At 42.2% G+C, this 72,089-nt stretch overlaps 1 protein-coding gene and 1 long non-coding RNA gene across 2 annotated transcripts; one reads left to right on the top strand and one right to left on the bottom strand.

Annotated features, from left to right (window-relative positions):
* Positions 1 to 7,163: 7,163 nt before the first annotated feature.
* On the top strand, positions 7,164 to 20,223 carry LOC130282272 (uncharacterized). The gene is made up of 3 exons (XR_008846309.1): positions 7,164 to 7,286; positions 16,131 to 16,296; positions 20,011 to 20,223. It is a non-coding gene; the product is annotated as an uncharacterized LOC130282272 (long non-coding RNA).
* A 7,606-nt stretch (positions 20,224 to 27,829) lies between these two features.
* LOC130283220 (multiple epidermal growth factor-like domains protein 6) lies at positions 27,830 to 37,866 on the bottom strand. The gene is made up of 3 exons (XM_056532425.1): positions 37,786 to 37,866; positions 29,169 to 31,764; positions 27,830 to 29,064 (listed from the first exon to the last, which is right to left on the bottom strand). Exons 1-3 carry the CDS (start codon positions 37,864 to 37,866, stop codon positions 27,830 to 27,832), a joined length of 3,912 nt encoding a protein of 1,303 aa, XP_056388400.1.
* Between the last annotated feature and the right edge of the window lie 34,223 nt (positions 37,867 to 72,089).

Raw genomic sequence — 72,089 nt, forward strand, 5'->3', positions numbered from 1 at the left:
AAGAGAATTATCCGGGGAATATCTAATGAGCTCGATGGAGCGCGAGTAGAAAGAAATGCTTGAATTAGCCATCTTACGCCTTCCAATTAGTCGACGACCACATGAACGTAATTATATTTATCCAAAATGTGACTTGTGTTTGCGCTGCTTCATTTCATGTTGTGCCCGTCATTTGGTCACATGTAAATAGGCACAATCATTTTCTTTGGTGATTACAAGAATTCAGGGAGGAGGGGGAGGGGGGTGGGGGGGGGGTGGGTAGAGTTAAGGAAGGGCGTTGTGTCGGAGATGAGTTCACATTAAACTTATTTTCCTTGAAGGTTCGGATGCCCATTAACAACGAACACTTTGGCAACATGTAGAAAAAAAACTACGAAAATAGCAAATGTCCTCAAAGGAGATAATAGGCAGATTAGGATTTAATAGAGTTTGTGTTTTCCCTCTTTATTGGATGTTATGTAAGAAGTTTAATTCACATCGTGATGGAGGCGACGACCGCTCTACTGAGGGCATCCGGGCCGCTTACTTATTCCAGGAACTGGAAGAACTTTTTTCTGTATATGATGGGGATACATTGGGCGTAAAAAAGAAAATATTTCTGAAGGCCCACCCTATAGGCAAATGAATGATGTTTATGTTCAGTTTGAACCCCTTAACCCTTTCCTGTCTTGGTGAATTTTCCTCCTAATGGTCCTTTTAGGGCCAACATCAGGCAGCATGGTTTGTCAGTACCTGGGGCACGGCAGAGTATTGGTCACTTAGGGCGTCACTGTCTACCTGGCCCGGGGGGGGGGGGGGGGGTGCGCAGCATCTGCTGGTTGCTACCACATACCCCCGAGATCCTCACGTGAGCAAGTATCACTTTCATCTATGCAGTTTGATGGTGTGACGGAGCGAGGGTGCTCTTGTAGGCTGCTTTAGACCTGTGACTTACGGAGGGCAGGGAGCGGCGCAGGACGTCTACATCCTGCCGGAGAGTCAAGAAGGAAGAAGAGAAAACCCTAGTACTTTCCGTAGGAGATGGAAGAAAATGAGTTTGTTTTATTTATTTATTTATTTATTTTTATTTGGTTGGCATAAAAGATGAGGGTAGGCCGCTATAAACACACACGTATGTAGTGCATATATATACACTCCTGACAATGGCTTCAATAGCTGCATAAAAACCATATCAAAACAGAATTTGTGAAATCACCCTATAAGTCGTAATACAGACACCTTTTTGCCTCCATATTACGCCCACAAGTCGTGTGAAGCTTTCAGTTCGGGTGAATAGACCAATGGTCACTTCAGGACATTAGACCCACAGAGGCTTGTGGCCATAATTTGATTGCAAACATTCAGCCCTATTATAGTTGTCTGAAAGGCCACAGTCACTCACTGTTAAATCGGCCATTTTTTAAGCTGTTCATTACTGTAAATGCCTGGAAAAAAAAACAGCCGCAAAGCAAAAAATGTCCATTTTATTTAGAGCAGTGATCCTCTGCCCAGGTCTCAAGGCCACCTACATTCCGGGTTTTTTTCAGTTACTCCATTGGAATAGAACAGGGAAAAATTCAAATTCTGGACTGTCGGTGGCTTTAGAGAGTGGGTTGGGGATCCCTGATTTACGATATGTATCAGCTTTTATGTATCAGTCTTATGTATCCACTCTTACGTATCCGCTACTATGTCTCCTCTCTTAACTATCCGCTTCTATGTCTCCTCTCTTATGTATCCGCTTCTATATCTCCTCTCTTAACTATCCGCTTCTATGTCTCCTCTCTTATGTATCCGCTACTATGTCTCCTCTCTTATGTATCCGCTCCTATGTCTCCTCTCTTATGTATCCGCTCCTATGTCTCCTCTCTTATGTATCCACTTCTTTGTCTCCTCTCTTATGTATTCGCTACTATGTCTCCTCTCTTATGTATCCGCTCCTATGTCTCCTCTCTTATGTATCTGCTACTATGTCTCCTCTCTTATGTGTCCGCTCCTATGTCTCCTCTCTTATGTATCCACTTCTTTGTCTCCTCTCTTATGTATCCGCTCCTATGTCTCCTCTCTTATGTATCTGCTACTATGTCTCCTCTCTTTTGTATCCGCTACTATGTCTCCTCTCTTTTGTATTCGCTACTATGTCTCCTCTCTTTTGTATCTGCTTCTATGTCTCCTCTCTTTTGTATCCGCTACTATGTCTCCACTCTTATGTATCCGCTACTATGTCTCCTCTCTTATGTATCCACTTATTTGTCTCCTCTCTTATGTATTCGCTACTATGTCTCCTCTCTTATGTATCCGCTCCTATGTCTCCTCTCTTATGTATCTGCTACTATGTCTCCTCTCTTTTGTATCCGCTAATATGTCTCCTTTCTTATGTATCCGCTCCTATGTCTCCTCTCTTATGTATCCGCTCCTATGTCTCCTCTCTTATGTATCCGCTCCTATGTCTCCTCTCTTATGTATCTGCTACTATGTCTCCTCTCTTTTGTATCCGCTAATATGTCTCCTTTCTTATGTATCCGCTCCTATGTCTCCTCTCTTATGTATCCGCTCCTATGTCTCCTCTCTTATGTATCTGCTACTATGTCTCCTCTCTTTTGTATCCGCTACTATGTCTCCTCTCTTTTGTATCCGCTACTATGTCTCCTCTTTTTTGTATCCGCTACTGTCTCCTCTCTTTTGTATCCGCTTCTATGTCTCCTCTCTTATGTATCTGCTACTATGTCTCCTCTTTTGTATCCGCTACGATGTCTCCTCTCTTATGTATCTGCTTCTATGTCTTCTCTCTTATGCATCCGCTACTATGTCTCCTCTCTTTTGTATCTGCTTCCATGTCTCCTCTCTTATGTATTCGCTCCTATGTCTCCTCTCTTATGTATCCGCTCCTATGTCTCCTCTCTTTTGCATCCGCTACTATGTCTCCTCTCTTTTTTATCCGCTACTATGGTTCTTCTCTTTTGTATCTGCTTCTATGTCTCCTCTCTTATGTATTTGCTCTTATCTATCCGCTTCTATGCCTCCGCTCTTATCCATCCGCTACTATGTCTCCTCTCTTATGTATCCGCTACTATGTCTCCTCTCTTTTGTATCTGCTTCTATGCCTCCGCTCTTATCCATCCGCTACTATGTCTCCTCTCTTATGTATCCGCTCCTATGTCTCCTCTCTTATGTATCCGCTACTATGTCTCCTCTCTTATGTATCCGCTCCTATGTCTCCTCTCTTATGTATCCGCTCCTATGTCTCCTCTCTTATGTATCCGCTACTATGTCTCCTCTCTTTTGTATCCACAACTATGTCTCCTCTTTTATGTATCCGCTACTATGTCTTTTCTCTTATGTATCCGCTCCTATGTCTCCTCTCTTTTGTATCCGCTTCTATGTCTCCTCTCTTATGTATCCGCTACTATGTCTCCTCTCTTATGTATCTGCTCCTATGTCTCCTCTCTTATGTATCCTCTACTATGTCTCCTCTCTTATGTATCCTCTACTATGTCTCCTCTCTTATGTATCCTCTACTATGTCTCCTCTCTTATGTATCCGCTACTATGTCTCCTCTCTTTTGTATCCGCTCCTGTGTCTCGTCTCTTTTGTGTCTGCTACTATGTCTCCTCTCTTATGTATCCACTTCTATGTCACCTCTCTTTTGTATCCGCTACTATGTCTCCTCTCTTTAGTATTCGCTTCTATATCTCTTCTCTTATGTATCCGCTACTATGTCACCTCTCTTAGGTATCTGCTCTTGTGTTGGGGTCAAAAAGCCCCTTCCAAAACTTCACGTGTGATTTTGGCCTAAAGAGAAAATGTTTTTTATTTAAGCATTGAATAATCACATCTATAATTCCCATAGTGCCTTTGCCCATAGGCTCTGTTGTTGTTTAAATTAAATTAAGTTTTATGTAATTCTATTATAAACCGTGTCTTTACTTCCTGTCTAAATTCAGCTCCAGCCAATAGACATTCTATAGATCAGTGTTTCCTAGCCAGTGTGCCTCCAGCTGTTGCAAAACTACAACTCCCAGCATGCCCGGCCAGCCAAAGGCACCAGATGTGGGGTGAAAACCCTAATGGCGCCCATTGCAGTGCCCATAAAACCTGGCACCTTCCATGGATCATGAAAATATTCAAATCTTCATAGTTCTGGATCTAAAGGCATCAGATATGGGGTGACAACCCTAATGGTGCCCATTACAGTGCCTATAAAATCATTTTTTCTAACCAGTGTGCCTCCAGCTGTTGCAAACCTACAACCCTCAGCATGCCCGGACAGCCTTAGGCCAGTGTTTCCCAACCAGGGTGCCTCCAGCTGTTGCAAAACTACAATTTCCAGCATGCCCGGACAGCCTTAGGCCAGTGTTTCCCAACCAGGGTGCCTCCAGCTGTTGCAAAACTACAATTTCCAGCATGCCCGGACAGCCTTAGACCAGTGTTTCGTAACCAGTGTGTCACCAGCTGTTGGAAAACTAGAACTCCCAGCATGCCCAGACAACTCCCATCAGTTTTTTCCAAACAGTGTGCCTCCAGCTGTTGCAAAACTATGACCCCCAGCATACCCGGACAGCCTTTGGGCAGTCTTTCCCAACCAAAGTGCCTCCAGCTGCTGCAAAACTACAACTCCCAGCATGCCCGGACAGCCTTTTGGTAGTGTTTCCTAACCAGGGTGCCTCCAGCTGTTGCAAAAACGACAATTTCCAGCATGACCAGACAGCCTTAGACCAGTGTTTCGTAACCAGTGTGTCACCAGCTGTTGCAAAACTACAACTCCCAGCATGCCCGGATAGCCAAAGGCACCAGATGTGGGGTGACAACCCTAATGGCGCCCATTGCAGTGCCCATAAAACCTGCCACCTTCCATGGATCATGAAAATTATTCAAATCTTCATTGTTCTGGAACTAAAGGCATCAGATATGGGGTGATACCCCTAATGGTGCCCATTACAGTGCCTCTAAAATCAGTTTTTTGTAACCAGTAGGCCTCCAGCTGTTGCAAACCTATGACCCCCCCCAGCATGCCCTCACAGCCTTAGGCCAGTGTTTCCCAACCAGGGTGCCTCTAGCTACTGCAAAACTAAAACTTCCAGCATGCCCGGACATCCTTTTTGCAGTGTTTCTTAACCAGGGTGCCTCCAACTGTTGCAAAACTACAATTTCCAGCATCCCCGGACAGTCTTGGACCAGTGTTTCCGAACCAGCGTGTCTCCAGCTGTTGCAAAACTACAACTCCCAGCATGCCCGGACAGCCAAAGGCACCAGATGTGGGGTGACAACCCTAATGGTGCCCATTGCAGTGCCCATAAAACCTGCCACCTTCCATGGATCATGAAAAGTATTCAAATCTTCATTGTTCTGGAACTAAAGGCATCAGATATGGGGTGACAACCCTAATGGTGCCCATTACAGTGCCTATAAAATCATTTTTTTCTAACCAGTAGGCCTCCAGCTGTTGCAAACCTATGACCTCCCCAGCATGCCCGGACAGCCTTAGGCCAGTGTTTCCCAACCAGGGTGCCTCCAGCTACTGCAAAACTACAACTCCCAGCATACCCGGACAGCCTTTTGGCAGTGTTTCCTAACCAAGGTGCCTCCAGCTGTTGCAAAACTACCATTTCCAGCATGCCCGGACAGCCTTAGACCAGTGTTTCGTAACCAGTGTGTCACCAGCTGTTGCAAAACTAGAACTCCCAGGATGCCCATACAACTCCCATCAGTTTTTTCTAAACAGTGTGCCTCCAGCTGTTGCAAAACTACGACCTCCCAGCATACCCGGACAGCCTTTGGGCAGTCTTTCCCAACCAGAATGCCTCCAGCTGCTGCAAAACTACAACTCCCCCAGCGTGCCCAGACAGCCTTTTGGCAGTGTTTCCCAACCAGGGTGCCTCCAGCTGTTGCAAAACTACAATTTCCAGCATGCCCGGACAGTCTTAGACCAGTGTTTCCTAACCGGCGTGTCACCAGCTGTTGCAAAACTAGAACTCCCAGCATGCCCGGACAGCCAAAGGCACCAGATGTGGGGTGACAACCCTAATGGTGCCCATTGCAGTGCCCATAAAACCTGCCACCTTCCATGGATCATGAAAAGTATTCAAATCTTCATTGTTCTGGAACTAAAGGCATCAGATATGGGGTGATAACCCTAATGGTGCCCATTACAGTGCCTATAAAATCATTTTTTTCTAACCAGTAGGCCTCCAGCTGTTGCAAACCTATGACCCCCCCAGCATGCCCGGACAGCCTTAGGCCAGTGTTTCCCAACCAGGGTGCCTCCAGCTACTGCAAAACTACAACTCCCAGCATACCCGGACAGCCTTTTGGCAGTGTTTCCTAACCAAGGTGCCTCCAGCTGTTGCAAAACTACCATTTCCAGCATGCCCGGACAGCCTTAGACCAGTGTTTCGTAACCAGTGTGTCACCAGCTGTTGCAAAACTAGAACTCCCAGGATGCCCATACAACTCCCATCAGTTTTTTCTAAACAGTGTGCCTCCAGCTGTTGCAAATCCACGACCTCCCAGCATACCCGGACAGCCTTTGGGCAGTCTTTCCCAACCAGAGTGCCTCCAGCTGCTGCAAAACTACAACTCCCCCAGCATGCCCAGACAGCCTTTTGGCAGTGTTTCCCAACCAGGGTGCCTCCAGCTGTTGCAAAACTACAATTTCCAGCATGCCCAGACAGTCTTAGACCAGTGTTTCCTAACCGGCGTGTCACCAGCTGTTGCAAAACTACAACTCCCAGCATGCCCAGACAGCCGAAGGCTGTCTGGGCATGCTGGGAGTCGTAGTTTTGCAACAGCTGGAGGCACCCTGGTTGGAAAATACTGCTATAGCACAATGTAAAAATGTGATGTTCCCCTGGAAAAAAAAAAAGAAAAAAAAAGACGCCTTGGCTAAAATTATTCCAATGTTAAATATTAGGGGGAAAGGGCTCCTTGCCTTGACAGAGTGAGTCTTACCAAAGTCAACAGTTCAGAAAGTCTTTTGTTCCAGTAAAAGACTCTTTAATTTTTCACGCCGGTCCTCGCTCTGCTATGCATGAGCCTAAGTAAAATTAGCCGACATGTATATAATAGGATTTAATAGATTATCATCTGCATTTTCCAAAGTTGTCATCCTCTCCCGGCTCTGACGGAGTAGCACTTAATGTAAATTTAATTTGAAGTGATGTATGAGAAGCTGGAGGTGATTCTGTGCGATTCCCTGACTGCGCGGACAAGCTCCCGCCGTACCATCTGCATGGAGATGAGACACATGCCCACCAGCATCTCCTAACTAGGATTAATGAGGTGGCCGGCTCTGCGCCCGTCCAAAGGAGGTAAGGTACATTGACTCCCAACAATGCCAGTGGGAGGGACGCGGCCTCTTCTTGTAGGGTACATTGTTCACGGGGGGATAGGCTGATTTTATTACAGACACGATAAATAGCCTCCTATTGACCGGGCTTTTCATTAGGCCAATGTAATTGTTAGAATATTGTGTATCCTCGGGTTAATGAAATTAGAAAACGCAGCAGCGGAAGGCGAAAATACAGAGGAAATCCAACGTTTCACACGGGGATCTTAGGAGGCGGGGTGTTTATCGGGGGGAGGCCTTGGTTTATGTTCATAGATAGATATGAGATAGATAGATAATAGATAGATATGAGATAGATATGAGATAGATACATAGATATGAGATAGATAGATATGAGATAGATAGATAGATAGATAGATATGAGATAGATGGATAGATAGATAGATATGAGATAGATAGATATGAGATAGATAGATATGAGATAGATAGATAAATAGATATGAGATAGATAGATATGAGATAGATGGATAGATAGATAGATATGAGATAAATATGAGATAGATGGATAGATATGAGATAGATAGATATATATGAGATAGATATGAGATAGATAGCTATGAGATAGATAGATGGATAGATATGAGATAGATAGATAATAGATAGATATGAGATATATAGATAGATATGAGATAGATAGATATGAGATAGATGGATAGATAGATATGAGATAGATAGATAGATATGAGATAGATAGATTGATATGAGATAGATGGATAGATAGATATGAGATAGATAGATACATAGATATGAGATAGATAGATATAAGATAGATAGATATGAGATAGATAGATATGAGATAGATAGAGATAATAGATAGATACGAGATAGATAGATATCTATCTCATATCTATCTATCTATCTATCTATCTCATATCTATCTATCTATCTCATATCTATCTGTCTGTCTATATATCTATTCATTTATTTATCTTTCTATCTTTTATTTATCTATTTATTTAGAAAGGAGATAGATAAATAAGAGATAGATAGAAAAATGAATCGATAGATAGACAGACAGATAGATAGATATTAGATAGATAGAAATGAGTTAGATAAATAAATAAATAAATAAATGTATGAATAGATAGACAACCAACATCTATCCGGGCATGCTGGGAGTTGTAGTTTTGCAACAGTTGGAGGCACCTTTGTGGAGAACCAGTGCTCCAGAACAATGAAGATTTGACCACCATTCATGATCCAAGGAAGACGCCAGGTTTTATAAGAAGTAGAATGGGCACCATTAGGGTTGTCACCTTATATCTTGTGTCTTCGGCTGTCCACGCTGGCTGGGTTTTGCAATAGCTGGAGGCACCCTGGTTGGGAAATACTGCCATAGGACTTGGATTGGCCATGATGTAGACCAACAAAGTCCCATGTGTTTTGCCAACTTTAGGCCCCAACAACCTTCTCTGTTCTCCTGAATGGAATAAATTTATCACTGTTTGGCTGCATTCACACCACGTTTTTGCTATACGGTTCCCGTATCAGGTTTTTGATGAAAAACGGATTCCCCAAAACCTGACTAAACTGTATCAAAACGTGTGTACAAATTTTAACCCGTATACAGTTAAAAACCAGATATGGTTTGAAAAATTATGTCCGGTTGCATCCGCCTTTAAGAAAAAAATGTATACGCTTTTAACTTTTCACTCCATTTTGAATAAAGTTTCTTGAAATTCCAAGAAAAAAACTGTGCAAAGTCAAAAACCGCATGGTAAAAACGGATGGAACCGTACGCACATACAGTTCTGTACGGTTCCCATTGACTCCCATGTTTAAAAAAAAACGTATACGGTTTAATACAGTTTTTCATCCGGACCAAAAACTGTGCTAGGCTGGGTTCACACCACGTTTTTCAAATATGGTAACCGTATACGGTTTTCCGCAAAAAAACTTATACGACCGTATCCGAAACCGTATGCATAGAGATTGCATTGTAAACCGTATTCCAAATGTTGTGTACGGTTGCATCCGTTTTCCTCGGATACGGTTTTGCCGATTTTTCAACCGTAGGCAAAAAACGCTGTCGACCACGTTTTTGCCTCCGGTTGGAAAACCGTATGCGAACCGTATGCGAACATTGTTGTCTATGAGAACTGTACACAGAATTTCAGAATACGGTTGCACACGGTTTTGCTAATCCGTTTTTGGAGTTGACACATGCGCAGATTGGAACAATCTGTAACTTTTTTAGAACAATAGTAACTTTATTAAATTGCTTGAAGACTAATTCCAACAAAATAGCAAAACCGTTGGCAAAAACTGATGCAAACGGATAGAACCGTATGGGGAAAAACCGTATATGTTTTAATTTGGAGTCATACGGTTGTATACGGTTGCATACGGTTTTTGCCATACGTTTTTTAGCGGAAAACCGTATACGGTAACCGTATTTGAAAAACGTGGTGTGAACCCAGCCGTAGACTACGGTTTTGGGTACGGGAAAAAAACCTGACAAAACCGTACAGGATGCAAAACGGACACAACCTGATGCATCTTTTGGCATACGGTTTTCAATGGAGAGTCAGTGCATACGGTTTTCAATACGGTTCCGTACGGTTTTCACATCGAAAATGTATATGGGAACCGTATTGCAAAAACGTGGTGTGAACCCAGCCTTAAAATGTGGCTTTGGTGACAGCCGTAATGGTGCCCATTACAGTGCCCATAACATCTTCCTTGGATCATGGATGGCATTTAGATCTTCTGAAGCAGTGTTCTCATCCTGTGTGCCTCCAGCTGTTGCAAAACTACAATTCCCAGCATGGCCGGACAGCCGAAGGCATTAGATGTTTGGTGACAATCCTAATGTGCCCATTACAGTGCCCATAAAACCTGGAACCTTTCTTGGATCATGAATGGAGTTTAAATCTTCATTGTTCTAAAGCAGTGTATTCCACCCAGTGTGCTGCCAGCTGTTAAACTACAACTCCCAGCATGTCCAGACAGCTAGGATCACACCCGTTAGGAAACACCGTCCTATGGAATTGATCACATGAATGATTGTGCCAGAAACTTGCCAGACTAAACTGGAAGATCACTTTTTTTTCAATCACGAGTGGCAAATTATCAGCTGAATTTGCCCAATTGTGCTGTGACGGCAAATACAATATTGCCAATCATTTTCAGCACAGATAAGTATGGCCTCACCTGTCAAGAACAATCCTTTACGTGTAATTTACAGATGATATTTGGCCAAAATTGGCAAACATTTAGACCTTTAGAATGGAAAATTTTTGGAAACTTCCACAAGCGCTTACGATGATCAAACCATCGCCCAACTAAACCAAATTTTCGGCGTAGGATGTGACTCTAAATGGTTTTCCGATATGCTGAACAATTGTTTTGACAGACAGAAGATCCAAACAGATGTTATCAATGTGTGCGATCGTCTGTGGCCATCGAGAAGCGTCATAAATCAATTTTCAGAAACATCTTACTATTGTTCCGTGACTCCATTGTCTCCATCACGTAACTCATCCCCCTATAATGGCCAGTCTGACTGTCGCCCCCAATGTGGCAGCCAGACAGGCAGCTAAAATAACAACAGTCACCTGATTTTTATTTATTTATTTCAATTTACTTTAAAATTGTATTTAAAATAAATGTGGTATTTCTCTTGGTAACAACTGCTTAACCATAGATAAATGCTTCTACAGAACCTTCACCGTTAACACATTCAAGTGTGCTGGTATGAAGAGACGTTGGCTTATTGATCCCTGAACCGATCACGATGATTGATCACATCTATATTAGCATTGGAGAGCGAACTCATTACTGTCATAGAAGACATAAAGGGGTTTACCGCCCAGAAGCATGTATTATCTATTATCTAGATATGTGATAAGTTCTAGGTTGGTGCTATATTCGGCCATTTTAATCATTGTCATGACTTTTTATTTAAGCAATTCTATGGTAGATGTGGTCTGGCATTTCAGCCCGTATAGGGTGAACAACACTTTAGGAGGGCTTCACTACACAGAGGAACTAGTGCACATATAGTTGCCTGATGAAGTACGCGATGACGTAGGAAACAGCTGTCGCGCTGACTCCTAGCTAATGCTAACACCACTACAGCTCCCCGCCTCATTGCTAATGTTGGCACATGAAATTTGAATAAATAAAGACTGAATTTGCCGGTATTGGTGATTCGCCATTGTTTCTATTTGCTCTACATTTAATACTTTTTTATTTAAGCCCCTCCTACTGTGAGGCTGTGGTAAAAAATGCGGTTGGATCTCCCACTGATCTAGCATTCATATCCAGTGGATAGATAATAAATGGTTGGAATACCTCTTCCATGCGTACCTGTCATATCCTACAAAAAAAAGAAAGAAAGAAAGAAAGTTAGTACCTAATCCTGATCATGTACATATAGTTGTGATGTGCCTAGCACCTATATTTCTCTCACTAATACCTTCTTTCTGTTGCTCACTTGCCTTGTCATTCTGTGCTTTAGAGGGGGGAATGTCCTCATTCTGCATGACTTATCTTCCTGCCTGATTGCTGGGTCTTTTCATCCATTCACTGCAGGCTGCTCTGTAACCCCTTCCTCTCTGTTTTCATGCTGCAGTCTGATAGGACAGGAGTGAGCACAGAGGAGTACTAGTCCCGCCCTCACTTCCTGCACTTTGTCCCAACCTCTGCTTCAGCTGGGACAAAGATGATGCTGCAGCCGGACAGGAATGTGTTCAGGATAGTATGGGGACCCCTAGTGGTCTTGTATATAAGCCACAATTTCTATTGATAGGAAACTACATCTATCTATTAGTCAATGCCATTTATCTATCTATCTATCTATCTATCTATCTATCTATCTGTCAATGCCATCTATCTATCTATCTATCTATCTCATATCTATCTCTATCTATCTCATATCTATCTATCTATCTATCTATCCCACATCTATCTCTATCTATGTCATATCTATCTATCTATCTGATATCTATCTATCTCATATCTATCTCTCTATCTATTTATCTACCAATCTCCTACCTCTCTCTCTATCTACCTCTCTACTTATCCCGTCCATATTTTCCTGATTGCCTTAATATCTAATTGGCCAATCTCCCGATCTCTTCCTCCACTTCTGGCCCCGCCACTCATGCATCCGACCTCACAATATTCCGCTGTCCACTTTCATTTAACAATCGGACATCTCGCGTTGTCCCGCCGTCTTGCCACATCAAAAAATAAAAACGTAAAAAGAAAAAAAAAAATCTTGGCTAATTTCAAATTCCCGTCGCCCTGATGGTTTTGAGCCAAAAAGCCTGTAATAAATGGTGAGGGAATGAGTTGTGGCTGAATGAATAGTGAGCGGTATTCATCAGCTAAACCTGGAATCTCCATCCAATTATATGTATTCATTAAGTGATAATGATATCATGGTCTTTAACTAGGAAGAAAAGACTCTAATTGAATAATAACAGTTGCCTCAATCCCCGAGGAACACACTTCCCATCCCAGCACCGCGACCCTCGGGGATGAGACACGATTGATGACTTTCTATTAGAGGGTGATAGATTTATTATGAAGGACTGAGTAGATTTGCTTCTACACTTTGTCACTTACTAATCAGGATCGTAAGGCCTCGAGCGTAAGGCCCATTGTATCCCTTTAACAAAGACAAGGTTAGGGGAGAATGACAGACTCTCAGCCCTTTACAAACACGCTCAGCGCCACAATGAGATGGACCAGATGAGCTCGGCGCAGGGACTGAATTTTAATTTGTTTATCAATGGCTCCTATGTGAAGCACCATACGGGTATTTGTCAGAGGATTTAACAGCTACAGAAATTCTTTTGTTTGGCAAGTGCCACATAGGAAAATATTTACTGAACTGTAAAAAGAGAGAGAGTGAAGGAAAGAAAACACCGGGAGAACAACGGGGGCCGTATACATCGATTGCCGGATTAAAGACTCAACATTATTACTGAATGGTCAAATGGTAGAAGGAAACATTGTAGCGGTGTAGACCCTCCTGGAAAGGTGAAGAAGGACTCCAAATTTATGAGAAACCTCACAAAACTAAATCCTCCAAGAATTTTTGTTTTTATTTACTTTCTTTTTCTAAATGTTAAGGGATGGAACGTTCGGTATGATATAATGTCAGTGCGGACTCTTATGGAATGAGTCCCGATTTATAATCAGACTTACAGAACAGAATTCTCAAAGAATTTCTTTATTTTCTTTTTCAAAATGTTAATGGATGAAATATCATTGCGGTGTAGATTGTCCCAGAAGGGTGAAGAATGAGTCCCAATTTATACTTAGACTTTTAAAATTACAATAACAAAATTCTCCAAGAACTTTTTCTTCTCCCCCCACCAAAAAAAAAAAAAAAAAAAAAAAAAAAGCACACACAAATTTTAAAGGGGTTATCCAGGAAAAAAATGTTTTTTATATATCAACTGGCTCCAGAAAGTTAAACAGATTTGCAAATTACTTCTATTAAAAAATCTTAATCCTTTCAGTACTTATGAGCTTCTGAAGTTAAGGTTGTTCTTTTCTGTCTAAGTGCTCTCTGATGACACGTGTCTCGGGAACCGCCCAGTTTAGAAGCAAATCCCCATAGCAAACCTCTTCTAAACTGGGCGTTTCCCGAGACACGTGTCATCAGAGAGCACTTAGACAGAAAAGAACAACCTTAACTTCTGAAGCTCATAAGTACTGAAAAGATTAAGATTTTTTAATAGAAGTAATTTACAAATCTGTTTAACTTTCTGGAGCCAGTTGATATATATATAAAAAAGTTTTTTCCTGGATAACCCCTTTAATGGATGAAATGTTAGATAAAAATATAATGTCACCGTGGACTCTCATGAAAGGACTTAGAACGAGTCCCGATTTATAATCAGACTTATAAAAACAAAAATGGTTTTCTTTCCAAATGTTAAAGGGGAACTCCGGTGGAAACAAGTAGAAAACAAATGTTTTCAAATTAACTGGTGGCTGAAAGTTAAACAGATTTGTAAATTACTTCTATAAAAAAAAATGTTGATCCTTCCAGTACTTATCAGCTGCTGTATACAACAGAGTAATTTGTGAATTTCTTTTCTGTCTGACCACAGTGCTCTCTGCTGACACCTCTGTCCGTGTCAGGAACTGTCCAAATTAGAAGCAAATCCCCATGGAAAACCTCTCCTGCTCTGGACAGTTCCTGACATGGACAGAGGTGTCAGCAGAGAGCACTGTGGTCAGACTGGAAAGAACTCCAAAAATTTCTCTGTAGTATATCTGTAGTATACAGCAGCTGATAAGTACTAGAAGGGTTAAGATTTTTAAATAGAAGTGATTTACAAATCTGTTTAACTTTCTGGCACCAGTTGATTTTAATTTTTTTTTCCCACCGGAGTACCCCTTTAAGGGATGAAATGTTAGATGAAATATAGTCTCAGTGTTGTCTCTCCTAGAAGGCCGAAGAATGAGTCCCTATTTATAATCAAGCTTTCAAAAACAAAATTCTTAAATAATTTTTTTCAACCCCCCCCCAAAAAAATGAGTAAATGGAAGTAAATGTTAGATGAAATATAGATGCAAAGAGCAAAGAATGTGTCCCAATTTATTTATCTAAATTAACCAATATATATATATATATATATATATATATATATAAAAAAATAAAATTTCATAAAAAAATAAAATAAAAACATTTTAAAATATTGAGGGCCACCACAGGGCTGTAATTGAGAATAATGAGTCCCAAATTATAATTTAAACATTTTGTTCAACTTTTAAAAGAAAGTTTGAAATGTTAGAGAAATGTTTGGACCGATACAGTAGCAGTGAGGACAGTTTTGAAAGTTACCAATAACTTATTTCTCTTAATATTTTGTTTGAATAAAAAAATCTTTTTATAATGTTGAGGCTATAACAACAAATTAATCCCAATTTATAACTAAAATTACAAAACAAAATTCTCCTAGAATTATTTATATATATATACATTTATATTTATATATATATTTTTTCTTCTTATTGCTACATGACATATAGTTTCAGTATGGAAAAGCAAAGAATAAGTCCCAATTAGAACTAACAAAAATTAACAGTAGAATTTTTTTTTTTTTTTTTTTCAAAATGTTGAGTTCCTCTGCAGGCCACAAGCATTTTGTTCCTTGTTTGTTAGTGGTTTGGATTGTATTAGTAACTGTATCCAATCGCGGTACCCTATGGACGTTGTTGGTGCAGCATGCAGGGATTGGTGGGATTCACTATCCAAAACTAATTTACCAATATAAGTTAAAGGGGTACTCCACTGCCCCAGCGTTCAGAACATTTATTTCTGGACGCTGGGTGAGGGCTGCAGGGGTCGTGATGTTACGGCCACGCCCCTCGTGACATAACGCCACACCCCCTCAATGTAAGTCTATGGAAGGGGCATGGCTGCGGAGGATGGTGGTTGGTGGTTGGACATCGATTGTTGGGTGAACATTTGTTTTCACAGATGCAGCCATACACATGCTAGTCATTGCCGGTGTTCACAGTGGCCGTGCCTGATCAATGACACAGGCCGAACAACCAACAATCTTCAGATATTGTTCTTTCCTGGAAGATTGTTTGTGGATGAAAGATCTTTCCAGAATTTCCCAGAATCTTTTAAACATAACTGATTCTTTCCCGATGATGCCAGTCCGCCATTAGTGGGTTAAAGGATCGTTCCATGTCACATACTACCCGATGAATGATTGTCTTGGTTGAGGTCGTCTAATTTCATCGCATGTTATCAAATGTTTTTCCCATAGTAACAAATCAGGACATGGCTCTAAGTTTCCAAACAACGTATTCACTTGTTTTTTTTTAGATGTCAATGGAGTTTAATGTCGGATGGACTGAGATACAATTCTGGACAGAGAGGCTGCGCCTATGTGGGGCTGTTTTAGGAATGAAAGAAGAAGATGACAGCTCCGAAGTTGTGTGGAGGCCGGGAGCCAATCTCTGAGACTCTTGCTTCTTCCTCTTCACTGAACGTAAGCTTCTGGGTCTGGAGACTATCTATATCTCTCATATCTATCATTCTAGCTATATATCTATCTCATATCTATCTCATATTTATCTATTTATCTATCTAGCACTCCACAAGTAGCAAAGAAGGTGATTTTATTCCATCATGTGCATAGACAACGTTTCACCAGTCTCACACTGGCTTTTTCAGTGTGAGACTAGTGAAACGTTGTCTATGTACATGATGGAATAAAACCACCTTCTTTGCTACTCGTGGAGTGCTGCATCGTATTTGCTTTGGTCTGATCAAGGAACCGGCAGACCCAGGTTCCAGATATGCGGGCACCCCGAATTTCTTCTTTACTCTGGATATTGGTTGTGCCGTTTTTATTTGCTTTGTATTTATCCATCTATCTATTTCATATCTATCTATCTCATATCTATCTATCTATCTCATATCTATCTATCTATCTCATATCAATGTATCTATCTATCTATCTATCTATCTCATATCTATCTATCTATCTCATATCAATGTATCTATCTATCTATCTATCTATCTATCTATCTATCTATTTCATATCTATTTATCTATCTATCTATCTCATATCTATTTATCTATCTATCTCATATCTATCTATCTATCTATCTATCTATCTATCTATCTCATATCTATCTATCTATCTCATATCAATGTATCTATCTATCTATCTCATATCTATCTATCTATCTATCTATCTCATATCTATCTATCTATCTATCTATCAATCTCATATCAATGTATCTATCTATCTATCTATCTATCTATCTATCTATTTCATATCTATTTATCTATCTATCTATCTCATATCTATTTATCTATCTACCTCATATCTATCTATCTCATGTATCTATCTCATATCTATCTATCTATCTATCTATCTCATGTATTTATCTCATATTTATCTATCTATAGATCTATTATTTTTATCTATACTATCAGATGCCAGATTATAGGCGTTATATTCAGAAGAGAACAGTCAGCTACGCAGTAGATGGAGAAGATCCCCCAATCATCAACACTTCCCCCAATCGAAGAACCAAAGACAAGATGGGTCAAAAGTTTTGACCCATCTTGTCTCAAAACCATCTATATGATACAAGTAATAGTAGTAATAACAACCCCCCCATATAATCCATAATCACCAGGGACCACCATGTATTCCAAATATTCACAAACATTCCCGTCTATGGGTCTCTGCTGGTTACGATCCTTTATCCTCAAGAACCAGATTTTCTGCACCAGATTTATTTCCAGATGGAAAACCGATCCTGTCCCATCTCTCAATCAGAATGAATGTGACCCAGGACCCTCTGGAGACCCTCTTGGCCTGAACTCAAACATGATGTAATCGGATTTCCTGCCGGGAGCCGTCACCCCCCCCCCCCCCCCTTCTGTAATCTTGTTGTGGGGATCCAGCACAGTTGTTGGCGTCTGTGACAATGATTGACTTTAATAAGAACATGGCGAATGTGTATTGTGTATTGTAGTTCCCATCAATCATCGTCTTCACTGCTGGGATGGAAACCCTCAAGACTGGCGAGAGAGATGACATTTGTGAGATGTTGTCGAGAAGATTCATATTCATCTACAATATGAGGTGCAAGAGCTTAGTAAGCTTGAAATGCTGCGTATGACATCACCAAATGCATTCACAGGACTAGTGATGTCATAGTAGGAACCTACTATGACATCACTAGTTATGACATCACTGTATGATAGTGGTCTCAAACTGTGACCCTCCAGATGTTGCAAAACTTCAACTCCCAGCATGCCCGGACAGCCGTTGGCTGCGCATCAGCAACTATATGACTGGAAATATAATTTAAAGGGGTTATACAGTGTTTTCTTTAAAAAGGGGTGGGGGGGGATGTATACTGACCTACCCCTGATCCCCTGTAGCTCCTGTTTGACTCCGTCCAGTTCCCTGATCATCTCTCAGCCAATCACCGGCAGTAGAAGTGTCTCATCTCATCCAGTGATTGGCTGAATGTGAAGGTCCTGCAACAAGTGCTTGTCTCGGAAGCAGAAAGAAGAGAGACGATCAGGGAACCGGATGGATCCAAACAGGAAGATTTGGGCTGCGGGGGACTGCGACAAGGTAAGTATAGTTTTTTTTCTATTTTATCTCCAGCACCATATTATTTTTTAGCAAGCACTGATCGGCCCTATAACATCACCAACGGGATATGAAGCTCTTCAGTCAGACAGACCAAGTTTAGCTCATTGCCAGAGCAGCTTTTATGGTAAAATTCACCATTCAAAGTGTAAGTGTGTCCTCCATTAGCCAAGATGTGTAAAATGTGAAAGGGTAAAAACAATGATTTTACTGAGGTTATAGCTCATGATCGTTGTTGATAGTAGGTTTGCCCTATCAGAGACGCCATGATGAACATCTAATAGGCAAGGGTCCTTCTGACTTTACCAGGGAAAGTTGCTCATTTTCCCTGCAGTGGCCACTACAGGTGGAATGCAGCATTACATGCAACCAGTGAAGTGATTGGTCCATTCAGTGATGTAGCTAAGAGGTCGCAGAGGTTGCAGTTGCCAGGTAAGATACTCTCCCTGCTTAGTAGTTAATGGCAGGGATGGGGGTAGGCGTCTCTCTTTGGTTCATGGAAAGGAGTTCTTAAGATAAGACAACCTCCGCTGGTAATTAATACATAGAGTATATTGGCATTCAATGGCGGCACGTTGAGCCCTCGTCTCCGGACCCGTCAGCCCGGCCTTGTTTATACAGCTCTGACTGCCTTAATCTTGTAGGTTGCTTGGTTTACAAAAATCCAACCTGACATTTGACTGTTTCCCTCCAATAAATAAGTGCCGCAGGATTTTGTAAATACCTGCAGCGCCGGCCAATCGGCGGGAAACACCCGAGTGATCTTGTGAATAATTAAGCAGAATTCATTAGCTGCAGTGCAAATTCTACACGCCAAACAACACTAGAATACACAGTGTAGACGATCAACCATAAACATTAATGGATTTTCATTGAATATAAAGCAGGAGCGTCGGTGGGTTTACTCATGGTACCTGTCGGCTGATCAGAGCCCGGCTGTCATTTAGCTGCGGGGAGGTTGTGTTCCGAATCGGCTATTAATCTGTTTCAAAATGCCATAACATTTCTATGAGGATCTTCCTAATTTTTTTTTCCTGGAAATTAAATGTCTGTTTAAAGTTCATTGCCTCCTGCTGCCACTAATTGAAATGAGATTTGGTTTGTCTTTATGACATGGAAATGGGGATGAGTTTGATAATAATAACAATAATGGTTCATCTGTATTTTAGGACTAATAATTACAGTAATAGGCCGGGATGATAGAATCCGAGAAAAGGAACAACATTGTATTAGTATCACTGGTAATAGAAGCCTATTCTTGGTCTGGGCACCAATCCTTCTAGATACATTTTATGTAATTGTAACAAAATGGCGCCCATAAGATATTTTTGCCCAATTTTATAGCCATGCTAGACTCATATAGACTCCCATACATTTTCATTTTGTTCGGCAATATGGCGCCAAACTGTAATAAATGTGATGCATTGACAACTCCACTTAGTATTATCCGTTTCTTCAAAAAATTGGTGTCGTAGGCAGAAAAAGTCAAAACAAATTTAGTGCAATAGAATTCTGATGCATTCAGCTTAGTACTCCCTTGAAGGCGATATTCAAAAATTTAAAGTTATCCCCTATCCACAGATATCTCGCTGATTGGTTGGGATCTGATAGCTGGGACCCCTATGGATCACAATAACTGAAGACGATAGTACCCCGAGTGAACTAAGTGGAATTCCAAATATTGCCGAAAATAGCACTTGGTTCGTCCCATGGAGAATTGATGAAAAATATAAAATTCTTCCCTTGGGTGGTTGTTTTTATTTTTATTTTTTCAGTAACTTTAGTATGTGTAACTTTACCTTGCAGATCGGTACGATGATGCTGATACAAAATTTATCGATTTTTTTTCTTATGGTTTATTACTAATAAAAACACTTTTTTTTAAATCTATGTGTTCTGCACAACTTGTTTATAATGCAGCCGTGTGAGGGTTCATTTTTTGTGGGACGTGTTATGGTATCATGCAACTTTTTGGGGTATGTATGTGTTTGGGCTACATGTAATGTCTTGACCACTTTTCAATCAATTTTTTGTGGGAGGTGACACAATTCTAACATTTTTCTTTTACAGCACTTCTCTCCATGGGACAAATAACATAACATTTTACTAGTTGAGAAATTTCTACTCCCAATGCTAACTCCCATAGGCTTGAGGGGGTGTGGCCGTGACATCACGAGCGGGGTGTGGCTGTGACATCACGAGCCTCCGGCGCTACACCAGACGGAAGATCGCGTGGGGGGGGGGGGGGGTCCCCAGCGGTGGGACCCCCAGGATCAGACATCTTATCCCCTATTCTTTGGATAGGGGATAAGATGTCTAGGGGCGGAGTACCCCTTTAATGGAACTAGGACATTTGCACTATATGGGGTCCTAAGATTTTTGGGCAAACCCACACAATGCTCTCTGGGGTCTTAGACATGAATATTAACCCAGCATGGGATGGAAATACACATTCAACCTGAAGACTGATGGGCCTGTTGGAGATCTTCTCTCCCGTGGCCGGAATGGAAGGAGTTACCTTGTAATAATCTATTCTTGTCACACAGTTCCGTGTTGTGAGAGGCGAATTCATTTCCCACTAGAACGTATCTCATCTTCTTCTTGTAGCAGATTGTCCTTGTGATTCCTGAAATGACAGAGCTCAGACAGTGTAGCCATTGGACATGCTCTCCGTACACATCCAGATGACTTTGTTTAGCTATGCGTGGCCCGAGAACACTCAATGAAATTACATTTACAATCTCCTTTAGTAACATATGTTGACATTGGAAGAGGACAGCTCTGCAGTGATATACATAAGGGAAAAAAAGTGATAAAATTCCCCATATCTGCACAATTTAGGAGTTGTCCACAGATATTTTTTAGTTATATCTTTCTGGGTAAACTAAGTGAAGACCAACATGGCTGTCATTATAGGTTCTACAGTCATCCAAGAATCCTAGTTTTACACCTAGAAGTCCACTTCTCTAATATTTAAGGCATATTCCCACCTGGACATTTTGACATATCTGAGGGCTATGCCATGACCATGGCCATGTCCAATAAAATCTTGGGAACCCACACATATTTTGAGAACTAGGGTCTTAGCCCTCTCTAGCTGCATGTGGCCACCAGGGGTGGTTGAGAAGATCCAGTTTAGGTAACTCCCATGGTAAACAGTGTAACACTATGAGCTATTCTTGCTTGCTATATAGAAGTCTTGGGTATTTGTACATGGTTTGGCGGTATGTTCAGGGTAGACAAGACAATTTATGGTCCTTTTATCAATAGGGCGTTATGGCCCTTCCTGAAGAGATGGAGCACCAGGCCATGCAACACTTGTAGACTCAAATAATCATTTACGGGATGCATCGCATTGGGGTCGAGCAAATTAGGTTGGACAGTTCAGAGGATTGGGGTACCAAAATGGCCCCAGGAAGGGAAGTGGTCGGACTACAATACTAAAAAGGAGGTAATGAAGTAAGTGTTGGATCTGTAGCTTCCGCTCTGTTCAACGTATGATGTCACATACATGGAGTGCAAACCAGTTAAAACAGCTCAGAGGGCTGCGTGTACCAAGATGGCCCTGGGAGGTGAAATGGGCAGGCTACAGTACTAAAAGAAGGTGTAATCACTGGATCTGTAGCTTTCACACTGTTTAATGTATGGAGGGTCATTACTGTTGTCACAAACACGGGGTACAAATCAGTGAAGACAGTTTGAAGGAGTGAAAGTACCAACATGTTACCCCCGCACCTCCCCCACCCACCTTCACTGGGTGATGAAGAGGGGTGGGGGTGGATTACATCACTGGAAGGGAGTTCTTATGGTCAGATCTGGAGCTTCCACCCTGTTATATGCACTTAGCGTCAATACTGATGTCACGTATATGGGGTGCTGAATCACCTCGGACAGCCAAGAGGCCTTGGTGTATAGGAGGACCAAGATAGCACTGGGGAGGTGAAGTTAAGGAGCTACAATGCTAGAGAGTAGGTGGATGGGTCAGATCTGGAGCTTCCACCATATTCTATGTACATACAGCTCCGAGAACTGGGAGTATCAAAATGGAGGCAGAAAGTGGAGCGGGTAGGCGACAATACTGGAATGGAGGTGTAATGGGTGCATCTGGAAAAGTCCCCCTGTTCAACGTAGAGGGTCAATACTAACATCTCTGGGGACCTGGATCACCTATGACTGCTCAAAGGACTGGGGGTATCAAGAGGAGTAGATGGGTTGTAATACTGGAATAGTGGAGTATGGATTGAGTTTCCAGTGCTGGGAGAATATGTCTTACCTCACATGACACTGCCATGGACCCTAGTAGGGCATATAATCAAATGGGCCTCAGAGAAGACACAAACTATTATAATAATAGTGGGGTCAGACCTTTCTCAAAAAGCCAAAAAGCTTGATATTTAACAGTCTGATTATAAGGATCCTCTAATAATCTGGCCCCACCTTGCTCCCCAGTCTCTATTCTTGGTCTGAATTCCCCTTTAACCTTTGACATAATTAAAATATTCAACATAGAAGAAATTCACATCGGCACTCACCTGTTAAAACATAACTTTTATTTCCACATCTTCAATAAAAGCAGCCGGCCCCTGGTGGGATCGGGAAACAGAAAAAGCTTTTTCTGTTTCCCGATCCCTCCAGGGGCCGGCTGTTTTTATTGAAGATGTGGAAATAAAAGTTTATGTTTTAACAGGTGAGTGCCGATGTGAATTTCTTCTATGTTGGATTTCATTGTGGATATCTTCACTCTGGCATCGTGCACCCCTATTTCCCGGTAATACTACTCCCATCAGTGACAGTGATTCCCGTTTAATGTGTATAAGTGAAATTTAGTAGTGCCGCCCTGTCTTTCCTCTACTGCCTAAATAATTAAAATATTATTACTCAGATTTCACCCCTTATGCAGGAGCTGATCCCCAGATTGTCCACTGTCCCGGCCTGTCCTCCCACCTCCGTAGGTGGCAATAGCTGAAGGAGTCACAATGTCCATGTAGTGCTGTTTACTGCCGAGGCAGCGACTTCAAACATAGCCCAGTGAATAGAAGCCATTTGACCCCTGACCACGACCATCATCTAAACTGGCAGACGTAGAATCAAAGTAATTTGTATCATTTCAATTAGTTACTGGGCGCATAACAGAGGGGTCATGACTTTTCCAAAAGCCATTAATGTCCATAGCAACCGGAGCTCAATGTCCCATCAGTCCCCAAATACTTTCACTTAATAAATGTGTATGTACAAACAAGGCCCGATTGTTGGGCTACAAGGCAGGACACTATTAGCACTTGCTACCAAGCGGGGCGGAAGATGACATAAACTTTTGTCAGCACAAAAAAACTTTTATTGAAGATGGAACGATGATCTATGGCAATTGGCAAAAGTTTCCTGAATGAATCATGTTGATTTGAAGCTATTTACGATGGCAGGGGGGGTTGTTGGGGGTAAAATGGCAAGTTTGTATAAGAGCACTGTTGTGTTACCGCCGAAAGACGACGGCTTTCATGGCCAGTTTGTTCTGTCTGACAAAATTCAAATATTCTAAAATCAATGTTTCCATTGTGGGCCAATAAAGGAGGGCATGGCCCCGGACAATGTGAAGAATTTTTTGAAAAATAGATATCTCCGCGGTGCACACACAGCCCCAATTGTTTCTGGGATTTGTTTTTTTGGGGCAGATAAAGAGGATTTTGTTCCGACGTAGGAATGAAACCGGTCTACAGTTTACCACAATTCCATTCTTTGATATTTAAAAAATAAAATAAAAATGGGAACATTTTTAAAAAAGGTATTTTCGGCTCTAAATCTGCTGTGATGCAACCAGGCAACAGAACACCGATGGGAAGGGGAGGGATGTTTGGTGAGGGGGAAAAAAAAGAAAGTTTGTCACGTTCCAAAGTTTTTGCTTTATGGCTTTTGTTTTTTGAATTAAAGTAAAGGTTTCCTTCTCTGGTGTCACAATCTATTAGCGGTCGGCCAGCCGGGCGGCGTAACCGCGGTCCCTTCAAGACTGAATAGGCAGCAAAGCTGACGGTGTGTGGAAGCTGACACAGCCGGGCCCGTATCACCGCGTCACCCACAATCAGCCCCAACCCGTCCTCTGATTGAACATGACACCAGGCAATATTTCCAACATTATTAGAAGGGAAACTTAATATTTTGAGACATCAGGGATCTTTGAGTCGCTGTCGATCAAACAGGAAGCTTAATTTTCCCTTTACCGGATGGATGACTTCCCGTATTAACCCCTGAAACACCACCGATTTGTCAGATAAAAATAGACGCCCGTGCTGGCCGCTTTGTTGTGTCTCTGTCCTTTTTTTTTTTTTTCATTATTTTTTCCATTTTTTTTTCTATGCTCTTGTTCATTATTTTATAGGCTGTCTGTAGCAGAACGCTGTGATTTCATTCCTACCTATTATTTATTAATGAATTCTAAATGACTTGACAGTGGATGAATATTAAATTGAGTACATCATTAATTATGTCCGGAAATGTCTGCTTTATTAAAAACGCCACGTTACTCCGGGTTGCGGCGGTAAAAAATGGTTCAGAAATTTCTAACAAATATACAGTTCTAAAACGTAGACATTTTTAAAAATTTTTGCAGATATTTTTCTACAGCTCATCATTATTTGTAAATTCACCCACATTTTTTTATTAGATTTTTATTTTATTTTATTTTACAGCACAACAACAATTTTTTTTTGTTTTTTGGTAAATGTAATTATAAAATAGTTCATTATGATTTCAACATTTTAGCAGTAAAACAATCTCAAAAGTATTTTAGATTTATGAATGAGAAATACTGTTTATATAATGATATATTTATCTATTTTATCAAATAATCATATTTAAATATATATAAATATATATATAAATAATATATATATATATATATATATATATATATATATATATATATATATATATATTTATAATTTATTGAATCAATATGCCCAATATCGAACAAACCAGAGAGGGGGATATATACAATCTCAGATACAACCCAAAAAACAGGCATGTTTATTGTAAAATTCATACAACCCTTTGTTTGGGCCATGTGTATGTGTTTATAGAATGGATTTACATTACAGAGCCTATAGTCTCACATTGGGTAAAACTAGGACTACCTTGGGCTAGCCAAAATTGTATTCTTGCCAACAGTCCCAATTTTGACAGGTCCCAAATTTGGCAATGTATTAGTTTTGCAATGACCTGGCATAAGTGATAGACCCCAGTGACATGCCCCTCCCTAGAGCAAACTGTAGAAAAGATTGTCATCTGCTGATCCTCATGGGCTGGGGTATGTCAGGGTGAGGGCCACTGCATGATCCTCCTGTCCTCAAATAGACCAGTTGCGCCCTTTAATATAAGGTATAACTATATTTCTTAGGCCCTCTGCTATGATATTGGTGCTGAATGACTTCCTCTTGAGTAAACATAAAGGGGGAGATTCATCAAAATCTGTCTAGAGGAAAAGTTTACCAGTTGCCCATACCAACCAATCAGATCGCTTCTTTCATTTTTCAGAGGCTCTTTCACAAATAAAAGAAGCGATCTGATTGGTGGCTATGGGCAACTCAGCAACTTTTCCTCCTGACAGGTTTTGATAAATCTCCCCCATAATGTTTATAAACAATTTTAAAAGAAAGTATAATCCCAAATTTATAGGAAAAAGGTCAAACAAGGTTGCCCCTGTGTCCAGAGACAGACCATGCAGCTGCTGTGTGGTCCTTGGAGGGGACTGTTCAGGCACACCTTTGCTACTAGGTTTGGTTGACATGGAAAGGATTTGAGGGCAGAGCAATCACCAGACCTTTGAAATGATTTAGAGCAGTGGACTCAAACTGTGGCCCTCTAGATGTTGCAAAACTTCAACTCCCAGCATGCCCTTGGCTGTCTGGGCATGCTGGGAATTGAAGTTTTGTAACATCTGAAGCGCCACATTTTGAGACCACTGGTTTAGAGGGAATTCAAACCACCAACCCCTTCTCTACTGGTTGACATAAAAAGAGTGTGGAAGGACTAACAACCATCAGGCCCTTCTGTACTGGTTGACATGGAAAGAGTACAGGCGAATAAAAGCCACCAGTCCCTTCTATACTAGTTAACATGGAAAAAGTATGGGGTTAAAAACAATCACCAGGCCCTTCTGTACCGGTTGACCTTGAAAGATTATGGGGAGAAAAACAACCACGAGGCCCTTGTGTATCGGTTGACCTTGAAAGAGTATGGGGCAAATAACAACCACAAGGCCCATTTGTACTCATTGACATGAAAAGAGTACAGGGCAAATACCAACCACCAGGCCCTTCTGTGCTGGTTGACATTGAAAGAGTATGGGGCGAATAACAACCACCAGGCCCTTCTGTGCTGGTTGACATGGAAAGAGTATGGGGCGAATAACAACCACCAGGTCCTTCTGTACCAGTTGACCTTGAAAGAGTATGGGACAAATAACAACCACCAGGCCCTTCTGTACTGGTTGACATGGAAAGAGTATGGGGCGAATAACAACCACCAGGTCCTTCTGTACCAGTTGACCTTGAAAGAGTATGGGACAAATAACAACCATCAGGCCCTTCTGTACTGGTTGACCATGAAAGGGTTTGGAGGAAATAACAACCACCAGGATCTTCCGTTGTGGTTGATGTTGAAAGGGCGTTCAGGGCCTAACAATGGCCTGACATTTCCAGGCCATTCTGTACTGGAGAGCATGCAGAAAAAGTAACAACCGGCAGGACCTCTTGTTCAACACAACTCAGCACCACAATGGGGACCCATCTTAAAATTTGCTGTGGGACGACTTAACTATCTGTCAATTTCGGGTTTTTGTACTAAAATTAAGATAGCGGCTGCTAAGATAGAGGTGGGATTATGTAGCTGCACTATAATGGTTATCAGTCAAAGGGTCTTATTGGAATTTATGTGCTTAAAGTAATGGAAAGATTCAGTAAATTCCATGTATTGGTGGCAGTTCAAGGTCTTTTGCCTTTGGTATAAGTGGCAGCGCTCACCTTCCCTTAAGCTGCCCGCTTCTCCTTCGCCCGGGGATCCGTGACACCATCATTGTGCTGATCACTGATTAATTCGTCTACTTTAGGGGAGACAAATGTTCTGTGTGTGTATGAAGAATGGACTGAAATGAGTAATATAGATTTCGGAAAGCTTGATTAATGTGTTGATATTGTAGTGCTAATCTTTGAGCGTAATCTTTCCTAAAATGCTCCTCGTTCTCCTGCGATGGCTGAGATAGAACTCTCCTTCATCATCCTGTTAGGTCCCTTGTCTCATACCATTGTAGTCGCTTCGTCACCTGCGGTGTTGGACACAGGCCCTTCTTTTGCATCTGCGATTCCTGATGGCTACCTCCTTGCAGGGGTCCCTTTGGCTTTAATTAGATTAGCTACAAAGTGTGCTCCATTATTAGGGCAGGCTCCATTATTAGGGCAGGCTCCATTATTAGGGCAGGCTCCATTATTAGGGCAGGCTCCATTATTAGGACAGGCTCCATTATTAGGACAGGCTCCATTATTAGGGCAGGCTCCATTATAGGACAGGCTCCATTATTAGGACAGGCTCCATTATTAGGGCAGGCTCCATTATTAGGGCAGGCTCCATTATTAGGGCAGGCTCCATTATCAGGACCAGCTCTGTTATTAGGACAGGCTCCATTATTAGGGCAGGCTCCATTATTAGGGCAGACTCCATTATTAGGGCAGGCTCCATTATTAGGACAGGCTCCATTATTAGGGCAGGTTCCATTATAAGGGCAGGTTCCATTATTAGGGCAGGCTCCATTATTAGGGCAGGCTCCATTATTTGGGCAGGCTCCATTGTTAGGGCAGGCTCCATTATTAGGGCAGGCTCCATTATTAGGACCGGCTCCATTATTAGGACAGGCTCCATTATTAGGGCAGGCTCCATTATTAGGACAGGCTCCATTATTAGGACAGGCTCCATTATTAGGACAGGCTCCATTATTAGGGCAGGCTCCATTATTAGGACAGGCTTTATTATTAGGGCAGGCTCCATTATTAGGGCAGGCTCCATTATTAGGACAGGCTCCATTATTAGGGCAGGCTTTATTATTAGGGCAGGCTCCATTATTAGGACAGGCTTTATTATTAGGGCAGGCTCCATTATTAGGGCAGGCTCCATTATTAGGACAGGCTCCATTATTAGGGCAGGCTCCATTATTAGGACAGGCTCCATTATTAGGGCAGGCTCCATTATTAGGGCAGGCTCCATTATTAGCACAGGCTCCATTATTAGGGCAGGCTTCATTATTAGGACAGGCTTTATTTTTAGGGCAGGTTCCATTATTACGGCAGGCTCCATTATTAGGGCAGGCTCCATTATTAGGACAGGCTCCATTATTAGGACAGGCTCCATTATTAGGACAGGCTCCATTATTGGGGCAGACTTTATTTTTAGGGCAGGTTCCATTATTAGGGCAGGCTCCATTATTAGGGCAGGCTCCATTATTAGGACAGGCTCCATTATTAGGGCAGGCTCCATTATTAGGGCAGGCTTCATTATTAGGGCAGGCTCCATTATTAGGGCAGGCTCCATTATTAGGACAGGCTCCATTATTAGGGCAGGCTTTATTATTAGGGCAGGCTCCATTATTAGGACAGGCTAGATATTTGGACAGGATTTATTATTAGGGCAGGCTCCATTATTAGGGCAGGCTCCATTATTAGGGCAGGCTTTATTATTAGGGCAGGCTCCATTATTAGGACAGGCTCCATCATTAGGACAGGCTTTATTATTAGGGCAGGCTCCATTATTAGGGCAGGCTCCATTATTAGGGCAGGCTTTATTATTAGGGCAGGCTCCATTATTAGGGTAGGCTCCATTATTAGGGTAGGCTCCATTATTAGGGCATGCTCCATTATTAGGGCAGGCTGCATTATTGGGACAGGCTCCATTATTAGGGCAGGCTCCATTATTAGGACAGGCTCCATTATTAGGGCAGGCTCCATTATTAGGACCAGCTCCATTATTAGGACAGGCTCCATTATTAGGACAGGCTACATTATTAGGGCAGGCTCCATTATTAGGACAGGCTCCATTATTGGGACAGGCTCCATTATTAGGGCAGGCTTTATTATTAGGGCAGGCTCCATTATTAGGGTAGGCTCCATTATTAGGGTAGGCTCCATTATTAGGGCAGGCTGCATTATTGGGGCAGGCTCCATTATTAGGACCAGCTCCATTATTAGGACAGGCTCCATTATTAGGAAAGGCTGCATTATTAGGGCAGGCTCCATTATTAGGACCAGCTCCATTATTAGGACAGGCTCCATTATTAGGACAGGCTTTATAATTAGGGCAGGCTCCATTATTAGGGTAGGCTCCATTATTAGGGTAGGCTCCATTATTAGGGCAGGCTCCATTATTAGGGCAGGCTTTATTATTAGGGCAGGCTTTATTATTAGGGCAGGCTCCCTTATTAGGGCAGGCTCCATTTTTAGGGCAGGCTCCATTTTTAGGACAGGCTCCATTATCAGGGCAGGCTCCATTATTAGGGCAGGCTTTATTATTAGGACAGGCTCCATTATCAGGGCAGGCTCCATTATTAGGGCAGGCTTTATTATTAGGACAGGCTCCATTATTAGGGCAGGCTCCATTATTAGGACAGGCTTTATTATTAGGACAGGCTCCATTATTAGGGCAGGCTTTATTATTAGGGCAGGCTCCATTATTAGGACAGGCTCCATTATTAGGACAGGCTCCATTATTAGGGCATGCTCCATTATTAGGACAGGTTCCACTATTAGGACAGGCTCCATTATTAGGGCAGGCTTTATTATTAGGGCAGGCTCCATTATTAGGACAGGCTCCATTATTAGGGCAGGCTCCATTATTAGGGCAGGCTCCATTATTAGGGCAGGCTCCATTATTAGGGCAGGCTCCATTATTAGGACAGGCTCCATTATTAGGGCAGGCTCCATTATTAGGACAGGCTCCATTATTAGGACAGGCTTTATTATTAGGACAGGCTCCATTATTAGGACAGGCTTTATTATTAGGACAGGCTCCATTATTAGGACAGGCTTTATTATTAGGACAGGCTCCATTATTAGGACAGGCTCCATTATTAGGACAGGCTTTATTATTAGGATAGGCTCCATTATTAGGGCAGGCTTCATTATTAGGGCAGGCTCCATTATTAGGGCAGGCTCCATTATTAGGACAGGTTTTATTATTAGGACAGGCTCCATTATTAGGGCAGGCTCCATTATTAGGGCAGGCTCCATTATTAGGACAGGCTCCATTATTAGGACAGGCTCCATTATTAGGGCAGGCTCCATTATTAGGGCAGGCTTTATTATTAGGATAGGCTTTATTATTAGGATAGGCTCCATTATTAGGGCAGGCTCCATTATTAGGGCAGGCTCCATTATTAGGACAGGTTTTATTATTAGGACAGGCTCCATTATTAAGGCAGGCTCCATTATTAGGACAGGCTCCATTATTAGGACAGGCTCCATTATTAGGGCAGGCTTTATTATTAGGGCAGGCTCCATTATTAGGACAGGCTCCATTATTAGGACAGGCTCCATTATTAGGGCAGGCTCCATTATTAGGACAGGTTCCACTATTAGGACAGGCTCCATTATTAGGGCAGGCTTTATTATGAGGGCAGGCTCCATTATTAGGACAGGCTCCATTATTAGGGCAGGCTCCATTATTAGGACAGGCTCCATTATTAGGGCAGGCTCCATTATTAGGGCAGGCTCCATTATTAGGACAGGCTCCATTATTAGGGCAGGCTCCATTATTAGGACAGGCTCCATTATTAGGACAGGCTTTATTATTAGGACAGGCTCCATTATTAGGACAGGCTCCATTATTAGGGCAGGCTCCATTATTAGGGCAGGCTTCATTATTAGGGCAGGCTCCATTATTAGGACAGGCTCCATTATTAGGACAGGCTTTATTATTAGGATAGGCTCCATTATTAGGGCAGGCTCCATTATTAGGGCAGGCTCCATTATTAGGACAGGTTTTATTATTAGGACAGGCTCCATTATTAGGGCAGGCTCCATTATTAGGGCAGGCTCCATTATTAGGACAGGCTCCATTATTAGGACAGGCTCCATTATTAGGGCAGGCTCCATTATTAGGACAGGCTCCATTATTAGGGCAGGCTCCATTATTAGGGCAGGCTCCATTATTAGGACAGGCTCCATTATTAGGGCAGGCTCCATTATTAGGGCAGGCTCCATTATTAGGGCAGGCTCCATTATTAGGGCAGGCTCCATTATTAGGGCAGGCTCCATTATTTGGGCAGGCTCCTCCGTCATCGCCCGGACATTTGACAACTTTGACCTTTTTACAACCTAAATTACTGTGTTACCTAATAAACCTGATGCTGGGAAAACAATGCTATGACCAATGCCAATCTACTATTTACGTCTACGTAAAAGACTTAAAGTGGGCAGAACTTTGGTTGATTAAGTAAATTAGCATATTGACACAGGTTATTTTCTACATGCTTGAATATACAGTGTGTGCCCCTGTATACACAATACATGCCCCACATAATTGCCCAGTGATGGTGCCCATAAATAGTGCACAAGCTATGGGGTATCAGCAAATACAATCCCATATCCTCGTATAGACTGTGCGATACACAGAGTGCCCCAATCTAGGAAGCCCAAGCAAGAGAGTGCTCCAACAAAGCTACATCCAGAGAGTGCCCCATACACAAATCCCATCTAGAGAGTGCATCCATTTAGAATGAACCATCTAGAGTGTGCCCCATACACAAAGTCCCATCCAAAGAGTTCTCCATACACAAAGTCCCACCCAGAGAGTACCCCATACACACAGTATCATCCAGAAAGTGTTTCATAGACATAGTCACATCCAGAGAGTGCCCCAAATACAAGATCCCACCCAGAGACTGTCCCATACACAAATCCCATCTAGAGAGTGCACCCATTTAGAATGAACCATCTAGAGAGTGCCCCCTAGAAAGAGTGCTCCAGTATACTGTGCCCTGCCAAAGCGTGCCGTCCAGGGCTGGTTCTACCTATAGGCAAAATAGGCAGTCGCCTAGAGCGCCCTCTCGATGGTGGCGCCACTCTGCATGCTGCAAGATGTGAGCATCGCCCAGCCAGCACCACTGTGTCACCCTAGTAAGGTGATTGATCACATTATGAGGATGTTTGTTACAATGTGTCACCCCAGTAGTAATGAGATTACATGAGGAGGAGGTTTGTTACAGTGTGTAACCCCAGTAGTAAGGTGATTACATGAGGAGAAGGTTTGTTACAGTGTGTCACCCCAGTAGTAAGGAGATTACACGAGGAGGTTGTTTGTTACAGTGTCCCCCCCCAATAGTAAGGAGATTACATGAGGAGGAGGTTTGTTACAGTGTGTCACCCCAGTAGTAAGGAGATTACATGAGGAGGAGGTTTGTTACAGTGTGTCACCTCAGTAGTAAGGAGATTACATGAGGAGGAGGTTTGTTACAGTGTGTCACCCCAGTAGTAAGAAGATTACATGAGGAGGAGGTTTGTTACAGTGTGTCACCCCAGTAGTAAGGAGATTACATGAGGGTGAGGTTTGTTACAGTGTGTCACCCCAGTAGTAAGGAGATTACATGAGGAGGGGGTTTATTACAGTGTCACCCCAGTAATAAGGTGATTACATGATGATGAGGAGGTTTGTTACAGTGTGTCACCCCAGTAGTAAGGAGATTACATGAGGATGAGGTTTGTAACAGTGTGTCACCCCAGTAGTAAGGAGAATACATGAGGAGGAGGTTTGTTACACTGTGTCCCCCCCGTAGTAAGGAGATTACATGAGAAGTGGGTTTGTTACAGTGCAACACCCCAGAAGTAAGGTGATTACATGAGGAGGAGGTTTGTTACAGTATATCAGCCCAGTAGTAAGAAGATTACATGAGGAGGAGGTTTGTTACAGTGCAACACCCTAGAAGTAAGGTGGGACATGTCAAAGGGCGGAGCCAATGGGCGGGGTCAACGGGCGGCAATATTAGTTTTCGCCTAGGGTGGCAAAAATCTTTGCACCAGTCCTGGTGCCCCCCCATACACAAACTCCCATTCAGAGAGTGCCCCCATGCCCAGTGCCCATGGATAGTTGTTCCCCGTCATTGGCCTTCATTACTGTAAGCGATATCATCAGCACTGAGGTCGTTGATCCAAAGGATCTTGTTAACATTGAAGTCAATGAGACGACTAATGGGGCGACAGGTGACAATGATCAGATCAATGAGATGACGGATGATCAGAGTAATATTCCCTCATTGACTTCAGTGCAGAAAACCAAATGTTTTCCCTTCACTGGTTGGAAGAACTGAGGATCCTGACGACAACTTTATTAGGGGTCGGATCATTTTCATTTATTATCTGTTAATAGGGGAGTGTAGACTCTCAGGGGTGAATGGTGTCAGGGACGAGGACTTGTCGGTCCGTTCTGAGGCATCCGCTTCCTTTATAGCTTATTTTGTAGTTGTTATAGCTTTAATATGACTCCTTTACAGGACATACACAGAGGTGAGGCGTTTCGGCCGGTGGCACCGGCCGAAACGCGTCACCTCCGTGTATGTCCTGTGTTTTATTTGCATGAAAAATTAAAACCGCATATCTGTGAGAAGCTGCGCTGGACCTTCTTGTTCTTGATTGCTACGAGGCGAATCCGTACCTGTCCGTGCTCCAGCGGGTCTATGTCGGGTGAGCGGATCCCACTCTTCCTTTGCTGTGTCCTTTATGTGTAGGTTCGTATTATTATATAATGATGTTATTTGTATCTCCTGCTGAGATAGCTCTCTGCTCCTTCTCTCCTCCGCCATTGTCATGCATATCGTCTTAAACAATTATTTGATCAGGTCACTGGATCTGGAGCAATTGCCTTTTTGTAGCCCAGAATCGCACCATTAAGGGATAATTGGAAATGCCAATCACCGGCAGAGCTGTTCTTTATTCATTGCTGTATGGATCGGCTATCGAACAGTTAATTACAGTCGGTATTGACAGAGGGAATGATGGTGCTAAGGACTTGTGACTAGTGAGTAAATACTGTAACCAGACGGGGAAATGTGTCTGTAGCCGAGAGGAGAAATAAGTAAAACAGAAAATAACACTGAAAACTACAACAAATTCTCTATTTTATATCATATAATGTAACAAATATTTTCTACATTACTTTATTCTTCACCTCTGAATAATAGTATAAATATAGAATGACTTTATAACAAGCTGAGTCACTGTGTACATACATAACATTACTGATCCTGTACTGATCCTGAGTTATATCCTGTATTATACTCCAGAGCTGTACTCACTATTCTGCTGGTGAGGTCACTGTGTACATACATTACATTACTTATCCTGTACTGATCCTGAGTTATATCCTGTATTATACTCCAGACCTGCACTCACTATTCTGCTGGTGGGGTCACTGTGTACATACATTACATTACTTATCCTGTACTGATCCTGAGTTATATCCTGTATTATACTCCAGAGCTGTACTCACTATTCTGCTAGTGAGGTCACTGTATACATACATTACATTACTTATCCTGTACTGATCCTGTGTTATATCCTGTATTATACTCCAGAGCTGTACTCACTATTCTGCTGGTGAGGTCACTGTGTACATACATTACATTACTTATCCTGTACTGATCCTGAGTTATATCCTGTATTATACTCCAGAGCTGTACTCACTATTCTGCTGGTGAGGTCACTGTGTACATACATAACATTACTGATCCTGTACTGATCCTGAGTTATATCCTGTATTATACCCCAGAGCTGTACTCACTATTCTGCTGGGGAGATCACTGTGTACATACATTACATTACTGATCCTGAGTTATATACTGTATTATACCCCAGAGCTGTACTCACTATTCTGCTGGTGAGGTCACTGTGTACATACATTACATTACTTATTCTGTACTGATCCTGAGTTATATCCTGTATTATACTCAGGAGCTGTACTCACTATTCTGCTGGTGGGATCACTGTGTACATACATTACATTACTTATCCTGTACTGATCCTGAGTTATATCCTGTATTATACTGCAGAGCTGTACTCACTATTCTGCTGGTGAGGTCACTGTGTATATACATTACATTACTTATCCTGTACTGATCCTGAGTTATATCCTGTATTATACTCCAGAGCTGTACTCACTATTCTGCTAGTGGGATCACTGTGTACATACATTACATTACTTATCCTGTACTGATCCTGAGTTATATCCTGTATTATACTCCAGAGCTGTACTCACTATTCTGCTGGTGGAGTCACTATGTACATACATTACATTACTTATCCTGCACTGATCCTGAGTTATATCTTGTATTATACTCCAGATCTGTACTCACTATTCTGCTGGTGAGATCACTGTGTATATACATTACATTACTTATCCTGTACTGATCCTGAGTTATATCCTGTATTATACTCCAGAGCTGTACTCACTATTCTGCTGGTGGGGTCACTGTGTACATACATTACATTACTTATCCTGTACTGATCCTGACTTATATCCTGTATTATACTCCAGAGCTGTACTCACTATTCTGCTGGTGAGATCACTGTGTACATACATAACATTACTGATCCTGTACTGATCCTGAGTTATATCCTGTATTATACTCCAGAGCTGTACTCACTATTCTGCTGGTGAGGTCACTGTGTACATACATAACATTACTGATCCTGTACTGATCCTGAGTTATATCCTGTATTATACCCCAGAGCTGTACTCACTATTCTGCTGGGGAGATCACTGTGTACATACATTACATTACTGATCCTGAGTTATATACTGTATTATACCCCAGAGCTGTACTCACTATTCTGCTGGTGAGGTCACTGTGTACATACATTACATTACTTATTCTGTACTGATCCTGAGTTATATCCTGTATTATACTCAGGAGCTGTACTCACTATTCTGCTGGTGGGATCACTGTGTACATACATTACATTACTTATCCTGTACTGATCCTGAGTTATATCCTGTATTATACTGCAGAGCTGTACTCACTATTCTGCTGGTGAGGTCACTGTGTATATACATTACATTACTTATCCTGTACTGATCCTGAGTTATATCCTGTATTATACTCCAGAGCTGTACTCACTATTCTGCTAGTGGGATCACTGTGTACATACATTACATTACTTATCCTGTACTGATCCTGAGTTATATCCTGTATTATACTCCAGAGCTGTACTCACTATTCTGCTGGTGGAGTCACTATGTACATACATTACATTACTTATCCTGCACTGATCCTGAGTTATATCTTGTATTATACTCCAGATCTGTACTCACTATTCTGCTGGTGAGATCACTGTGTATATACATTACATTACTTATCCTGTACTGATCCTGAGTTATATCCTGTATTATACTCCAGAGCTGTACTCACTATTCTGCTGGTGGGGTCACTGTGTACATACATTACATTACTTATCCTGTACTGATCCTGACTTATATCCTGTATTATACTCCAGAGCTGTACTCACTATTCTGCTGGTGAGATCACTGTGTACATACATTACATTACGTATCCTGTACTGATCCTGAATTATATCTTGTATTATACTCCAGAGCTGCACTCACTATTCTGCTGGAGGGGTCACTGTGTACATACATAACTTTTTGTATTCTTCTATTTTCAATTCTGTTTCTTTTACTTTTTGATATGTAGATGACAGGCTTGCTAGTGTTTGTAATGAACATTACAACCATTCATTTAAAAAAATCTTAATCCTTCCAATAATTATCAGCTGCTGAAGTTGAGTTGTTCTTTTCTGTCTGGCAACAGTGCTCTCTGCTGACATCTCTGCTTGTCTCGGGAACTGCACAGAGTAGAAGAGGTTTGCTATGGGGATTTGCTTCTTCTCTGAACAGTTCCCGAGACACGTGTCATCAGAGAGCACTTAGAAAAGAATAACTCAACTTCAGCAGCTCATAAGTACCGAAAGGATTAAGATTTTTTAATAGCAGTAATTTACAAATTTGTTTACCTTTCTGGAGCCAGTTGATATATATATATATATATATATATATATATATATATATATATATATATAAAAAGTTTTTTTTACCTGGGTAACGCCTTTAAGTAGTGGAATTAGCAGCAGCCCATTTCAGTAGACAGTAGAGTAGCAGCCCCCTTTAGATAGCTATAGCAGCCCCCTTTTGGTATTAAATGCAGCAACCACCCTTTAGGTGGTAGTAATAGTAATAGAAGCCCCCTTTAGGTAGTAATAGTTGTAGCCGCCCCTTAAGGTAGCAGTTGCAGTCCCTCTTGACAAGTATAAAAAAACATAACAAAACAAAGATACTCACCTGACTCCCATTCAGTCCAAAGTGTCCTCTCTTCTGTCTTCTCTTACAGTCTGTACTTTGGCGGATGAGGATGTCGCTCATGCACTGGGGCACATAGTGCTGGGGCACAGGTGCTCTGCCTCTTGTGGCTGCCTGTATAATGCGGACGGCCACAAGAGTGATTGACAGGGTATGGAGCCAATAGTTAAAAAGTCACGGACCAGCACTGCAGAGTGACGATGGGCACATACATTGTATGCATCACTACTCACTTGGAGTGAGTAAAGAGGCTGCGAGGCCCCCTTGAGAGCGAGGCCTTAGACGGCTGCCTTACTCGCCTAATAGAAAAACTGCCTCATAAATAAATTGGCAATCTGTTTGGCGTTCTCTATCTGCCTCTATGCACTACATGCTGGGAGTTGTAGGAACAGCTGGAGGTCCACAGTTTGGAGACCACTTGCACTACAGCCTTTCCATTCAGATGCACATGTGCCCTTTACCCAAAATAACTGCCCGCGTGCCTCAACCCTGCATCAAAAATGATAATTTCTAAATAAAAAAACCATAAAGATGTTTTTATGCCACAGCAAACAAAGGCAGCAATATGTTTGGGGGTAAGTATCGGACCCCCGAGTGGACAGCGCGCCATTGTGCGCCAAAGACATTAAACATGGAGCGTGATGGGCTCTGGGATTGTTTGCGGGTTGGGGATTGCTCCAGACATTAGTCAGACCTTGGAAATGCTGAAGGACTTTTTGAAAAGCTCTTTGTCGTGGAGCAAAAGACAACATTTTTGGTGTTTTTCTCCCTCTGTTGCTTTCTGCTATTACAAGTGCACAGTTAATGAGGCTATGAAAGATCTGTATTATTTTATGTCTGTCCCATCCGGATATGATCCATGTTATATTGTGCTGTGAAAACGTAAAGAATGGGCTAATTCTGTTAGTGGGGTTAATGTAATTCACTCCCATTTAGTATGAAGGGACGCACAATGGCAGCTTTTGTCGGACGCCGCAGGCAGCTGCGCTGGACGGTCAAGATCTCAAGTCCTTTGTAGAATAAGTAAAAAAGCACATTGTCATTAACCCCCCCCCCCCCATTCCCCTATCCCTTAATATTTGGGGCTGTTCAAAAATTTTGAGTTTCACACGAATGTTTTCGCAGATAAACAAAGGTATTCTGAATACTGGGCCTACCGCGCTCCCTGTTTGTTTCGAAAATATAAACATTTGTAAGAACTCAGACCCGATAGTGCAAAAGTAAAGATGGCACAAAAAGGGACTAAAACGAGACCCAGACAGCGCCCCGTAGTGTAATGACGAAAAAGCACAAGCAAGTGCGTGAAAAGTGGCGCTAACCACAAAAAGTTACACACCTCCAAGTGTAACTATGGAACAAGATGCATGGTATAGGTGCCACATCTGTAATAAACCACAATCTATTGCTTCCTCCAAAATTGCGACGGGAGTGAGAGGCGCTGGACACAACCACTGGAGGAGAACTCAGTTTAATCACCCATGATGCAACGCGTTTCACAGTAAGACTGCTTCATCAGGCATTTATGCCTGATGAAGCAGTCTTACTGTGAAACGCGTTGCATTATGGGTGATTAAACTGAGTTCTTCTCCAGTTGTGACAAATAAGGGACGATAACTAAAATTTTTGCAGGGTACAAATAGAAGATGGAGCCTACGTGGACACCATGTTTATTAAATTGCTGGATAAAATTATTTTTTGTTGTTTTTGTATGGGCACTCTAAAAACATTATGAGCCCCAATGGGAACAGGGACCTATTTGAGTGAACAGCGCAGTAGGATCTGAGTGCGCTACATGCAGAATTATTGTTTTATTTGTGGCGTTATTTGTAATGAGTATACACCATTGTGTTATAGTTCAGTTGGAGTTCTTAAAACAGCAAAGCTGAGGAGCTCAGATAAAGCCAGTTTGGGCAGGATTAAAGGGGTACTCCACTGGAAAACATTTTTTTTTTTAAATCTACTGGTTCCAGTAAGTTTAACAGATTTGTAAATGACTTCTATTAAAAAATCTTAATCATCCCAGTAATTATCAGCTGCTGTATGATCATCAGGACTTTATTTTCTTTTTGAATTTCCTTTCTTCCTGACCACAGTGCTCTTTGCTGACACCTCTGTCCATTTTAGGAATTGTCCAGAGTAGGAGCTATTCCCCCTAGAAAACTTATCCTGCTCTGGACAGGTCCACAGCAGAGAGCACTGTGGACAGACAGAAAGGAAATTCAAAAAGAAAAGAACTTCCTGTGGATCATAACAGCAGCTCATAAGTACTGGAAGGATTAAGATTTTTTAATAGAAGTAATTTACAAATCTGTTTAACTTTCTGGCACCAGTTGATTTAAAATAATAATAATAATAATAATAATAATAATGTTTTCCTTTGGAGTACCCCTCCATCAGCAGACAGATGCCTAGTCGTCAATCCAGGTCATGCACTGGAGAATCAGGAAGGTACAAGCAGGATCAGACAGAGGCAGAGTCAGGTAACAGGCTTGGGTCAGGAACACAAGAACACAGTAGATCAGAACAGCAGCACATACTCTATTAAAACTACACTATTGCTCAGGCACCACAGGAAGAAAGAAGTACTCTCATATCGGTGTCCCCTGGCAGGGATTGGAGGAGGACAGAATTTAGGGATGTGCATGGACTCTTAAATAAACAGCCTCTGCACATATGCGGCCCCTATGGGGAACACCAAAAACTGATGCGGCCTGTGGTAGTACTGAGGATGATGTCTGGTGTCTGCAACAGGAAGGTGGAGCTGAGTGTGTGTCCCGGCCGAGGTAAGCAGCAAGACGCACTGCAAACTGGTGGCTGCCAACCCCGAGCGTTACATGTGTTATATTAGATTTGCAGTGACACAGATTCCTAGTGTCCAGATTTCTCATTCCTACACTTTGCACTATAGAAACAGTTTCACTGGCAAAAGATAGTTTAAAGGGGTACTCCACCCCTAGACAGCTTATCCCGTATCTAAAGGATAGGGCATAAGATGTCTGATCCTGGGGGTCCCACCACTTGGGACCCCCGCGATCTTGGCTGCGGCACCCCAGACTTCTGGTGCATGGAGCGAACTTTGCTCCGTGCCAGATGACTGGTGATGTGGGGTGGAGGCTTGTGACATCACGCCCCGCTCCTGACGTCACGACCACACCCCCTCAATGCAAGTCTATGGGAGGGGGCGCCCCCTCCCATAGACTTGCATTGAGGGTGCATGGCCTTGACGTCACGAGAGGGGCGTGGTTGTGATGTCACGAGCCTCCGGCGTGGCACCCAATACCCAACTATAAACGTACGCCGGCAGAAGCAGGGAGATTGTTGGGGTCCCCATCGGCTGGACCCCCGCGATCAAACATCTTATCCCCTATACTAGGGGATAAGATGTCTAGGGGCGGAGTACCCCTTTAATACACAAGTAACATCGGCTTAGCTATACCACCCGGCCACATAACAACACTTTAAGTACAAGTACACTTAGCATAACCCTCATCCGCCTTCCTGAGATTACCACTAGAGATGAGCGAACTTACTGTAAATTCGATTCGTCACGAACTTCTCGGCTCGGCAGTTGATGACTTTTCCTGCATAAATTAGTTCAGCTTTCAGGTGCTCCCATGAGCTGGAAAAGGTGGATACAGTCCTAGGAGACTCTTTCCTAGGACTGTATCCACCTTTTCCAGCCCACCGGAGCACCGGAAAGCTGAACTAATTTATGCAGGAAAAGTCAGCAACCGCCGAGCCGAGAAGTTCGTGACGAATCGAATTTACTGTAAGTTCGCTCATCTCTAGTTACCACATATGCACCAGTTAAAGGAGGATCATAAAGGCAGAGGACACATAAATACCATGAATTTCCATGCCGTTGCCTCGATCCGTTCCGAACCTCATGTTCTCAATGCCAGTAGGCTGCAGACAGTGCTGGCCACATACATTCTTCTGTAATGTAGACACAAGCTATACTGAAAGTTTGTGCAGAATCCTCTAAAGACATAAGCAATGGTCTATGTTGGGACAAAATAATTTGAATAATTGACCAAATTATAATTTTTTTAATTAGTTCTAAAAAAGATAAAACTTCAGTGGATGGCTAGAAAACATAATTTTTTTTAATTTTTTTTATTTTTTAGAAGAGGAGATGTTCCCCTTAGCCCATTTTTGTCTCATGTCCAGAACTCAATCTGACCCCAAGACTTGATTCGTGTGACTAAGCACCGAGAAACTATAAAGTTCATAACATTCCATACAGATGCCTTGATCGTGTCCTCAATGCCAGAAGGCTGCAGACAGTCCTAACCACATACACATTTTTTTTAATGTAGACACACGCCATACTGAACGTTCGTGTAAAGCACAGACATCCAATAAGTGTAAAAAATCCTCCAAAGATGACATCACTCAACTTATACCGTGTAATTGGTGATTGGCTAATTATTTCCTGTGTGAGCAATGGTCGTCTTCTGTGAAGGAAAAATAATACATTTTTAATTTTGTTATTTACATAGATAAAAAAAAGTTCTGTGGATGGCTAGAAAATGTGAACGCTCTTTAGAAGTGGAGCTGTTTTTTTTCATGTTCCACGTCAAGAGCTCGGTCTGAACCCAAGACTTGATCAGACGGCTCATCGATGACTTACACAAGTGGTTGATGAAATATCTTGAGATCTGACAGTATACTTTGGGTATACAAGTGGTGGACCAAATATTTACTATTAAAGCTTTATTTACATTTTTCATTTTATCCAAATTTCTATCAATATGTAAGATTATAATAATACATCACAAAAAACTAAACAAAACACTGTATGTCTCTTTACCCTCCCCAACCCTAGGAACCCCCAACCCTTCCCCTGACCGGAAGAGAGAAGGAAAAAGAAAAAAAAAATTAACAAATTTCCAAGCAGACCAAATTCTCTTAAACTTTTTCTCCTTACGCAGACTCCCCTTACCAGCCATTGACTCATAGGACCCAATCTTTAATACAAGATTTATCCATTCTGAAGTTGTAGATATGCTTTCTGATCCTAAGCACCAAAAATTTGGTGTAGAATAAAATCTTGTCAATGCCGCTATCGCTCCCCAATCACCACCCACCCCTAATACAACATGAATAGCTGCAAACTCAATGTTAATTTTCATTCTTTGGTCTAGAAATAAACAAATTTTCGTCCAAAATCTCTGAATTGGGTAAAATCTTTGTTTGAATCAAACAAAAAATTTGTATTATCAGGAATAGATTTAACACTTTGTAGGGCTTGTGCCCATAGTTGATCTGAAATATGGCCAAGCAATATTTTCCATTTACCCCTAAACCTCTTGGGGACGCAGGGCATACCTGTACGTCCTGCGACCGCTCCTGCAATATAACACGGGGTCACGCGGTGACCCTGCGTCATATCGGGTTGATCCCAGTGGCTAACCGTTGCCGGGACCGGGGGCTAATACCGGACATCACCGATCGCTGTGATGTCCGGTATAAACCCTTTTGACGCGGCGATCAAAGTTGATCGCCACGTCTAAAATGTTAAAAAAGCATTCCCGGCAGCTCAGTCTAGCTAATCGGGACCACCCCGTTGAAACCCCGGTGTCCCGATCAGCTAAGAAGCAAGTCAAGGGTCCCTTACCTGCCTCCGGCGTGTTCGAGAGGTCCAGTCCGGAGATCCAGGCTTGAGCAGTCGACCTCGAATAACACTGATCAATGCAATGCTATGGCATAGCATTGATCAGTGCTGGCAATCAATGTACTGCATGTTATAGCCCCCTATGGGGGCTATGACATTGCAAAAAAAATTGTAAAAATAGAATTACGGAAATTAATGTGATTTAACCCCTTTCCTAATAAAAGTTTGAATCACCCCCCTTTACCCATAAATAAACAAAAACATGTAAACAAAAAGAAATATAAACATATGTGGTATTGCCGCGTGCGTAAATGTCCGAACTATAAAAATATACTGTTAATTAAACCGCACGGTCAATGGCGTACACGTAAAAAAATTCCAAAGTCCAAAATAGCATATTTTTGATCACTTTTTATACCATGAAAAAAATTTATAAAAAGCGATAAAAATAAAAACTTCAGATCACGCCGCAAAAAATTAGCCCTCATACATCCCCATATGCAGATAAATAAAAAAAAGTTATAAGGGTCAGAAGATGACAATTTTTAAACATCTAAATTTTCGTGCATGAAGTTATGATTTTTTCCACAAGTAAGATAAAATCAAACCTATATAAGTAGGGGATCATTTTAATCGTATGGACCACAGAATAAAGATAAGGTGTCATTTTTACAAAAGTGATACCTTATCTTTATTCTGTAGGTCCATACAATTAAAATGATACCCTACTTATATAGGTTTGATTTTGTCTTACTTCTGGAAAAAATCATAACTTCATGCACGAAAATTGAAATGTTTAAAAATGTCCTCTTCTGACCCCTATAACGTTTTTTTATTTTTCCGCATATGGGGATGTATGAGTTTTTTTATTTTTTATTTTGTCGCACAATGATTTTTTGGGGGTTTTGCTGTAGATTTTTGGGTAAAATGACTGATGTAATTACAAAGTAGTGGCACAAAAAAAAAAAGCCATTACATGAGTCTGTAGGTGCAAAATTGAAAGGGTTATGATTTTTAAAAGGTGAGGAGGAAAAAACGAAAGTGCAAAAACGGAAAAACCCTGAGTCCCCAAGGGTTTAAATAATCTATCTCCCTCCCTCAAACTTGAATCCTTAAAGAGTACCTGTCACTAAATAAACTTTTCTAAACTAACTCAGGTTATGTTCCCTAACGACTCCTAACACCCCCCTTGCCCTTAAAAAAAATGTTTAAGAGCTTTAAAAAGCTATTTATCTTACCTCTCTTCTTTCTCATATAGTGTGAGCTGCCGGCAGGAGGATGTGGGCATGCCCCAGCAGGCTCTATGTCACTAAAGCCTTCTGGGGGCACTGCTTCCGCCCCTACTTCCCCGGGGAGGGGGGAGGGGTCCTCAGTGCACAGATCCCTGCTTATCCTCAGTGTACAGAGCCCTGCTTATCCTCAGTGTACAGAGCCCTGCTTGTCCTCAGTGTACAGAGCCCGGCTTGTCCTCAGTGCACAGATCCCTGCTTATCCTCAGTGTACAGAGCCCTGCTTGTCCTCAGTTTACAGAGCCCTGCTTGTCCTCAGTGTACAGAGCCCTGCTTGTCCTCAGTGTACAGAGCCCGGCTTGTCCTCAGTGCACAGATCCCTGCTTATCCTCAGTGTACAGAGCCCTGCTTGTCCTCAGTGTACAGAGCCCTGCTTGTCCTCAGTGTACAGAGCCCCACTTGTACTCAGTGTACAGAGCCCTGCTTGTCCTCAGTGTACAGAGCCCTGCTTGTCCTCAGTGTACAGAGCCCTGCTTGTCCTCAGTGTACAGAGCCCTGCTTGTCCTTAGTGTACAGAGCCCTGCTTGTCCTCAGGTACAGAGCCCTGCTTGTCCTCAGTATACAGAGCCCTGCTTGTCTTCAGTGTACAGAACCCTGCTTGTCCTCAGTGTACAGAGCCCTGCTTGTCCTCAGGTACAGAGCCCTGCTTGTCCTCAGTATACAGAGCCCTGCTTGTCCTCAGTGTACAGAGTCCTGCTTGTCCTCAGTGTACAGAGTCCTGCTTGTCCTCAGTGTACAGAACCCTGCTTGTCCTCAGTGTACAGAGCCCTACTTGTTCTCAGTGTACAGGGCCCCGCTTGTCCTCAGTGTACAGAGCCCTGCTTGTCCCCAGTGTACACAGCCCTGCTTGTCCTCAGTGTACAGAGCGCCGCTTGTCCTCAGTGTACAGAGCCCTGCTTGTCCTCAGTGTACAGAGCCCTGCTTGTCCTCAGTGTACAGAGCCCTGCTTGTCCCCAGTGTACACAGCCCTGCTTGTCCTCAGTGTACAGAGCGCTGCTTGTCCTCAGTGTACAGAGTTCTGCGGGGTATGCATATGAGCACAGCACTCCCGCCTGTCTGATTGACAGATGGGGAGCTGCAATGAGCTCATCCCGTGCTCACCCAGCACTACAATTTTGGACTCACTGCCAGGCATGCGTGAGTCCGAAATCAATGAAAAAGCTTGCGGCTGGGGACTGTTAGGGAGACCCCTAGTGGCCACATTTTCTAAATGAAAATACACCTTAAATCCAATTACAAAGTTGTTCTATATACAATCAGCTCTAACATATCAAAACATATTTTCTTTAACCTATGATAGATATTCACCATCATTTTTTTTTATTTCTTTGTGCCTTTTATTTCTTTGTGTGATAAATTCAATAATTTCATGTTGAAAAATTTTACACTTTTCTTTATCCCAAGTACAACTAAAAGCATGCTTCATTTAATAATATCTAAACTCGTGTTTATCTGACAACCCGTATGTGCATTTAATCATTTAATGACCTTATTTTTCGCCCTATAGGACGCACCGGCGTATAAGACGCACCCAATTTATAGGTGCAAAATCTAAAAAAATAAAGATTTTGAACCCAATAGTGGTCTTCAAACTGCGGACCTCCAGATGTTGCAAAACTACAACTCCCAGCATGCCCGGACAGCCAACGGCTGTCCGGGCATGCTGGGAGTTGTAGTTTTGCAACATCTGGAGGTCCGCAGGTTGAAGACCACTGCATAGGAGGTAATACTCACGTGTCCCCGCCGCTCTGGACCCGTCACCGCTGCCCTGGATGTCGCTCCATCGCTGTCGCCGTGTCCCCGTCGCTCCGGAACGTCTCTGCTGCCGGCCGGGTATCCTCGCTCTCCGTCGCCGCCATCACGTCGTTACGCACGCCGACGTACGTACGCGACGATGTGATGACGAGGAAGGAGAGCGCCAGGGGATCCCTGAACGGAGAAGACACCGAAGAGGCAGGTAAGGTCCCTCCCGGTGTCCTGTAAGCACTAACCCGGCTATTCAGTCGGGCTGTTCGGAACCGCCGCGGTGAAATCACTTCGGTCCCGAACAGCCCGACTGAACAGCCGGGTTAGTGTCACTTTCCCTTCAGACGCGGTGGTCAGCTTTGATCGCCGCGTCTGAAGGGTTAATACAGGGCATCACCGCGATCGGTGATGTCCTGTATTAGCCGCGGGTCCTGGCCATTGATGGCCGCAGGGACCGCCGCGATAGGGGTGTATTCGCCATATAAGACGCACCGACTTTTCCCCCCCAGTTTTGGGGAAGAAAAAGTGCGTCTTATACGGCGAAAAATACCGTACATGAAATTACACCAAATTAGTGTCATCATTTATTTTTGGTGGACCAAATATTTAGAGGAGATCTGCCAGTATACTTTTGGTAACCCAAGAGATGCACCAAATATTTAGAGGAGATCTGCCAGTCTACTTCTATTTACCCAAGTGGTGGACCAAATATCTGAAGGAAAATATTAACTGTCTTCAGAAGTGAGATGTTCTTTTTAGCCCTTCGTGTCCCATCTGAACATCTCAATCTGAACTTGCATATTGTGGCCCAGAGGGCTCAGCCATGGGAGGTCTCCTCTTCTTGCCCCGGGCTGGGTAACTCTTTCATGGTAAACAAATGTTTTCTGTTTTGGAGTTTTTCACACATTATTGTCTGTTGTGTCTTGTTTTTTTTCAGCACACATAGAAATGTCTCGCTTTTCTCTTTTCCATTACCAGTAATTAGACAGTTATTTACCCCAAACAAAAATGACAAGTTGTTTTCACTGAGTTTGGTTCTTGTTGATCAACTGAAAGGTTGATTGAGTGAGGGAACGTAAAGGAGTTATTCTGAAATAAAGACACCCTACAGAATGACGAGGGAGAACCCACTGACTAGCCCCAAAAAAATCCAAATAAGTGGGTAAGAGAAAGCCAGTCATGTGATTGTTCTTAGCCAATCAGATGACAAGGAAACTCTTCTTACTATACAGTTTACAATGTTGCACAAATTCTTCAATTTGGGGTTGGGGGGGGGGGGGGGGGAATCAGTACGCACAATATTTTGCTATATGTGTGATGGATTGTAAGCCTACGGAGACCATTTTCGGACCAAGCGCACAGCTGTGCACTTCTCTTGGCTATATCTTCAGCTGTCTGGGAATTCTGGGAGTTGTAGGCACACTAGTTGAGGAATACTGCCCTAGTGCAGAATGTATGTGAGTCAGGGGTGCCATACAAATCTGCGTGTAACTACAGGGAAGTAGAGAGTGGGTTTGTACCTGGGCCCAGGAGCCTAAGGGGGCCCATTAGGTATTTTGTTATTTATATGACTACACCAGTACTATATATGAAGAATTATAGTTGGGGGCCCTGTTACAGATTTTGCATTGGGGGCCCAACATCTTCAAGTTACGCATCTGATAATAGTAATATAAAATGAAAACAAAAGAGTGCTATAGGGTGCCTACAGAACATTACTACACGGTATTAAGCATTATTGCTATATAGCCAAAGGTGTATAGATAGGTAGCTAGGTAGGTAGATAAGAAGGTAGCCAGGTAGATAGCTAGCTTTGAAATAAGTTGGTATTTAGCAAGCTAGGCAGGTAGGCAAAGGAGGTAGATCAGTAGTTAGGTAGATACATAGGTAGGTAGATAGATGTGTAGTTAGGTAGATAGGTATCTAAGTAGGTAGGTAGGTAAAAAACTGATAGGTAGGTAAATAAGCAGGTAGGTAGGTAAATGAGTAGAGGAAGGTAGCTATGTAGGTAGGTAGCTTTGTAGGTAGCTAACTATGTAGGTAGGTTGGTAGGTTACCCAAAATGTAAAAATTGCACAACATATTAGAAAAGAAGATTTAGACTGGTGGCCAAAATTTCATAACTATTTATAATTTTTTACTAACAGTGTTATCCTTAAAATGGCCCTCAATTGCTACTGTAAAAGTTATAACGCTTTTTTTTGCAGTCGCTCCTCAGCAACTAATGAAAAGTTTTCACTTTCTCAGCATCAACAGTTTGTCGTCAATTTTTGAGAACCAATTAGTCATTTTTGGAAAAAAAAAGAAAAATGGCCGCTCCAATGGAATATCTGTCAATTTCAGTTATTTCGTTTTAAAGGGATACTCCGCTCCTAGACTTCTTATCCAAAGGATAGGGGATAAGATGTCTGATTCGCAGGGATGCCCCTGCTGCACCCGGCATTCGTTTAGAGCGTCGGGTGCAGCGCCGGAGGTTCGTGAAATCACGGCCACGCCCCCTCAATGCAAGTCTATGGGAGGGGGCGTGACGTCCATCACGCCCCCTCCCATAGAATTGCATTGAGGGGGTGTGGCCGTGACGTCACGAGTAGTGTTGAGCGGCATAGGCCATATTCGAATTCGCGAATATTCGCGAATATATGGACGAATATTCGTCATATATTCGCGAATATTCGCATATTCGTTATATTCTTGTTTTATTTTCGCGTATGCGAAAATACGTGTATGCGAAAATTAACACATATGGAAATTCGCATATGCGAAACTTAGCATATGCTGATTTTCGCATATGCGAATTTTCGCACGCCAGTCTCACACAGTAGTATTAGAGCCTTCTTTACACCACACAAGCTGGAAGCAGAGAGGGGTGATCACTGTGATGTGTACTGTGAAGAAGAAAAAAAACAAAAAAAAAAAAACGAATATTCGTAATTACGAATATATAGCGCTATATTCGCGAAATTCACGAATTCGCGAATATGCGATATTCGCGAATAATATTCGAATTGCTAATATTCGCGAGCAACACTAGTCACGAGCCTCCGCCCCTTACCACTGGTCATCTGGCACGGAGAGAAGCTCGCTCCATGCACCAGATGTCTGGGGTGCCGCAGGACCCCCACGATCAGTCATCTTATCCCCTATCCTTTGGATGGGGATAAGATGTCTAGGGGCGGAGTACCCATTTAAGTTCCAATGTAAAGATCACCAATCTGCCCATGTGTTTGGTATTCCATGTACAACATCTCTATCACTGGTCCAAAACAAAATTTTCATTTCCCCCGAAGGATCAATTGGAAGTAAATTTCCATGTTGAAATTTGACCTGAAAAGAGTCCTTGTTCCATAAGTGATTTCGTTGGTGTCTGTATTGTTAGAGTTTGGCTTCCGTAGGTTGTAAAAGTGTCTTCAGAGTGATTGACTCGGACAAATTCACCTTACTCTGGGAAATTCGCAACTTCTGAGGCTTTGAACTCCCAGCTGGGACGCGCGGATACGTTGTGTCCTTTTGAACATATTTTGAAACAAAACTACTCATCCAAATATTAGAATACGGCGACAATGGCCCATTGTCCCGGAGGTGATTAGTGGCCCCTGTTTAATGCTGAAGCCTACATGCTGTCTTGACCTTCCTCTACTTTAGTGTCTAAGGTTGTGTCAGAAGACAGAGGGAGACACAAAATGCCCCAAGTGAGGCTCCGAGCTCCTCCATCTCAAGGACTTCAATTGAGTGGAGGACAATGGCGTCAATGTGTTGGCTGGTGGAAAATGCCGTTTTTTTAAAATCCCTATTAAAGGAACCCAGTGTTTCCAGCAATGTTATGTTAGTCGGGGAAAACATCTGAAAGGGATATTTTTAAAACATAATTGAAATTTTGTTTTCCCTTATTATTTGTACATTTCTCATTTAAAAACACTATAATTACATTTTCAAAAATGTGACTTTTTTTTAGTTATATGATCTTTTCATCCTCATGTGAAATCATTTTATGGTATCAAAAGTCAAAAACAAGTAACCTTCTAGAAAACTCAAAGGTAAATCCATTCCAATAGTGCAAATCCATTGAGAATGTTTTTCTGGCAACCATTTTTTTTTTAAATGTTAGCAAGAATAAGAGGTAAACACAGTCCTGCCCTTTTGGGGGTGCTGTTTTTCTATATATAGATATGAGATAGATAGATAGATAGATAGATATGAGATAGATAGATATGAGATAGATATGAGATAGATATGAGATAGATAGATATGAGATAGATAGATAGATATGAGATAGATAGATATGAGATAGATAGATAGATAGATATATAGATATGAGATAGATAGATAGATAGATATGAGATAGATATGAGATAGATAGATATGAGATAGATAGATATGAGATAGATAGATATGAGATAGATAGATAGATAGATATATAGATATGAGATAGATAGATAGATATGAGATAGATAGATATGAGATAGATAGATATGAGATAGATAGATAGATATGAGATAGATAGATATGAGATAGATAGATATGAGATAGATAGTTAGATAGATATATATGAGATAGATATGAGATAGATAGATATGAGATAGATAGATATGAGATAGATAGTTAGATAGATATGAGATAGATAGATATGAGATAGATAGTTAGATAGATAGATATGAGATAGATAGATAGATAGATAGATAGATACAATGCAAATAAAAACGGCACAACCAAAATCCAGAGGTGAAAAGAAATTCGGGGTGCCCGCATATCTGGAACCTGGGTCTTCCGGTTCCTTAATCCAGATAAAGCAAATACGATGCAGCACTCCACAGATAGCAAAGAAGGTGATTTTATTCCATCATGTGCATAGACAACGTTTCACCAGTCTCACACTGAAAAAGCCAGTGTGAGACTGGTGAAACGTTGTCTATGCACATGATGGAATAAAATCACCTTCTTTGCTACTTGTTGAGTGCTAGATAGATAAATAGATAGATATGAGATAGATAGATATGAGATAGATATATAGATAGAATGCTAGATATGAGAGATATATAGATAGTCTACAGACCCAGAAGCTTACGTTCAGTGAAGAGGAAGCAGCAAGAGTCTCAGAGATTGGCTCCCGTCCTCCACACAACTTCGGAGTTGTCATCTTCTTCTTTCATTCCTCAAACAGCCCCACATAGGCGCAGCCTCTCTGTCCAGAATTGCATCTCAGTCCATCCGACATTAAACACTTGAAAAAGCCAGTGTGAGACTGGTGAAACGTTGTCTATGCACATGATGGAATAAAATCACATTCTTTGCTATCTGTGGAGTGCTGCATCATATTTGCTTTATCTAGATAGATAGATAGATAGATATGAGATAGATAGATATGAGATAGATAGATAGATATGAGATAGATAGATATGAGATAGATAGATATGAAATAGATAGATAGATAGATAGATATGAGATTGATAGATAGATAGATATGTGAGAGAGAAAGATAGATAGATATGAGATAGATAGATAGATATGTGATAAATGGATAGATAGACAGATAAGAGATAAAAAGATAGATATGAGATAGATAAATATAAGATACAGAAATAGAATTGAGATAGATAAATAGATGAGATTGAAAGATAGATATGCGATAGATATGAGATAGATACGAGATAGATATGCGATTGATAGATAGATATGAGATAAATGTATATGAGATAGATAAATGTGAGATGGATGGATAGAATAATCGATAGGAGATAGGTAAGAGATAATATAGCAGAGAGAAAACACGGCAGCACTCCAAGAAGTACAGTGAATGGTGGCTTTATTATCACCAAAGTGTACAGCAACGTTTCGGCCACCTCACGTGGCCATCATCAAGCTTGATGATGGCCATGTGAGGTGGCCGAAACGTCGCTGGTGATAATAAAGCCACCATACACTGTACTTCTTGGAGTGCTGCTGTGTTTTCTCTCTGCTATATCCAGTGGGGCCCAGGATCGGGGTCCAACCACAGCCTGCACCCAACTACAAATTGCAGAGTGCTGCTCCATCTATTGTTTGTCTAAGCAATAATATAGATATGAGATATTTAGATAGATAGATAGATATGAGATATTTAGATAGATAGATATGAGATAGATAGATATGAATTAGATAAATATAAGTTCAGAAATAGAATTGAGATAGATAGATCTGAGATAGATAGATAAATATTAGGTAGATAGATAGATAGACATTAGATAGATAGATAGATAGATATGAGATAAATAGATGGATATGAGATAGATAGATATGAGATAAATAGATGGATATGAGATAGATAGATATGAGATAGATACGAGATTTATATCTATCTCGTATCTATCTCATATTTATCTATCTCATATCCATCTATTTATCTCATATCTATCTATCTATCTATCTATCTCATATCCATCTATTTATCTCATATCTATCTATCTAGATAGATAGATATGAGATATTTAGATAGATAGATATGAGATAGATAGATATGAATTAGATAAATATAAGTTCAGAAATAGAATTGAGATAGATAGATCTGAGATAGATAGATAAATATTAGGTAGATAGATAGACATTAGATAGATAGATAGATATGAGATAGATAGATAAATAGATAGATAGATATGAGATAAATAGATAGATATGTGAGAGAGAAAGATAGATAGATAGGAGATAGATATGTGATAAATGGATGGATAGACAGATAAGAGATAGAAAGATAGATAGATAGATATGAGATAGATAAATATAAGCTACGGAAATAGAAATGAGATAGATAAATAGATGAGATAAATAGATAGATAAATATGAGATAGATAGATAGATAGATATGAGATAGATATGAGATAGATAGATAGATAGATAGATAGACAGATAAGAGATAGATAAATGTGAGATGGATGGATAGAATGATCGATAGGAGATAGGTAAGAGATAATATAGATATGAGATAGATAGATATAGATAATACAGATGATAGCTCCTGTAGATGTATATCATGCTCTGGAGCTTTCTCTGTCTTCTTTGCATATTAACCACGTCCCATCAGGGTCCTATTAACTTTTCGGCCATTTTTCAGTGACAAGGAAACCTTTGAAGGTTCGGGCATCGGCCTCGGGCAGTGTGTTAGTAGCCAATAAGCCGGTGTTATTTTGTGTATCGTAAAAGCGAAAGGGAAATGTGTCCTGTGTCCAGGGGCGGATTGTATTTTATGTCGGTGTATACAGGGCCTGAGGGACGGATCGGTGTATAGGAAGATGGAGGCCGGGGAAGACGCTCGCTCTTGCCTCGGCTTTTATTCGCTCATCTGCTGGTTCAGGACAAAGGCCGGTACCCAGGTGCACCCGCCGCCCTGCTATACTATCTTTAGGTTTCCTTGTTGGTTTAACCCCTTGGTTGTCTTTCGGGGGCCATAATCCTCTGCTTGACCCTTCGGAACCCAATGTTTTTTAAATTACCTTGAAGCCGTAAATCTGGATTTGTGAATAGGACGGGCGGAGGGACAAAGGGGAAGAGTTATCAAAACCTATGCAGAGGAAGAGTTGACCAGTTGCCCATAGCAACCAATCAGATCGCTTCTTTCATTTTCATTTTTTGAAAATGAAAGCAGCTATTTGGTTGCTATGGGCAACTGGTCAACTTTTCCTCTGCATAGGTTTTGATAAATCTCTCCCATAGTGCCCCGGGATACATAGATGCCACATATATACTTCTCTATAGGGTATATATAGTATATGGCAGTGGTCTCCAACCTGCGGACCTCCAGATGATGCAAAACTACAACTCCCAGCATGCCCGGACAGCCAACGGCTGTCCGGGCATGCTGGGAGTTGTAGTTTTGCCACATCTGGAGGTCCGCAGGTTGAAGACCACTGCTCTATGGGATCAGGATATATAGTAGTTATACACCTCCCCTCCAGCTCTATCTGTATACTGCAGCTATCTCTATGGCATTGGGATGTATAGTAATTATGCACCTTCTCTTCAGCTCTGTCTGTATACTGCTGCTGCTATCTCTAAGGGATCAGAATATCTAGTAGTTATACATCTCCCCTCCAGCTCTATCTGTATACTGCTGCTGATATCTCTATGGCCAACTGCTGTCCGGGCATGCTGGGAGTTGTAGTTTTGCAACATCTGGAGGTCCGCAGGTTGAAGACCACTGCTCTGTGGGATCAGGATATATAGTAGTTATACACCTCCCCTCCAGCTCTATCTGTATACTGCAGCTATCTCTATGGCATTGGGATGTATAGTAATTATGCACCTTCTCTTCAGCTCTGTCTGTATACTGCTGCTGCTATCTCTAAGGGATCAGAATATCTAGTAGTTATACATCTCCCCTCCAGCTCTATCTGTATACTGCTGCTGATATCTCTATGGCCAACTGCTGTCCGGGCATGCTGGGAGTTGTAGTTTTGCAACATCTGGAGGTCCGCAGGTTGAAGACCACTGCTCTATGGGATCAGGATATATAGTAGTTATACACCTCCCCTCCAGCTCTATCTGTATACTGCAGCTATCTCTATGGCATTGGGATGTATAGTAATTATGCACCTTCTCTTCAGCTCTGTCTGTATACTGCTGCTGCTATCTCTAAGGGATCAGAATATCTAGTAGTTATACATCTCCCCTCCAACTCTATCTGTATACTGCTGCTGATATCTCTATGGCCAACGGCTGTCCGGGCATGCTGGGAGTTGTAGTTTTGCAACATCTGGAGGTCCGCAAGTTGAAGACCACTGCTCTATGGGATCAGGATATATAGTAGTTATACACCTCCCCTCCAGCTCTATCTGTATACTGCAGCTATCTCTATGGCATTGGGATGTATAGTAATTATGCACCTTCTCTTCAGCTCTATCTGTATACTGCTGCTGCTATCTCTAAGGAATCAGAATATCTAGTAGTTATACATCTCCCCTCCAGCTCTATCTTCATACTGCTGCTGATATCTCTGTGGCCAACGGCTGTCCGGGCATGCTGGGAGATGTAGTTTTGCAACATCTGGAGGTCCGCAGGTTGAAGACCACTGCTCTATGGGATCAGGATATATAGTAGTTATACACCTCCCCTCCAGCTCTATCTGTATACTGCAGCTATCTCTATGGCATTGAGATGTATAGTAATTATGCACCTTCTCTTCAGCTCTATCTTTATACTGCTGCTGCTATCTCTAAGGGATCAGAATATCTAGTAGTTATTCATCTCCCCTCCAGCTCTATCTGTATACTGCTGCTGATATCTCTATGGCCAACGGCTGTCTGGGCATGCTGGGAGTTGTAGTTTTGCAACATCTGGAGGTCCGCAGGTTGGAGACCTCTGGTATATGGTATCGCTGCTGTACTTATAGGGAATTTCTGACTTAAGTTGCTCCAGGGTGTTGGGAATAGAAGAACCAGAAGTCTCAGGTCACCTGTACGCATTGTTTGGAAGGATTTAATGTCCCAAAAAATTTTACGATTTTTTTTATTGCTGAATAAAATGAGAAATCTGATTTTTTGGGGGTGGGGGGGGGGGGGGGGGGGTGGGGGGATCATTTTTCTTCTCGAATGGCCTTATCTAAGTATGTCTAGAATAGAGGGGGCGCTGTTTCATTAGTTACTAATGAAAAGTTGGCCGCTTAAAGTGGTATAAAGCGGTATTGCAGGATTAAAGGGGTTATCCAGGAAAAAAAAAAATTTTATATATCAACTGGCTCCAGAAAGTTGTAAATTACTTCTATTAAAAAAATCTTAATCCTTTCAGTACTTATGAGCTACTGAAGTTGTTCTTTTCTGTCTAAGTGCTCTCTGATGATACCTGTCTCGGGAACTTTCCAGAGTAGAAGCAAATCCCCATAGCAAACCTATCCTACTCTATGCAGTTCCCGAGACAAGAAGAGATGTCAGCAGAGAGCACTGTTGTCAGACAGAAAAGAACAACTCAACTTCAGCAGCTGATAATTATTGGAAGGATTAAGATTTTTTTTTATAGTATAGTAATTTACAAATCTGTTTAACTTTTTGGAGCCAGTTATATATATATATATATATATATATATATATATATATATATATATATATATAAAGTTTTTTCCTGGAATACCCCTTTAAACAAAAAAAGGGGTATCCAAAATTAGGCCTGGTTTATTGTTACATTAACACGGTTTGGACGCTTTGGGTATTATTTTTTTTGTATATACAGCAGATATAGTGAAATCTTTATAGCAGTGTTTCCCAACCAGTGTGACCCCAGCTGTTGCAAATCTACAACTCCCATCATGCCCGGACAGCCTTCGGCTGGGGTGCATACTAGAAGTGTAGTTTTGCAACAGCTGGAGGCGCGCAGTTTGAGTAACAATGCTTTAGACAGTAATAATAGATGCACAAAATGTACCCACCAAACAATAAAAATGCCCCTTGATGCCCTTAGAACGTACTAATGCACCCCCCTTATGCCTCCAAAAAGGAATAAAGCCCCTGAAGATAATAATTTCCCCTGTGTTTCCGTAAAAAGTAACAATGCCTCATGGGGGCCACTAAAAAGTCCCTCTGTGTTTCATGAAGGGAGTTGTAGTTTTGCAACAGGTGGTACGTGTCACAGGAACTGCCCCCACCATATTGTCTTCTTCCCATAATGCATCCTGATGACATCTCCTCCCCAGGTAAGTGACGCACACGCACCCGGCCGTCCACATGATGGAGAACGTCATCCATCAGACCAGACACCTTCTTCCATCGCTCCATGTTCCAATTCTGATTAGACACTTTTGATGGTGGACAAGAGGTCACATGATCGCTCTGACTGGCCCATGTGGCTCATACACAACAAGCTGTAATGTCCTATGTGAGCTGCTCCTCTGTAGGGTCGGACCAGACGGGCTAGCCCTAATGACCCCATTCCCAGTCACAGATCGCACTTCCTTGCACACTTTTCGTAGACGCTACATACCTGGAAAACTCAAGATTGGCCGCCATTTGTCAGATCCTTAGACTTGCTACTTATTCCATATACATACAAGTGAAGAAAAATCTTGCCTGCCGCCACCTCTAGGGGGCACTCTGTATAGGGCCGTGAAAGGCTCCACTGCAGACATATTATCCTCTAGTTATAATTCAAGAAGAATATGTCATTTGTTGGTTACAAAAGAAATAACAATGGGGATTCCTCCTTATACACCATATGGCAGTGTTGCCCCTACATACCAGCCCTATATACCATATAGCAGTGTTGCCCCTATATACCAGCCCTATATACCATTTGGCAGTGTTGCCCCTATATACCAGCCCTATATACCATATAGCAGTGTTGCCCCTATATACCAGCCCTATATACCATATTGCAGTGTTGCCCCTATATACAGCCCTATATACCATACAGCAGTGTTACCCCTATATACCAGCTCTATATACCATATTGCAGTGTTGCCCCTATATACAGCCCTATATATCATATAGCAGTGTTACCCCTGTTTACCAGCCCTATATACCGTATAGCAGTGTTACCCCTATATACCAGTCCTATATACCATACAGCAGTGTTGCCCATATATACCAGCCCTATATACCATATAGCAGTGTTGCCCCTATATACCAGCCCTATATACCATATGACAGTGTTGGCCCTATATACCAGCCCTATATACCATATGGCAGTGTTTCCCCTATATATCAGCCCTATATACCATACAGCAGTGTTACCCCTATATACCAGCCCTATACACCATATAGCAGTGTTACCCCTATATACCATATGGCAGTGTTGCCCCTATATACCAGCCCTATATACCATACAGCAGTGTTACCCCTATATACCAGCCCTATATACCATATAGCAGTGTTACCCCTATATACCAGCCCTATATAACATATAGCAGTGTTGCCCCTATATACAGCCCTATATACCATACAGCAGTGTTACCACTATATACCAGCCCTATATACCATACAGCAGTGTTGCCCATCCTCCAGGTATTGCAAGACTACAGCTCCTAGCATGCTGGGGTATATGGTGGGAGTTGTAGTTTGGCAACAGCTGGAGAGCCACAGGTTGAGAAACACCGGCCTCTAGACATTGACTTGGATATTACACACAATTGTCAGCGCTCTTTGTTGTCGCAGTTATGAGCGATCGTCTCCCTGCAGTTAGTTTTAAGATCATTAAATGAGCCTCATTGTAATATATTTGCAGAAGATTACGGCCCCATCTAAATTGACCCTGAAGGAAGATTTCATTAATGTCCTGAACTCATGTGTAAAACTGTGAGAATCCATCTCCTCCGTTCTTAATGTATCCAGGATGGTTCTAACTTTCTTTTTAATTACAAAGCAAAATTACTCTGAAGTCGTCTTAATTCCAGACAAAATGGCCGCCCCTTTATCACCCCCTCCATTATCCCCTCCATCACCCCCTCCATTATCCCCTCCATCACCCCCTCCATTATCCCCTCCATCATCCTCTCCATTATCCCCTCCATCACCCCTTCCATCATCCCCTCCATCATCCCTCCATCATCCCTTCCATCACCCCCTCCATCATCCCCTCCATCACCCCCTCCATTATCCCCTCCATCATCCCCTCCATCCCCCCCTTCATCACCCCCTCCATCATCCCCTCCATCACCCTCTTCATCATCCACTCCATCATCCCCTTCATCACCCCCTCCATCATTCCCTTCATCACCCCCTCCATCATCCTCTCCATAACCCCCTCCATCACCCACTCCATCATCCCCTTCATCACCCCCTCCATCATTCCCTTCATCATCCCCTCCATCATCCCCTTCATCATCCCCTCCATCACCCCCTTCATCCTCCCCTCCATCACCCCCTTCATCATCCCCTTCATCACCTCCCTTCATCATCCCCTTCATCATCCCCTCCATCACCTCCTTCATCATCCCCTCCATCATCCCCTCCATCATCCCCTTCATCATCCCCTCCATCACCTCCTTCATCATCCCCTCCATCATCCCCTCCATCATCCCCTCCATCATTCCCTTCATCATCCCCTCCATCACCCCCTTCATCATCCCCTCCATCATCCCCTCCATCATCCCCTTCATCATCCCCTCCATCATCCCCTCCATCACCCCCTTCATCATCCCCTCCATCATCCCCTCCATCATCCCCTTCATCACCCCCTTCATCATCCCCTTCATCATCCCCTCCATCACCTCCTTCATCATCCCCTCCATCACCCCCTTCATCACCCCCTTCATCATCCCCTCCATCACCCCCTTCATCATCCCCTCCATGACCTCCTTCATCATCCCCTCCATCATCCCCTCCATCATCCCCTCCATCATCCCCTTCATCATCCCCTCCATCACCTCCTTCATCATCCCCTCCATCATCCCCTCCATCATCCCCTCCATCATCCCCTTCATCATCCCCTCCATCACCCCCTTCATCATCCCCTCCATCATCCCCTCCATCACCCCCTTCATAATCCCCTCCATCATCCCCTCCATCATCCCCTCCATCACCCCCTTCATCATCCCCTCCATCATCCCCTCCATCATCCCCTTCATCACCCCCTTCATCATCCCCTTCATCATCCCCTCCATCACCTCCTTCATCATCCCCTCCATCACCCCCTTCATCACCCCCTTCATCATCCCCTCCATCACCCCCTTCATCACCCCCTTCATCATCCCCTCCATCACCCCCTTCATAACCCCCTCTTCTCTCTCTCTCTATGTATGAAAAATTTGTGCCCCCCCCCCACAATGTTTGGATGCTCCTTTTATTAAAATAAGGCAAAAGGTAAATTGTCTATCTATCATCTATCTATCTCATATCTCTCTATCCCATACGTATCTATCTCATATCTATCTATCTATCTATCTATCTATCTATCTATCTATCTATCTCATATCTCTCTATCTCATATCTATCTATCTATCTCATATCCATCTATCTATCTATCTCATATCTATCTATCTATCTATCTCATATCCATCTATCTATCTCATATCTATCTATCTCATATCTATCTATCTAATATCTATCTATCTCATATCTATCTATCTCATATCTATCTATCTATCTATCTAATATCTATCTCATATCTATCTATCTCATATCCATCTATCTCATATCTATCTATCTATCTATCTATCTATCTATCTATCTATCTATCTATCTCATATCTATCTATCTCATATCTATCTATCTATCTATCTATCTATCTAATAATATCTATCTATCTAATACATACCTATCTATCTATCCATCTCTCATATTCTTTCTATAATGTATCAGACATCAGTTGTATTTATGTATCATTCTGGTCTCGTATGATTTTACTTTTCTTCTACACTTCACCAATCTATGATGACATCAGAACTTTACCTGATTATTATTACAAGTTCTATGATTTAGATTTCCGCTGAAGTTTTAATTTTTCCTGCACTATTATATTTGAAGATCTTTTATGCCTGGTATTCGGGGGCGACTCGGTTTCCCTCCTTGAAGTCTGCGCCGTCCGTGCTACTTAAGGGTTTGAGTTAAAATGTTAAAATTAAATGGCCGTTCTTGCTAAGTTAAATCTCTAAATCTAATGAACCTTAGAAGGAGAATGTTGCCTGCGGGCGTCCACTGCTCCTCTCATCATCTCCCTGATATATTGCTTTGCACTACAAGGTAGTATTGTCCTGTGCTACTTATGCGGCTATAACCCTTTACATTTCTCTGGATTGCACCCAGCCCCCATACCCTGTGGTCCTTTTCTACTGAAAGACATCATTTGCAGAGTCAGACATTCACCGCACTGCTGGGGGGGGGGTCTTCATCATACACAACAATTCTTTGCAAGGGTCTTGGTTTGGGAAGGTGTTAAAACAAGCTCCAGAGGCATTATAGTCCATATATTACCAGGCGTTTTATGGCCATGTGTAGGAACGTGAAATAAACAGCGATGATACATTATATTGGGGAGATGAAATCACTTGTATATGCACATTGTCACTCAGGCCTGGGGGCAGGAAAGGGGCTTTCGCTTTTTTCCACCATAAACTCTAAACTTACAATTCCACCTTCAAAACAACATTATTTGGGCTTACGAAAAAAAAAAAAAAAGTTGAGCTGCAGAATTATGGTCGCAAAATCCATATTACCCTCTTTAGTTGAGAAAATGCATATAGGTCTTGTTGCCTATTCCAAAAAATCTGCTCAAAAATATATTAAAACCTGATAAAGTTTGGGTTTTGTACATATAAAGGAATTTTATTTCATTTTTTTGCATTTTGTTTGTGGTGATTTTAGTTCAGCAAAAAGTTTGTAAATACAAAGGGAAATTGTCTGTGATACTTCAGCCTGCGATTACTGTACACAGATTGTAAGGCCTTCTGAAGCTTAGAGTTCCTCATGGGCGGGGCTTGTAACCTCAGCTGACGTTATCTGGAAAGATACATTTATTTCAATTGACAAGAGGGATGAACGTGGGGTTCTGCACAATGGAAGAGCAAGAAGTGGAATTGTGGAATTTTGCAAGATATGAAACTTAGATAAGAACATCCAATGAGAGATGAATGTAGAATAGAGTGATGGTAGGTACATTGCTGTGTATTGTGGCAAATAAGGGGAGATTTATCAAAAAGGAAAAGTTGGCCAGTTGCCCATAGCAACCAATCGGATCCCTTCTTTAATTTTTAAAAAGGCCTTTACAAAAGCAATCTGATTGGTTGGTATGGGAAACTGGTCGACTTTTGCAAGTTTTGATACATCTTCCCAATAACGTAACTAACTCGTAGATAAATACGGTGTCTACCCACCTAGATGAAAGAGACTCCCAAAAATAATCATAAGATATGAAACGGGAGATGTTTGATAAATGCTGTCAAGAAACATATATATATATATATATATATATATATATATATATAGTGGATATTGTAGTCACAGAGGATACTGATGGTGATCCTCTGATCAATATAGACGCAAGTGGGACTCACAGTTAGTATATAATAAAATATACTGCCGTATAAGTTGGCCGTATAACAACCCAAAAAACATTGTGAAGAGCCCCTGATGAGGTCACCAACTCGGGTGAGCCGAAATGCGTAGGGAATTGTGTATGGTCCAATTGTTGGATACTGATTTTGTGCCGTTACAATCTGTTTGGGCACAGTTACGGCATTCTGGTAAGTCCTCCCAGTGCGCGCCCGCAGTGGCGGGGAGCCATGCAATGCTGCCGGCTGCTAGTGCTTATGTCGGAGAAAGATGGCATCTGACGACACACCGGTGCCAGGCACAGTGGGTGGCGCTCGGGTCAAACACTTTCACTAACCTGACGCCGGAGTCAGGAGGCATGTCCACATGTATAGATACAACATAGCGGAGTGCCGAGTGCATTAATCTACTGTATGCCGGACCGCATGTCTCATTAACAGGCCGTTATATTAAGCGTCTATGATGTCCTAGTACAGGACATGGTCCTGCGCTACACTTAGGCCTTGTCAGGTTGAGTCTCTCGGTGACCTGGGGGCTCCCCTGCAGTGTCTCTCCTGCTGTTATTATAGTGTTATTTAACGTAAAAGGATTATAGTCAGTATGTCAATATATAGTCAGTATAAAGGACCTTTGGAGGACTCCAGTAAATGTCCAAAGGACCTGTGAAATGTCACATGTTATGTTTATGTTATCACATGTTACCCAGAGGGCGCAAGTTTAACACATGACCCGCAATTTGACCAAAGGGCTTTGGCTCAGCCCCCCCCCCCCCTCTATATGGGGGCGGCCATTACAATTCTCTTTCTTGTACCATCATCACTTTACTGAGGCCAGTAAACACCAGAGATCTCAGTGCTAGTGTCCAGTACCTGGAAGGCCTCAAATCTACAGTCCAGTAACTCAAGTCTATGTCTGCTGTCACTACTATCTACAGTCTAGTCAAGCCTCAAGTCAATTACCTAACATCTATTACAAGTATAATTGGTCCCAAAAAGCTGCGAGGTCCTTCTGTGTTCCTGGCCACCTCTCTGGGATTCTGGCCTAGCTATGAAGATAATACCATCTGTCTGACCTCAGTAAAGCCTCTGTTAAACCATAACTGGTTGTGGACTCTCATTTTCACTGACTAGCTATTGGAATAGCGGAGATACCGTTTGGGTGGTTCCGGTACCCAAAAGCCACTCTGGCGTCACGAACATTAGGGGTTAATAACACCTTGCCCCTGGGGTTAATACCATCTGGCCCCATCCACCTACACCGCTACACCCCGTGGTCCCGTCATCACCATAGGTCACCACACGACCAAGATACATTATAAGGCTTAAAATATACAGAACCTATAGCACTACCTAGTGGTATGGTGACTATAATGTGTGTGATGATGACAGGTCGAACACTCATCACATATGTAATTAGACCATATGGAATTTCCCAATAGTCTTTAAAGGGGTACTCCACCCTTAGACATCTGCAGGGGGTCCTCTGGATAGGGGATAAGATGTCATGGGGTAGACTACCCCTTTAAGGAGAACTCCTAGTGGGACTGGTCTAGTTTGAAATGGTGATTCAGGTGATCTATCTATCTATCTATCTATCTATCTATCATCTATCTATCTCATATCTATCTATCTATCTATCTATCTATCTCATATCTATCTATCTATCTATCTATCTCATATCTATCTATCTATCATCTATCTGTCTATCTATCTATCTCATATCTATCTATCTCATATCTCTCTCATATCTATCTATCTATCTATCTATCTATCTATCTATCTCATATCTCTCTCTCATATCTATATATCTATCTATCTCATATCTTTCTCATATCTATCTATCTATCTCATATCTATCTATCTATCTATCTATCTATCTCATATCTATCTATCTATCTCATATCTATCTATCTATCTATCTATCTCATATCTATCTATCTATCTCATATCTATCTATCTCATATCTATCTATCTATCTATCTGTGGTGACGGGGTGGTGCTGGTGATAGTGTAGGGTATATTGGTGTTAACTCTTAATTGTCGTGACGCCAGGGTGCGGTTTCCTCAATGTAATGGTCCTACTGCCAACCGTCCCACAAACGGCAAGGAGAAATAACGGAGTGTCCACAGCAGATTTTATGAAGTAAACTTGAAGTAACTTTAGTGTATATTTTATGCAACGGCATGGAACATAACAGTCCTTGAGAGAGAGAACCGTGGTACAGGTTCCTCAAAGGTTTGCTGGGACTCCGGGATCAATGAGCTTTGTTTGCTAGCCACTGTGCTACTATTTTCATGAGATTTGGGTTTCTAGTAGTCACACAGAATTCAGTGATTTGAGCTTTGACTAACTTACGTTTAGTGGCTGCGAATTCTTAGGCTTTGGGCCTAGCTTGAATTGATGATTTGTGCTGAGATGTGCTTTCTTTAAGTGCCAGGAACAAGAGAGTAAGAGAGACTAATTTAGTGGCTGCAGCCTTCTATATATTAAGGGGGTGGGACAAAACTCATTGGTCCGCAGAACCTGTCAGTCCTGACCAAGTGAACTCTGGGTATCACATCACCCAAAGGTCCTTAAACCATAATACAATTAATTTAAGGCACGTGACCTCTAAGGTCCTATACAGAGGTATTCCTACATAACATATTAAATATGCATATAAATACATTAAATACCATTTATTTGAGGCGACTAGGGGTTAGCCCTAAAGGAGAGCCATATTGTCATGGAAGGGCTCTGGCTGAGGGGACTTTAGACAGAGGAACAGGACCAAGTCCTGTTCCGGGACACCACAAACCCCCTTACTGAAACCAAGTCGTCCTGGACGTAGGTCCCCAAAGACAGAGGGACGAAATGAACATCAGGCCAGACACAGTCCTGGGCATAAATGTAAATGTCCTTGATCAGTCATTGTACATAGTGAAATGTCCATACAAGCTCTAAAATTGATATACAACCAGGATGGTTGGGGATTGGATCACGAAAAGGATAGTATGGATTTAACTATATATTTTCTTTTTGACTGACAAATAGATTAATACACGACTAGAAGTATGTATAATGACAATGAAGATACTACATACTAGAATAATAATCTCACTTACTATTTTGTTCTATACCACATTTTTATTATACCACATATTTATTACCTAAGTTATACACTTGTTGCAGATTGGGTTGCCTGAGGCTTTCTGCCCAATGCCTTAGCTACTAGGGTCTATATGTATTACACTCTTACCCCTAGAACTCTGACTAGATAGCACTTACATACTGTTACCTTTCTGAATACGTGCATTTTTATTCAGCTACAGGAGCAACTTCTGGTAAGGAAGAGCATCCTGAACATGTAAAGGACAAAAGAAAACACATGTTAGTGCATAAACAGTGGTATGGAACGTAGATATAGCATGTTACAGTCCCTAAAGTTGAGTTTTTTCTTTCTTTTATTGTGTGAGATATATTTTGGAATTATGTGTACTGAATTTTATTGGGAAGTACACTAGTGAGATTTATGAAATGTACTATGTGTACACTGTATTTTACTAGTGCAGTCAGTCTTGGCATCTAATGGGGATGTTTCAGTAGGCGCTAGTGAGAGGTAGCAGTAATGTTACTAGCAGTAATGAGAAGCTGGGAGGGTACCTTATAGTAACCACTATAACACCTGAAAGAAAATATGCATTTTGTGTACAGGAATTGATACTTCTGTACAATAACACCATAGTGTTGACATTTGAGGTCAGCCGACATTTTATTTATTAGCACACTAATGCTACATAAAGATATTCACAACGTAAATATATTCCAGGTAGTGTTTACCTGATAGTAAGGTGTACACTTTTGCACACAAAATATATTACTATGTGGATATTTACAGTAAACAGACACACAAGGATCAACAGTCCACCTGTGTTATGAGTCCTTATTAGAACGAGGCTGTACCAAGGCTGGGCACACACTTACACGGATCACCTCGGACATGGAGTCTCTCGGCCAGAGGCCGGGCAAAAGCTTAAGTGGTTATGTTGCTAAACTAGGAACTTTCATGGCATAATCCTGCCAGGCACTTTTCTTCTTGTACAGGTGATATCAGGGACAGAAAAGTCTGTTGGAAAAACCAAATTAATACAAGCAAAAGAAATAAACAGCTTTACACAGGGTATTTTCGTGATTCCCAACCTCGCCGGTCTGACTGCTTCCTGCTTTGGGACATATAGCGAGGAGCGCGAGGTGGGGACTCCCTCATGCCATGAATAGCAGTGTCCCATGAAACATTAGTGAACCTTGATTGGGAGACAGAGGGGTTAACGCTCACCACAAAGTTAATGGCCACTGCTGAGGCCACTGGTAACACTGTTGGTGCCGGTTGATTCGGCATCACCTCCTTGAGTGGAGTAGGTCGCGGCACTTCCGTAGGTGCCTGTTGGTGAGGCCAAACCTCCGGGCATGGAGTAGGCCTAGGCACATCTGTGGTTGGTGCCTGTTGGTTAGGCCAAACCTCCAGGCGTGGAGTAGGCCTAGACACTTCTGTGGTTGGTGCCCGCTGTTTAGGCCAAACCTCCTCAGGGCGAGTAGGCCTGGGCACATCCTCTGCTGGAGCTGCTGCAGAAAGATAGGTCTTTGGCAGATACTTAGGATGCATAACAGGTGCTCTGAATCCTTCTTCTTCATCGGCTATGTTGGGCAGCCTCCTCGCCGGATACCATGTGGGTCTGCCTCCCAGTCGTCCGACTGGAAATAAGTAAAAGGAATTTGAGTAGGATTCTTGGGCCTTGTGACTGCTGCAGCCCATTCACCCCGCAGACTTTGGACAGGGGTGTACTCAACGATTTCTCCCCGGTCTAGGGAGTGGTAACTTTTGGGCAGATAGTCCCGTTGAACGCCCCTTCTGTTCACCAGGATGGTTCCCCATGTCTGCAATCTAGGAGGGTACCAAAACCCCTGGCCTTATCAAATTTCACCATGGTAGCCCGTCTGCACTCTAGGGGTGCTTCACCCTCTCGTGGGTACTCCAACATTCTTATATACAGAGCCTCCAACTTCTTGGCTTCTTTTATATGGGGCTCCCACAAGATGGCCGCCAGCCGGAAGGACGTCATCGGTGCAGCTCTGACTTCCTGTCCCCTGGCAAACACAAGCAAAAGATTACAGTTCCACTTTGGCATTGCAACGTGTACTTGATGTCCACGCCCAGGGGCGGGTCGCAGACCATGTGGGACATTTTCGCATTCTTCTCTGGTAAATCTTTAACTCTTTGAGGTACTTGTTGCAGTGGAGAGCGCAGCATGGCTTCGCTGCGAATTTTACACATGGCCACAGAAAGACAATCTTCACCTCCCCCTTACTTTTTCGTTTGCCCCAGTCAAGCACAATCTCAACTGGGGTCCCGTACACTTCTGAGCTTAATTTTAATCGCTACATGCGACAATTCCGGACAGTTCATGTAGCACATTTCTTGATAGGGGAGGACTATGGCACTTGCAATGATGGTGGCTGAATAGCTGTAGGCACACACCCGTATCCTGTTCGTAAGACGCCAAAAGAGTTATGGTGACGGGGTGGTGCTGGTGATAGTGTAGGGTATATTGGTGTTAACCCTTAATTGTCGCGACGCCAGGGTGCGGTTTCCTCAATGTAATGGTCCTACCTCCAACCGTCCCACAAACGGCAGGGAGAAATAACGGAATGTCCACAGCAGATTTTATGAAGTAAACTTGAGGTAACTTTATTGTATATTTTATGCAACGGCATGTAACAGAACAGTCTTGAGAGAGAGAACGCTTTATTGTCGCGACGCCAGGGTGAGGTTTCCTTAATGTAATAATCCTACCGCCAACCGTCCCACAAACGGTAGGGAGAAATAACGGAATGTCCACAGCAGATTTTATGAAGTAAACTTGAGGTAACTTTATTGTATATTTTATGCAACGGCATGTAACAGAACAGTCTTGAGAGAGAGAGAGAACCGTGGTATAGGTTCCTTACAGGTTTGCTTCGACTCCGGAATCAATGAGCTTTGTTTGCTAGCCACTGTGCTACTATTTTTATGAAATTTGAGTTTCTAGTAGTCACACAGAATTCAGTGATTTGAGCTTTGAATAAGTGTGCATTCACACCACGTTTTGTACATACGGGTGCCGGATCCGGTGGGGGGAGGGGCAAACCCGGCGCTCCTGTACCCCATTCGGATCAGCCCGTGATCCCATTTACTTTAATGATCCGACCGGAGTCAAACGGTGACTCCAGCCGGCTCAGTTTTGACTAGTATGCGGTTTCCTGACCGGACCTAAAACTGTAGTATACTACGGTTTTAGGTCCGGTCCAAAATCGCATACGGGTCAAAACTGAGCCGACCGGAGTCACCGTTTGACTCCGGTCGGATCATTAAAGTAAATGGGGTCATGGGCTGATCCGGCTGGGGTACAGGAGCGCCCGGTTTGCAGAACCTGTTAGTATCACATGACCCAAAGGTCCTTAAACCATAATACAATTAATTTAAGGCACGTGACCTCTAAGGTCCTATACAGAGGTATTCCTACATAACATATTAAATACGCATATAAATACATTAAATACCATTTATATGAGGCGACTAGGGGTTAGTCCTAAAGGAGAGCCATATTGTCATGGAAGGACTCTGGCTGAGGGGACTTTAGACAGAGGAACAGAACCAAGTCCTGTTCTGGGACACCACATATCTATCTATCTATCTCATATCTATCTATCTATCCTCCCATAAAGGCTCAGTATTTTCCTCTTCCCTTCGCTTGCGGTGTTGCATCTATCACGTCTTTATCCTGCCGCAGTATCCGGAGCAGATGTTATTGACAAAGAAATCAGGGGACAGAATTTACAGTCGGCCATTGATCTCCTCCATCTATGTCTCTACTCTGCAGATTATTAGACATGAGGCCGTTCTATCCGGCAGGTTAGGAGTCTAATAATTCTATTGTTTAAAGAGGTTTTCTGGGATCTGAAAAACATTAGGGAGAAGGGCAGACATTTATCAAACCCAGTCCAGAGGAAAAGTGGCCCAGTTGCCCATAGCAACCAATCAGATCACTTCTTTCATTTTTATCAAGGTCTCTGCAAAATGAAAGAAGCGATCTGATTGGTTGCTATGGGCAACTGGGCAACTTTTCCTTTGCACAATTTTTGATAGATCTCCCCCAAAATATCCATTTCCCTACAATCTATAGCCTAAGGCGGATGACTTCATATTACCCCCACACCTTTACCAATCAAACTCACTATACAGAGGCCAATATTACCAATAAAGCCACTATGTAAGGTCGGAATAATACCGCCAAACCTTGACCACATAATACCACCACAGAGTGACTAGATAATACCGCCAAACCATGACCACATAATACCACCACATAGTGACTGAATAATACCGCCATACTGTTATTGAATAAAAATCACTGTTCAACAAATATTACCGCATGCAGTGTCTATACAGGCGCTCTGCAGACTAAATACTATAGTACCATTATATCCAATGTAGGGATCGACCGATTATTGGTTTGGCCGATATTATCAGCCAATATTAACGATTTTGGACATTATCGGTATCGGCAATTACCTTGTCGATATGCGAATAATGCCCTGTCCCCCTGGCCAGAGACCGAAATAGCCAATAACTTATACCGGAACATCGGTATAAGTTATCGGCTATCGGCCTCAAAGTTCACAGATTATCGGGATCGGCCCTAAAAAATTTGTAGAAAATGCCCCTTGATGCCCTTAGAATGTTCTAATACCCCCTTATGACTTCAAAAAGTAATAAAGCCCTGAAGGTAATAATGCCCATGCGTTTCCATAAAAAGTAACAATGCTTTATGGGTGTCCCTACAAAGTAATAATGCCCTCTGTGTTCCCCCTAAACAGTAATATGCCCCCTGTGTGCTCCATAAACAGTAATCATTTCCCTTTTATGTCCCCATTATGTGCCCAAAAAAGTAATACCAACCTCCATTTAGTGTCCCTTAATATGTAGTCCTCTCCAGTTCTTTCATATCGTGCTTGGGGTTCAGTGGCACAATATGGATAGTGCACGTCTGCATATGGTTGAGTTTAAAGGGGTACTCCGGAAAAAAAAAATTTCTCCAAATCAACTGGTGTCAGAAAGTTATATAGAAACAAGAATTACTACGGCCCTCGGCATGGCTTGACAAAGCGTCACATGACGTGAAACTTAGCGCTCGGCGGCGCGAGTCTCTCCCTCTTTAACAACCTGCTTGTCGCAATAAAGCCGTTTTACTGCATGAAGACTGCCGAGTGCCGTAGTGATTCTTGTTTCTATGTGGACTGACTGCTGTCTTTACAACTACTGAGCACAGGCGTCTGGATCGGGGAACTCTGAGCCCAGCTACCTCCAAAGTATAATAAACGTGAGTAGTGCGGGGACGCAACTTTCTCTGCTCTTCTAGAAAGTTATATAGATTTGTAAATTACTTCTGTTTAAAAATCTTAATCCTTCCAGTACTTATTAGCTGCTGTATGCTCCACAGGAAGTTGTGTGGTTCTTTCCAGTTTAGTTACAGTGCTCTCTGCTGCCACCTCTGTCCATGTCAGGAATTGTTCAGAGCAGGAGAAGTTTGCTATGAGGATTTGCTTCTACTCTGGACAGTTCCTGACATGGACAGAGGTGGCAGCAGAGAGAACTGTGGTTAAACTGGAAATAACTACACAACTTCCTGTTGCGCATTCAGCAGCTGATAAGTACTGAAAGGATTAAGATTTTTATATAGAAGTGATTTACAAATCTGTTTATCTTTCCGGCACCAGTTGATTTGAAAAATGTTTTCTTCTTCAGAGTACCCCTTTAAGAGCATTAGTAGTTCTGGCATTCCGAGCATGAACCAAGAATCTCAGGATAGCGCATGCGCACCTTCTCTATGGCAGATGCCGTAGATTACCAAGCACATTGACTGGCTAGAGAATGAATGGTGCAGCAGTCACGCGTGCCCAACAGAAGACTTCTTGAGAACTTGGGGGGAGGGTCCCAGAGGTTGGACCTCCATGATCAGACATTTAGGGTGCGTTCACACTGCGGAATTCAGCAAGTGGAGATTCAGCCTGGTAGCCGCCACCAAAATTCTTCGGTAGTAGGACTGTGCGACACTGCGCTGTCACCATTGACGGCTATGCAGCGCTCGCGGAATTCCATTCAAAGAGTGAACATGTTCATTCTTTGCGCGGAACAATTGTCCGCCGCTGAAATTGCTCAGTGTGAACGGGTCTCGCGGAAGACCCATTCACACTGATGTTATAATGAAGAGAAGGGTATCCAACTCCCAAGGAAAATTAGGAAAAATTAAAAGTCCCAAATTTATTGATCTATGTTAAAAGCGTTTAAAGAAAAACACCCAGTGAAGATAAAACCCACTGGGTGTTTTTCTTTAAACGCTTTTAACATGAATCAATAAATTTTGGACTTTTAATTTTTGGATACCCTTCTCTTCATTATTACTTGCACCGAGGGAACGGCTCGGCTTCATCCTGGCTCCCTAAAAATAACGAGTGCCCGGGGACTGATCTACTATGAGTTAAAGTTCACCGCGCGGAATTCCACAGGAATTACGTAGTGTGAACGCACCCTTATACTCCTCATGGGAGGAGCCTAACTTACTATAAACCAAACGGTCATCACCCTAGGAAAAAACGTACAGAGCCGAGCCGAATCGCGAT

This window comes from Hyla sarda, chromosome 7 (genome assembly GCF_029499605.1).
Source record: "Hyla sarda isolate aHylSar1 chromosome 7, aHylSar1.hap1, whole genome shotgun sequence".
Taxonomy (NCBI): Eukaryota; Metazoa; Chordata; class Amphibia; order Anura; family Hylidae; genus Hyla; species Hyla sarda.

Bases quoted from the DNA above. Each gene is read 5' to 3' on its own strand.
- LOC130283220 (XM_056532425.1), bottom strand. From the start codon at position 37,866: ATGAGCGACATCCTCATCCGCCAAAGTACAGACTGTAAGAGAAGACAG. The intron at 31,765-37,785 runs GTGAGTATCTTT...GGTTGTAAAAAG, and splicing joins TTGGACTGAATGGGAGTCAG to GTCAAAGTTGTCAAATGTCC. The intron at 29,065-29,168 runs GTCCTAATAATG...CCAAATATCTAG, and splicing joins CTGTCCTAATGATGGAGCCT to CCTGTCCTAATAATGGAGCC.